Genomic DNA, 72,089 nt, shown 5'->3' on the forward strand with positions numbered 1-72,089 from the left:
TCCGTCATTTCTCATCAGTCTCAGCCCTTCAACTTCTTCTCTCTCTCTCTCGACTTTTCTCTCTCTCCTCCATTGAAGACTAAGCTCAAAGCTTCACCAGTCACCACTGAGACCAAATACTCCGCTAAATCTAACCTTAAACACTTTCCACGTTTGTTTCAAGAAGATTTGTTGAATTCTAACCGGAAGAAATCGAGAAAAGACGTCTTTTTCTTGAAACTCCTTGCGTAAGTGTTCTGTTTTTGGAGTTTAGACTTGTGTGAGAAGTATGTGGTGATTTGTGTGAGTAATAAGATATATTAAGCATGAGAAACTTCCCCTTCTTCTCTCTTCTTCATTTTCGAAAAACATGGGTTTGTGCCCTGTAAAAATCCTTATTTTCTTAAACCAAGTCGAGATGTATGTTACGAGATGTTTTGTGTGTTATGTGATGTTTTGAAGTGATTAGCATGTGTTTTACAAAATTTAGTCTTGAGCATGAGTTTTTGCAAAACTGAGTCTGGAGATGGAGTTTTTACAAAATGAGTTTGATATGTGATTTTGGGAAAAATCTGAAGTCTTGTATGATGTTTTGGTGTGGAGTAAGGATGTATGAAGGAGTAAATGTTTTTGATGATTTTGAGTTTGTAGAGTTCTTGAGTGAGTTACGTTGATGCATGCTAAGCTTTGATGTTTTTGAGTGTTTGATGATTTTTGAGGATGACAAAGTTGACGAGTTTTTCGAGTTGCTCTTTAGGGCACTGTTCTGCCTTGAGCTTTGTTCTCGAACCGAGAAGTCATTTCTCGGGCATGCCAGAGAATTCGTTTTTCCGCTGGCATGCCAGAGAAATCGTTTTCCCAAGTTTTCCGGGAAGATGTTTTCTCGGGGTATCACAGAGAATTCATTTCCCCGCTGCTCTGTCAGCGAATTCGATTCCTCTGATGATTGAGTCCTCTGATATTCGACTCCTCTGACGATTGAGTCCTCTGATATTCGACTCCTCTGACGATTGAGTCCTCTGATATTCGACTCCTCTGACGATTGAGTCCTCTAATATTCGACTCCTCTGACGATTGAGTCCTCTGATATTCGACTCCTCTGACGATTGAGTCCTCTGATATTCGACTCCTCTGATGTTTGATTCCTCTGGCGACAGAGAGTTCGCCATTCCTCTGGCATTTCTCCATTGCTCTGCCAGAGAGTTCATGATTTCGCTGCCCGGGCAAGTTGATTCCTCTGCCCTAGCAAGCATTTCTCCGCTGTTTCGCCGAGCTACCCCGCTCTACTCGACTGAGTTTTTCCACTCTGACCATCGAGCATTCCTCTGCTCTGGTCTCCGATTCAACTTATGATTCTTAATTGTGATATGTTTTTAAGTGAGTAATGTGCTTAAGTGTGTATGGATGCTTATGTGCCTGATTGCCCTTAGTCTAGCCTTTAAGAGTTAGGTTGAGAATAAGATGAGTGTTTTATAGGATTAAGGTTAAGCTTTTTGTGAGGAAGTTTCTAACATATTCCTCGCAACTACAGAGACCAGTCGAGGACGCAAGTAAAGATCTCTCTGAGATACCACCTGCAACACACCAAGTTACTACAGGTGGGCAGTATGTTGAGAATATGATGAGTATGAAATCACCGAGTTTTCCAAAATGAATTATTGATGTTATGAGCTTATCAAATGTTGAGTTAAAATGATGCTTATGAACTGTTTGACTTGCCAATATTTCTAATGATGAACTTGTGTGTTACCCTCTACTGATGAGACGAATTCGGATCCTGCCACAAGCGGGGTTGTGTACACAGAGGTGACTGTGAGCCGTCTTCGGGTCGGCCGGTCACGGTGCTTGAGAAGGAGGCCTACTTCTCAGTACCTTGATGATGATAATTTGTAGATGCGGTACATACTTGTTGATTAATTTGTCTGCAGACACTTCTATATGATGCTTGATTACGAAAACTGCATACACAGCCTCTTTGACGTTAACTTAATTTTTCTGTGTATTGCTGATGTTAAGGCAAGCTTCAAACATATAGCTCTAAGAGCACTTTTCTTGTATTTCGGCGCCTGCCCACTGAGTATTATGTACTCACGCCCTGCATATATTTCTAAATGTGCAGGTTAAGCATGGTCGGAGGATGGCATGGTGTTGGCAGGGATTGTTGTTTCGAGTGATCACCTTTTGATGCTTTTCCGCCTTTATGGCAGCACGATGCTTTTGAAGTCATTCTTGGCTTAGTTAAGAAATATACTCTCGGCTATATGTCTCCATACATATAGTTCGATCACCTTTGGTTGTGTAACTCTGTATATATTAGAATCCTGGTACATGTATGAACTACGACCTTTTGTTTATGTTAACCCAAAAATTCTGATGCTTGACCTTTATAGAAATGCCAATGTTTATAATCTAGAAAAAATGTTAAAATTGTTACGAGTTGTTTACGTTTCCGCACAAAGACGAGATTAGTTTTCCAGCCTTCGTTTCCTACTTTCATTTAGTCGTATCGATACCCGGTCTACGCTATCAATGGCTAGGCGGCGGGCTGTGACAGAGTGGTATCAGAGCAGGTCGTCTGCTCTGAGTAAGTTTCTTGACTAAGCCGAACTTTGTTAGCACTTATTCCTAAAAGGAGTCCTAGTTTAAATTTGAATGTTAGACTAGTTGAGAGTTTTCTTGGAAACAACACCCCAACACCCCATCTCCGCCTGCTTACCGAGGTAAGAGTTTTTGATGTTTATGATGTTTTGATGTTTTGATGTTCTTGATGTTTTGACGTTTTGATGTTCTTGAAGTTTTGATGTTCTTTACTGCTTCTATGATAAGTTTTAAGTTTGTATCTACTAATGAGTTAACGAATTGGCTTAATGATGGAAATGCTTGAGGAGATGGAGTATGACTTGAGGCAACACTTGTCCCTTTTATGGGGAGATTTTGAGGCTAGTATAGCCGTGGCACCACCGTACCACAAGAGAACGAGTATGTTGTTGACTGAGGAATATCAGGCAAGTGCTACGTTCACTTTTGATGAACACGATGTAAATATTACAGGATGCAGAGTCGAGAGGATACAGCGACGCAAAGGCAATATCGCGAGGCGATGCGCAATTGGTTCAGGACTACTGGGCCTCAAGAGGGTGATACGCTCGGAGAATTCCTAGCAAGTTACCATAGTCGCTGGATGGAGGCTACCTCCTACGGCATAGATGAGGAAGAGGCCATTATGCACCTGATTCCGCAGCTCCCTTCGGAGTGGCAAGAATGGGTAGCTTCCCTAGTACCCCACTATATATTCCGGAATGATTTCGGGCGCTACTTGGGCGCCGACTTCCGCGGGTTCATTGCGATGATTAGTTATCGCTATTTTGCCTTCGGCGATCCACCTTCACCGCCTTATGGGAACCTGAATGGACCAGCGCTAGGAGGAGCAGAAGAGGCACCTCCACTGCCAACAGAGCTTTATCCAACTATTCCTCCACCTCCAGCTGATCCTATTTCCGTTACGTCTGAGCCTATTGTCTCAGCGCCGATTGCTCTTGAAACTTTTTCCCCTGTGAGGGATCATGATCCATTCTCATCTTTAACACTCATGCCATTTCCCAGTGCAAATTTCCCATCATGGGATTTTTCTTCGGTGACGGCACCTTTGCCATTACCGCCCTCTGAAACAGCACCGTCTGTTGTGGTTGCTGAGCAGCCGATTGTTTCCACTGAGCCGATTGAGATTGTGCCTTTCAATCCATATCCAAGGGTTGCTCCTTTGCCTGAGCCGGGCACCTTGGCTTTTCAGACGATGATGCACGCGATTCTGTTTTCGCCATCTCGAGATGCCCAGGAGGGAGGATCACGCCCTGCCCGACTTGATAGTGATGAGGACGAATCCGAGGAGGAAACTCCTGCGATGACGGTTGGCTACGGTCAGACTCGGCCACTGCAGCGGAAGACTGCCGCTACTGGCGAAGAGACGTGGGTGCCTGTTCCCGAGATACCTGTGTACGGGCCAATGATGGATACTGACGTGGAAGATGAGACGGACGATGATAGCGTTTTTCGCTTAATTGATGAATATGAGGATGGAGAGGCTGAGCCGAGAGAGGACAGGTAAGGTGATGAAGTAGAGAGTGGAGCGCCCGGAGCTGATGGTGGGCGATGATTGTGTTGTTTAGCATAGAAGTTAATATGTCTTTTGTGATGTTTGGTGATGAACATAGACGAAATAGTATAGAAGTACGCATTTGTAAATGCTTAGTATAATGATGCCTGTATAGATGGGGCATCATTGTAGAAATAGGGATTGTTTTGGATGTAAATAGATCCCCACTTTTGTGAAAATACCTCAAAGAGGCAATTTCCTATGTATATATGTTTTACTTGATGTTGATGTTGCCTGATTTGTTGATAATGTTGCTTGACTAGATGAGTGATAATAGAAATGAGTGACCAGCAAATGAGAGTTTTTAGATGATGAGAAAATGATAGAGTAGAGGTAAGGAGAGTTTACGTTGAAAGAGGAAGTAAGATGAGATGAGAGCACTGAGATTTCTGCGCCAGAGCAGAGGCGATTCCGCTGGCGAAACGAATCCTCTGGAAAAGTGATTCCTCTGGCGAGACCGTTTCTCCAGCTTTTTGATTTCGCTGCACTGACGAGCGATCCCGCTGTTGAGCGATTCCGCTGATGAGTGATTCCTCTGAGGAGGGATTCCTCTGCTCCGAATATGCTGTTTTCTCTGATGGACCATGCCCCTCTGACTTTTGATATAAATCGTTTCTCTGCACTGCACTGCAGCATTGAGAGTTTGGTTCCGAGGTCGATATGAATTTTCCTTTCTTTATAGCATGCCTCCGAGAAGGCAAAATCGAAATCGAGTAGAAGAGGAGGAGGAAGAACAGAGAGATCCTACACCACCACCTCCACCTCCTCCACAACAAGAGAGGAGAGTAGAAGAGCTCTTCCTCCGACAGAACACACCTACTTTCACTGGAGCCGGAGACCCCGCTGAAACAGAGGAATGGATCAGAAGTATGGAAAGGATCTTTAGGTTCCTTAGATGCAACGACGCTGAGCGCCTTATGTGCATGACTTACCAGCTGAAGGGGTCTGCAGATTTTTGGTGGGAGGCCAAACAGAAGACTTTGACCCCGGAGCAAATAGATGAGCTTACGTGGGAGCAATTCAAAACAGCTCTTTGCGAGAAATATATACCGCGTAGCTATCGCAGAAGGAAAGAAATGGAGTTTGCAAGTTTGAAGCAAGGAAATAAAACGGTAGCTGAATATGACCGTTGTTTCTGTGACTTAGCTCGATATGCACCATATCGAGTGGACACGGATGAGAAGATGTCAGAGTTATTTTGTGCCGGTTTAAAGCAAGAATTTCGAGTTGTCTTAGCAAGTCAGAGCGCACTCACGTATGCCGAAGCACTAAACAGAGCACTGGACATGGAGCTGGCAATGCAGCCAGAGAAGACGAGTCAACCCTCTGCTCCCCAATCTAACCCGAATGTTCAATCGGGGAGTCAATCCTTTTATGGACAAGGTCCGAAGGGAAAAAGAAAGTGGGACGAGAGAAACCAAGGTCCCGAGAAGCCGTGGCAAGGTCAGAATGCGCCACCTTTTTCCCAAGGAAAGGATAAACGATCTTATGCAGCCCCAGCGGCAGCATCACAAGGACCAAGAGAATACCTCCCTGCCCAAAATGCAATAAGTTACATTTGGGGGAGTGCAGAATGGGAACAAATAACTGTTTCACCTGTGGAAGAATCCGGGCATTATTCCAACCAATGCCCGAACCGACAGCAAAGTGGAACCGGTGGAAGACCGAGACCGTTCCAGCCGCAGCTCAAGGCCATGGAAGGAGTCCTACCGCTACCACAGCCAGTACGCCAGCAGCCAATGCACCGACAACAGCAGCCAGGAAGACAACCAGCTGGGCCGCAGGCGAATCAACAGCAACATCATCAAAGAATGTTCGCGATCAATCAGAAAGCTCAAGACCAGAATCGGGGAAATTTGACAGGTATAGGCGAGATGAAAGGCGTATCCATTGTAGTTTTGTTCGACACTGGAGCGTCGCATTCTTTTATCTCTCACACGTGTGTAGATACTTTAGAACTGAAAGTAGAGTCTGCTCCACAATGCCTGAAAGTGTTTACACCCATAGGCAGAACTACTACGGTATCACATGTTTGTCCTAACGTAGAATTTGAGTTAGGAACGTTGAAGCTCGAGGCCAAGAATCTGAGGGTGATGCCTATGTGGCACTTAGATATAATTTTGGGAATGGACTGGTTGGAAGAGAACCATGCCAAGATACAATGCAAGGAGAGACAAATATCATTCCAGCCACCTGGCCAAGAGCCTACTGCCTTCATTGGCATTGAAGGAAAATGGAAGAAGACGCCGATTATTTCGGCTTTGCGAGCCAAGAAGCTTTTGCAAAAAAAGGACACGACTGCGTATGTCGTGTATTTGAACCAGAAGGAAGAATCCCAAGCGGATATTGATGATGTGCCAATAGTGCGAGAATACAAAGACGTTTTCCCTGAAACTTTGCCAGGTTTACCACCTGATCGACAGCTCGAGTTTACGATAGATCTCGAACCTGGAGTCGCACCGATGTCGAAAGCACCATACAGGATGGCCCCTGTAGAGTTGCAAGAATTGAAGCTGCAACTCCAAGAACTTTTAGACATGGGTTTCATTCGACCTAGTGTTTCCCCGTGGGGAGCGCCGGTCCTTTTTGTCAAGAAGAAAGATGGCAGCCTGAGGTTGTGTATCGACTACCGAGAGCTAAATAAAGTGACGTTGAAGAATAAATATCCGTTGCCCCGGATCGACGATTTATTCGACCAACTTCAAGGAGCATGCACGTTTTCAAAAATCGATTTGAGAACGGGATATCATCAATTGAAGGTACGAGCAGAAGATATTCCGAAGACGGCATTTCGCACGAGATATGGACATTATGAGTTCACAGTTATGCCTTTCGGACTGACGAATGCCCCTGCAGTATTTATGGATCTTATGAACAGAGTCTTTCACGAATACTTGGATAAGTTCGTGCTAGTGTTCATAGACGATATCCTGATTTACTCGAGGAGTAAACAAGAGCATGAGGAGCATCTGAAGATTGTCTTGGAGAGACTGCGAGCTGAAAAGCTTTATGCTAAGTTCAGCAAATGCGAGTTTTGGCTCGAAGAAGTTAATTTTCTCGGCCATATCGTTTCGGCGAGAGGGATTGAGGTAGATCCGGCGAAAGTACAAGCAGTACAAGAATGGAGATCGCCGACTATGCCACATGAGATCCGAAGTTTCCTAGGATTGGCAGGTTATTATCGACGATTCATTGAGGGCTTTTCAAAAATTGCCAAGCCATTGACGCACCTGCTAAAGAAGGAAGTTAAGTTCGAGTGGACGGATGATTGTGAACGAAGTTTTCAGGAGCTGAAAAAGAGACTTACTACTGCCCCAGTGTTAGCCGTACCCAAGGCAGATAAGGAGTATGCCGTTTACACGGACGCGTCGAAGAGTGGTTTAGGATGCGTGCTTATGCAAGAAGGAAAAGTGATAGCCTATGCTTCACGACAACTAAGACCGCATGAGATGAATTACCCGACGCATGATCTAGAGCTTGCAGCAGTAGTACACGCCTTGAAGATTTGGAGACACCACCTCTATGGAGTTAGGTGTGAGATTTACACAGATCACAAGAGTCTCAAATATTTCTTTGAGCAAAAGGATCTGAACATGCGACAAAGAAGATGGCTGGAGTTGGTAAAAGATTACGATTGTGGAATCAATTACCACCCAGGAAAAGCCAATATCGTCGCCGACGTGTTGAGCAGGAAGAATCAAGTGGAGTTAGGATTTCTCCTTACTCAAGAGAGGAGCTTGATCAAAGAGTTCGAGAAGATGAAATTAGAGGTAGTAATGCCACCCCAGACGGCAGAAAGCATGATTGCTATGCTAAGTATTACCCCCGACCTGCGGTCGAGGATAGTCACCGCACAAAGAGAGGACGAGGAGTTTGAGAAGTTAAGATCAAAGATCCGAATTGAGAAGATAGACGGATATCATGAAGCAGCCGACAACGCCATCATGTTCAAGGGACGATTGTGTGTGCCTAGTATAGAAGTGTTAAAGAATGAAATCATGAGCGAAGCTCATGACACCCCCTACGTTGCACACCCGGGAAGTACAAAGATGTACCAAGACTTGAGAACAAAGTTTTGGTGGGAGGGCATGAAACGAAAAATTGCATCCTTTGTTGAGAAATGTTTAGCATGTCAACAGGTGAAGGCACTTCACCAACGACCCTATGGCAAATTGCATCCACTAGAGATTCCCGAGTGGAAATGGGACCATATTGCTATGGATTTTGTGACTGGATTGCCGAAGTCGAAAAGAGGGAATACAGCTATTTGGGTGATCATTGATAGATTGACGAAGAGTGCACATTTCATCCCAATTCCGATCACCTATGGATCTGACAAGCTAGCCCAGATCTATATTCGCGAGATAGTGCGATTGCATGGAGTACCGATGACTATCACGTCGGATAGAGATTCAAAGTTCACATCGAGATTCTGGATGAGCATGCAGAAGGAATTGGGTACTAAATTGAATTTTAGTACGGCGTTTCATCCGCAAACGGATGGACAATCAGAGAGAACCATACAAATCTTAGAGGATATGCTTCGAACTGTTGTGTTGGACCGAGGAGTCCAATGGGAGCAAGTTTTGCCCCTAATTGAGTTTGCCTACAACAACAGCTTCCAATCAACTATCAACATGGCTCCATACGAAGCCCTTTATGGAAGAAAGTGTAGATCCCCACTATATTGGGATGAAGTTGGAGAAAGGAAGATACTCGGCCCCGAGGCCATAGATGAAATGATCACCGTTGTCCGACAAATTCGGTAGAGGATTAAGGAAGCACAAGACCGACAGAAGTCTTATGCGGACACCCGGAGAACAGGAATTCATTTCGATGTGGGTGATAAAGTTTTTCTTAAAGTTTCCCCATCTCGAGGAGTGCACCGTTTTGGAGTCAAGGGGAAACTGAAATCGAGGTATATTGGACCGTATGATGTACTAGAGAAAGTAGGCCCTGTAGCCTATAGACTTGCGTTACCGCCGAGTATCGCGAATGTTCACGACGTTTTCCATGTTTCGCAATTGAGGAAGTATGTGTTCGATCCCAGACATGTCATCCACCAGGAAGAAGTATCTCTTGAACCAGACTTGAGCTATGAAGAGAGACCCGAAGCCATTCTGGACAAGAAGATTCAACAACTACGAAGCAAAGCAATTTCCCTGGTGAAAGTACAATGGAGACATCACGACAGAGAAGAAGCAACATGGGAACTTGAGGAAAAGATGAAGGAGAAATACCCCGAGCTTTTTCCCGAAGGTGAGTAACACAAATTTCGGGACGAAATTTTCCTTAAGGGGGGTAGGATGTAACACCCCGTATTTAGTTACCTTACAATAGTATCGAAATACTACCGAGAGTTAAAGACTAACGAACTATAGTCGTGAGGAAGTTATCGCTGGATGGTGATATGAGTAAGATAGAGATGTTATGATAATTGAGAATGATGCTAGATTGAGATGGAGATGTTTGTTTTCGAGTTGAGACGAAGAACGAGAGATAGAGTTGAGGTAGTAATTGAGAATTTCTATAGAGAGGATTAAGCTAGAATGACCATTAGATTAATGGCGAGTGATGATCTGTTTTTAATATGATAATTTGTGAGTTATTTGTTTGATGTTATATGATTTATATGTTATGTGCGCACTTATGTTATTTGAGTCAGTATGATTTTCAAAATCTTGGCTTATATGATTTTATTGCCGTCGCACACCCCTACACTCACAATCTTATTTATAATTTCTTTTCCCACATGTGTGATTAGCCGGATGAGACTTGCTGATTAAGGGGAGATAATTCACTATTCACGCATTTAATGCTTCTAATCCTTTGAGATAAGAATATTGTTAAAACCGAAGCGTCTCTCTCTCTCCGTCATTTCTCATCAGTCTCAGCCCTTCAACTTCTTCTCTCTCTCTCTCTCGACTTTTCTCTCTCTCCTCCATTGAAGACTAAGCTCAAAGCTTCACCAGTCACCACTGAGACCAAATACTCCGCTAAATCTAACCTTAAACACTTTCCACGTTTGTTTCAAGAAGATTTGTTGAATTCTAACCGGAAGAAATCGAGAAAAGACGTCTTTTTCTTGAAACTCCTTGCGTAAGTGTTCTGTTTTTGGAGTTTAGACTTGTGTGAGAAGTATGTGGTGATTTGTGTGAGTAATAAGATATATTAAGCATGAGAAACTTCCCCTTCTTCTCTCTTCTTCATTTTCGAAAAACTTGGGTTTGTGCCCTGTAAAAATCCTTATTTTCTTAAACCAAGTCGAGATGTGTGTTACGAGATGTTTTGTGTGTTATGTGATGTTTTGAAGTGATTAGCATGTGTTTTACAAAATTTAGTCTTGAGCATGAGTTTTTGCAAAACTGAGTCTGGAGATGGAGTTTTTACAAAATGAGTTTGATATGTGATTTTGGGAAAAATCTGAAGTCTTGTATGATGTTTTGGTGTGGAGTAAGGATGTATGAAGGAGTAAATGTTTTTGATGATTTTGAGTTTGTAGAGTTCTTGAGTGAGTTATGTTGATGCATGCTAAGCTTTGATGTTTTTGAGTGTTTGATGATTTTTGAGGATGACAAAGTTGACGAGTTTTTCGAGTTTCTCTTTAGGGCACTGTTCTGCCTTGAGCTTTGTTCTCGAACCGAGAAGTCATTTCTCGGGCATGCCAGAGAATTCGTTTTTCCGCTGGCATGCCAGAGAAATCGTTTTCCCAAGTTTGCCGGGAAGATGTTTTCCCGGGGTATCACAGAGAATTCATTTCCCCGCTGCTCTGTCAGCGAATTCGATTCCTCTGACGATTGAGTCCTCTGATATTCGACTCCTCTGACGATTGAGTCCTCTGATATTCGACTCCTCTGACGATTGAGTCCTCTGATATTCGACTCCTCTGACGATTGAGTCCTCTGATATTCGACTCCTCTGACGATTGAGTCCTCTGATATTCGACTCCTCTGACGTTTGATTCCTCTGGCGACAGAGAGTTCGCCATTCCTCTGGCATTTCTCCATTGCTCTGCCAGAGAGTTCATGATTTCGCTGCCCGGGCAAGTTGATTCCTCTGCCCTGGCAAGCATTTCTCCGCTGTTTCGCCGAGCTACCCCGCTCTACTCGACTGAGTTTTTCCACTCTGACCACCGAGCATTCCTCTGCTCTGGTCTCCGATTCAACTTATGATTCTTAATTGTGATATGTTTTTAAGTGAGTAATGTGCTTAAGTGTGTATGCATGCTTATGTGCCTGATTGCCCTTAGTCTAGCCTTTAAGAGTTAGGTTGAGAATAAGATGAGTGTTTTATAGGATTAAGGTTAAGCTTTTTGTGAGGAAGTTTCTAACATGTTCCTCGCAACTACAGAGACCAGTCGAGGACGCAAGTAAAGATCTCTCTGAGATACCACCTGCAACACACCAAGTTACTACAGGTGGGCAGTATGTTGAGAATATGATGAGTATGAAAACACCGAGTTTTCCAAAATGAATTATTGATGTTATGAGCTTATCAAATGTTGAGTTAAAATGATGCTTATGAACTGTTTGACTTGCCAATATTTCTAATGATGAACTTGTGTGTTACCCTCTACTGATGAGACGAATTCGGATCCTGCCACAAGCGGGGTTGTGTACACAGAGGTGACTGTGAGCCGTCTTCGGGTCGGCCGGTCACGGTGCTTGAGAAGGAGGCCTACTTCTCAGTACCTTGATGATGATAATTTGTAGATGCGGTACATACTTGTTGATTATTTTGTCTGCAGACACTTCTATATGATGCTTGATTACGAAAACTGCATACACAGCCTCTTTGACGTTAACTTAATTTTTCTGTGTATTGCTGATGTTAAGGCAAGCTTCAAACATATAGCTCTAAGAGCACTTTTCTTGTATTTCGGCGCCTGCCCACTGAGTATTATGTACTCACGCCCTGCATATATTTCTAAATGTGCAGGTTAAGCATGGTCGGAGGATGGCATGGTGTTGGCAGGGATTGTTGTTTCGAGTGATCACCTTTTGATGCTTTTCCGCCTTTATGGCAGCACGATGCTTTTGAAGTCATTCTTGGCTTAGTTAAGAAATATACTCTCGGCTATATGTCTCCATACATATAGTTCGATCACCTTTGGTTGTGTAACTCTGTATATATTAGAATCCTGGTACATGTATGAACTACGACCTTTTGTTTATGTTAACCCAAAAATTCCGATGCTTGACCTTTATAGAAATGCCAATGTTTATAATCTAGAAACAATGTTAAAATTGTTACGAGTTGTTTACGTTTCCGCACAAAGACGAGATTAGTTTTCCAGCCTTCGTTTCCTACTTTCATTTAGTCGTATCGATACCCGGTCTACGCTATCAATGGCTAGGCGGCGGGCTGTGACATCAACCCAACAAGGGAGCTAGCAAGTGATGAGATCACCATCTCCATGGGCAATGCGTCGAAGGTCGCAGCTGTTGCTATTGGAGATTTATCTTTATGTTTTGGTGATGACATTTTAGTTTTGAGAGATATTTTATATGTGCCGGAGTTTCGGCGGAACATAATTTCTGTTTCAAAGTTGTTTTTGAATGGATATTCTGTTACTTTTGATGGGGGTGTCTCTATCATGAGAGATAACAAGATTATTTGTTCTGGAATTTTGAACAACTCTCTTTATACTATTACATGTCCAATGAATAACTCTGTCCATGTTGCATCTACATCACAAATTCTTCCAAATCCAAATAAGAGGAAGTATTATTCTCATGAACAATATACACATGCGTGGCACCTAAGGTTAGGCCACATCAATCTAAATAGGATCCAAAGGCTCGTTTCAAATGGAGTCTTGAAAGATTTTCAAGCTGTTCCATTTAGAACCTGCGAATCCTGTATAGAAGGAAAAATGACGGCAAGACCTTTTAAGGCCAAGGGGAATAGGGCCTCGCGTGTGTTAGAATTGATTCACTCTGACTTGTGTGGACCGATGTCCACTAGAGCTCGTGGAGGGTATGAGTACTTCGTCACTTTCATTGACGATTACTCAAGATATGGGTATATTTACCTACTTCAACACAAGTCTGAATGCTTTGAGAAATTCAAAGAATTCAAGGCAGAAGTGGAGAAGAGAAGGGGTAAATCTATCAAGTCATTGCGGTCTGATCGCGGTGGCGAATACCTCGGAAACGAATTCTTACAGTACTTGTCAGAATGTGGGATTACATCCCAATGGACTGCACCGGGTACTCCCCAACAGAATGGTGTAGCAGAGAGAAGAAACAAAACTCTTATGGAAATGGTACGATCAATGATGAGTTATGCATCTTTGCCTATTTCGTTTTGGGGATATGCCTTGGAAACAGCGGTTTATTTGCTAAATAGGGTACCGTCCAAATCGGTTCCTAAAACCCCTATCGAGTTATGGTCAGGGCGTCAGCCCAGTTTGAACCATATAAAGGTATGGGGTTGTCCTGCATACGTGCTAGACAAGGAAGCGAAGAAATTGGAACCCAGGTGCGAATTGATGTTGTTTGTAGGATATCCTAAGGAAACGAAAGGTGCTTATTTTTATAATCCTAAGGATCAGAAAGTGATTGTTAGCACCAACTCACGATTCTTGGAGCATGGTTATATAAATGAGCACAAGTCTAGGTCCGAGATTGTCCTTCAAGAAATCGAAGGCAATGGACAGGCGATTCCATCACCCCAGCCAAGTGTGCAAGTGAATGCACCACAAGACACTGCACAAACCATTGTCACAGCTATACCACCACCGCTTCGTCGTAGTGGGAGGGTTGTAGTTCAACCCGATCGATTTATGTTCTTGGGAGAATCTTCGGATCTACTTCCTGTTGATGAACAAAAGGATGTCGACCCTGATAACTATAGACAAGCGATGAAAGATCAAGATGCAGATTCTTGGTACGAGGCCATGGTTTCTGAGATAGAATCCATGGGTGCTATGGATGTATACGAAAAGACCGAACTACCATATGGCTTTCTAGCTATAGGTAGTAGGTGGGTATACAAGAGAAAGAGAGATTCGGATGGCGAAGTCGCAGCTTTCAAAGCTAGACTGGTGGCGAAAGGTTATACCCAGGAACAGGGTATAGATTATGATGAGACCTTCTCGCCGGTTGCCATGCTCAAGTCTATCCGAATACTCCTTGCCATAGCAGCCCACATGAACCTTGAGATTTGGCAAATGGATGTCAAGACCGCTTTCCTAAACGGTTTCCTTGAAGAAGGAAGGGACATCTATATGCAGCAACCTGAAGGGTTTGTGAAGAAGGGCGAAGAGCATCTTGTGTGGAAGCTTAAGAAGTCCATTTATGGACTTAAGCAAGCTTCGAGGTCATGGAACAAACGTTTTGACGAGGTCATTAAATCCTATGGATTTACTCGTTGTGAGAACGAAAGTTGCGTGTACCGTTTAGATGCCAATGGTGACGTGGTTTTCCTTGCACTTTATGTAGATGATATCCTCCTCATTGGCAACAATGTTGAGCTATTATCGGACATAAAGAAGTGGTTATCCGAACAGTTTCAAATGAAAGACTTAGGAGATGCAGCGTACATCCTGGGGATCAAGGTCGTTCGTGATCGCCAGAAAAGGATGTTGAGCTTATCTCAAGCGTCTTACATTGATACTGTGATTGCTCGTTTTAGCATGCAAAATGCCAAGAAAGGCTTGCTACCTTTTAGACATGGCATTCCTCTGTCTAAGGACATGTGTCCTAAGACGCCTAGTGAGGTTGAGGAGATGAGGAAGATACCCTATGCTTCCGCCGTAGGTAGCCTCATGTATGCGATGTTATGCACGAGACCTGATATTTGCTATGTCGTTGGCATGGTTGCAAGATATCAGTCGAACCCTGGACCAGGACACTGGACTGCGGTAAAGCATATTCTCAAGTACCTGAAACGGACTCGAGATTATAGGCTAGTTTACCAGTCAGACAGTCTATTTCCTTTGGGTTACACCGATTCGGATTTCCAGGCTGACCGGGATGAGAAGAGATCTACCTCTGGTTATGTGTTTACCTTGGGAGGTGGAGCCGTATCGTGGCGGAGTGCAAAGCAGAAGTGCATTGCAGACTCCACCATGGAAGCCGAGTATGTAGCTGCTTCGGAAGCTGCTAAAGAGGCTGTATGGTTCCGGAACTACCTCTTGGATCTAGGAGTGGTCCCTAATTTGCCTAAGAGTATCATAATTTATTGTGATAACTCGGGTGCAGTGGCAAATTCTAAGAAACCCAGGAGCCACAAGGCGTCAAAACACATAGAGAGAAAGTACCACATCATACGAGAAATCGTAAACAGAGGAGATGTGCTAGTAGAAAAGATTGATACATTGGAGAACCTAGCTGATCCTTTCACGAAAAGCTTACCGCAAAAGACCTATGAGAAGCATGCTCGAGGGATGGGATTGCGGTTGATGCCACCCACTTAGAGAAAAACTTTCAGTATAAGTGGGAGAGATGATGTCGCAGCCCGAAAACCCGACACTAGTGATAGTGGGGTACGAGTATCGATACGACTATTTTTAAAAGAATAAAAGATAAGAAGAATAGGTCGAACATCAAGCGGAAGCTCGCATCAAAAGGTGTTAAAGAAATCCTTATAAATGAACCCAAGGGTAAAATCGTCAATGTCGTTATAACTTTTTAATTATCAGGAATTTTACGAACAAAAACAAAACGGGTATCGCTCATTTTTCGTAAGGAATCAGAATATGCAGAGTATCGCAGCAAAAGGCGAACCGATTATATGTATGAAGACATATAACCGTGAGTAAATTGCTTGATTTCAAAGAAAACAAAGTATCTCAATCCTCAAGACTCTATTAACATGAAGGCAATACGGAAATATAATTACATCGATTGAAACGTTTCCCCCACTAGCACCAGACCAATCTCGCTCCTCGCTTAGCCTGCACATTTAGAAATACATGCAGGGCGTGAGTACATAATACTCAGTGAGCAAACGCCGAAAAACAAGAAAGGTGCTCCTAGAGCTATAAATTGAACTTGCCACAGTTTTAAGCAAATCACAGGGATTTTAGTATAAATAAACCTGTGAAAGCTGAATCTCAAACATATGCATCATAAATATTCAAATGAACGATTGCGCAATCAAAATACTCAACATGTAAGTACCACATCTACAATTTATCACCAAAGGTACCGAGAAGTAGGCCTCCCTCTCGAGTACCGTGACCGGCCGACCCGAAGACGGCTCACAGTCACCTCTGTGCACAAAATCCCGCTTGTGGCAGGACCGAATTCGTCTCATCAGTAGAGGGTAACATACAAGCTCAACATCAAAAATTGGCAAGTCAAACAGTTCTCAAATATCATTTATCTCAAATCATTTGATAAACTCATAACATCATCAAATCATTTTAGAAAGCTCATACGATATATGTATACTCAAAATATTGCCCACCTGAAGACCTTACTCAAAAACTCCCGTCAAAGTGGAGTTACTTACTTCCTTGCTCTGCTCGTGTCTTCAGGGATCATCGTCATCATCGAAGGTTCATGTCATAAAATGAATCCCGATTAGAAACTCAACGACAAAAACTCATGCCTCAACTCATGCTCTATATTATATTCTATCTCCTTAACCAACTCTACATAAACTCTTCCCTCATTTAAAATCCTTAAGTCCAAGGATAGGTTTCAAGAAAATCATGGTTCTAAGTCTCGATTTATCTCTCATATAAGACTCGTCTAATCTCATTAAAACACTTAGGCAACATAAACACATAAGGCACATAAGAAAATACAATCAAACATCAACAAATCATGTTCTGTTTTCCCACTGACTCAACTTCAAAATTTAACACGTTCTGACTCCGACATCTCCTGGACTCCAGACTCATACCAAAAGAAAGGTATTTGAGTCTAGTTTCATTTAAAAAAAAGTAGAGTCAGAAACTCCAAGTGGTTTGGGAGATATGGCGTTTTTACCACGGTCTACCATATTCGGCAGTTTTGAGCAATCGGAAACATTGATTTTTGAAAAATAGTAAACGTTGTCAAACTGAGCTCAAATTTGGTGGATATCTAGCCCATACAGTAAGGTTGATACCATAAACATTTGGAAAGCTAGATCACACAGGAAGTTACTGAAATGAATGACTTTGTCCCCTGTTCTCTGAAATTCCCGGTAGAAATGTGCAGATTTGGTTTTGCATTTTATAAAAATCGTAAATCAAGTCCAAATGACTTGAAATTTTACCGGTATGCTCAAGACTCATGTAGGGACATGCTGTAAAATTTTCAAAGCCATTAGACATCGACAACCCGTCGATCACAGTAGGTCAGTAGCCTACGAAAAATCACCAAAAACTCATCTCAAACTCTTAAATGCTCGATTCAACATTCCTTCAAAGAAAACCAATCAAAGCTCATTTTAAACACATATAACACTCAAAAACATTCAAAAACATTAAAATACTCATCATACTCAATCTCAAATCTCCTTTTTCATCATAAACTCAAATCTCAAGGAAAACGTTTCTACAAACGCATCAATTTAATCCTCTTCTCAATCTCATGCTCAAAATTACTCAAATATGATCATTTACATCATATAACTCCTTATTCACATATTCATTCTCTTTTTATCATAAAAACTATATTTTAATAAGAATCCATGTATCAACATAAAACTCTTAGCAAAACATGGATAAAATTCTCATAAGGATCATAGAGCAAATTGACCTCATTTTATCAAGCATCAAACTCACATCATACAAAACTCAAAACTCATACAAACTAAACTAATCCAAAATTTTATTTAGCCTACAATAGACTTAATCAAACATGCAAAGACACTACTATCATGCTTAAAAACATATATTTTAAGCAAAATCACTTAAATAACACATAGATCAAAAAGTCCTAATTTTTACTAAACTAACTCCTTGAAATTTATAAACACATATGAATCTTTAATCTATTCATATATCTTTCATTTTTAACCAATTAATCTCACATAAAAACCATCAATTTACATATAAGGGCATATATACACATATCCCTAATTTTAGTAAACTAACTCACACCAAAAACTCCAATGGACATCATATACTCAAATTACTCCATCAATCATCATCATAGACTCATTTACATCATCAATTTATCTATTATCTCATTGACTCAAAATCTCCCAATTTTGGGTAAACTAAACTCATTCAAAATTTGAATCTCAAAGCATAGCTTTTCAAAACACACATCAATCATCACCAAACATATCATAGATCATTTTTCTCACCCCAATTCAAGGAAAGAAAAAGAAAATTTTTTGAAGGGTATGAGACCCATATTTTCGAAAATTTAGAGAAAAATGAAGGGGGTGATTTTCTTGCTTCAATCCTTCAAATACACTCACATATAACATCATACAAGTCTAATCTATGAATATGGAGATTACTTACCCAAGTTTACACCAAATATCAAATTTTCTCTCACTATCTTCAAGATTGAATCTCCATGGATCTTCTTGAATCTAAGGAGATGGAAGGTGTTTAAGGTGGGATTTTATTGGTGATTTATGTGTTTGACATATTTTGGTGAAGCTTCGAAGGTGCATCAATGGAGGAAAATGGTGGAAAGTAGAGAGATGAAGGGGAGAGAGGTGGTGGTCGAAAGTTAGGGGAGAAGGAGAGAGAGGAATTTGCAAGATATGAAATGATCTTGGTAATCTTATAAAAGATTTGTGAATCTTTAAAGAGGATTTGATGATCTTGAGAATATTTGGCAATTAATGCCTTGATCTCTCTCTCTCTAATCTCTACACTCTCTCTAATCTCTACTCTCTAAATCTCTACTCTCTCAATCTCTACACTTAGTAAATTTTAGTAATTAGTCTCATACTTGGGAAATTAAAAATAAATCATGTGAGAAGGGTGATTAAATAATAATCACAAAAACTATGGAAATATTACTCATTAATAAAGTACCATAGTATAATTATTCATGTGACCAAAATAAAATAATTATAGCACTAATATTAGTGCACTCACTCAATTATAATATTCCTCATCATAGGAAAAATAATTTAAAAAAAAATATTATGCTTGGAAAAATTTCCATAAACCGGCATCATTCGATTTCTCGATAAAAATAAACCACACTTGCTTTGGAAACTTAATCAAAATTCCAAATGCTAAAGTCTCAATTAAAAATCATAATAACTTGGTCATAATGACACATGTCACAGAAATCACATAATCAATTAGTCACGTAGATTCACATAACATCACATCAAAGTAGTCGGTAAACACAGACAGCCTAGACGTCTCTCTGACCGACTCCTTTCATCAAGGTTCTCACTCTTTCTTCATCGACTCTATTTCCAACTCATTATTCCTATTTTCTTAATAGGACAGTCAATCTCTGATATCTCAGTATCCGGTATCTCTATTCCCGGTAGTTGGAAATAAAAAAAAAATCTCAGCTCAATTCAATCAGCATCTCTATCTCAACTCATTTCTCAAATCTCATCACTCTAATTCCATCGTTGGTTTATTCACTCGTATTTCTATTTAAAAGACAATCAGTCTTATTTGGTCATAAAAAAAAAAGTAGTCTCGTAATTCGACATCTCAGTACTCTCAATAGTGTTAAGACACTATCTCACAACATAGGAAAAGTACGGGGTGTTACATCCTACCCCCCTTAAAAAAAATTTCGTCCCGAAATTTGAGTTATTCTTCTTCGGGAAAAAGCTCTGGGTACTTCTCTTTCATCTTCTCTTCAAGTTCCTATGTTGATTCTTCTTGACCGTGAGGTCTCCTTTGGATTTTTACTAAGGAATCGTCTTGTTCCTCAATTGTTGGATCTTCTGGTCCAGCATAGCATCAGGTCTCTCTTCATAGCTCGAATCTGGTTCCAGGGACACTTCTTCTTGACAGATGACGTGTTTTGGATCAAACACGAACTTTCTCAATTGAGAAACATGGAAAACGTCATGGACGTTCGCGAAGCTCAGAGGCAACGCTAGTTTATAGGCTACATGGCCTATTTACTCTAATACATATCATAAGGTCCCATATATATCTCGGTTTGAGTTCTTCGTTAACTCGAAAATGACATGCTCCCCGGGATAGGGAAATACTCACACAAACATCATTTCTAACGTTGAAAGAATCTATCAGTGATTACTCAACTGTTTGATTTTCTTCTCTCGATTTTGCTAATCGATGCCATAATTCATGGCTATGTGGTTCCACTTCTATTGTGAAAGTCTCTAATAGGTATAATTGTATAAGGTTGCCAAAGTGGCACCTTCACGTGTTAACACGTTAAACATCCTTCTACGAATGATGCCATCTCTCGCTTCTTATTCTCCTATCAAAGCGTCGTTTCAGTCTTGGCACGTATTCATACTTTCCGCCTGTGCGGTGTAAAAGGTATCATGAGCTTTGCTCGAAATTTCGTTTTTCAGCTCTTCTTTATCAGGCACACACAGTCGCACTCTTAAAACTAAAATGGCATTATCTGCCGCCTCTTGATAATTCTCTATTTTCTCGATTCGAATCTTCATTCGCAATCTTTCCATCTTCTCATCCTCTCTCTGAGCTGTGACTATTCTCGATCCTAAGTCAGGTGTAATGCTCAGTGCAGAAATTATTATTTCTGTCGTTGGTGGTGGTATCTCTACCTCCTAATTCATCTTCTCGAATTCCTTGATTGGGTTCACTTCTCGTGTAAGGAGAAATCCTAACTCTCCCTGATTCTTTCTGCTCAATGCGTCGGTTACAACGTTAGCTTTTTCCAGGGTGATAATTATCCCACAATCGTAATCTATCACCAATTCTAACCATATCCTTTGTCGCATGTTCAGATCTTTTTGCTCAAAGGAAAATTTGACACATTTGTGTTCGGTATATATCTTGCACCGTGCTCCTTGGAGATGGTGCCTCCAGATCTACAAAGCATGCACTACGGCTGCTAATTCTAAGCCATGCGTTGGATAATTTATCTCATGCGGTCTTGGTTGTCGCGAACTATATGTTATAACTCTTTCGTCTTGCATCAGTACACAACCTAGACCATTCTTCGTTGCGTCTGTAAAAACTGCATACTCTTCTTCTTAACGAGGAGAACTGGTGCTCTTCATGGGGAAGCACTACATCGAATAAAACACGGGAACATAAGTTCCGAGTCTCGAGCCCGATTATTACTCAAGTTGACGACCCGATGGTAATTTCGATAAACGTAATCTATATCTTTATATTTTTCGCACGACTGGCACGTTGTTTATATTCGTCTTAGGATCCTCACTCTGGTTCAGATATATAACGTATGCGGTTGTATCGTTTCTTTGTAAGAGCTTCCTGGCTTGCAGTGCCGAGATGATTGGCGTCTCCTTCCATTTTCCCTCAATACCAATGGAGGAAGTAGGTTCTTGGCCATGTGGCTGGAAAGATATCCGTCTCTCCTTGCATTGTATCTTCGCATGGTTTTCCTCTATCCAATCCATTCCCAAAATTATATCCAAGTGCCACATAGGCATCAATCTCAGGTTTCTAGCCTCGAGCTTAATCGATTCTAACTTAAATTCTAAGTTGGGGCACACGTGCGAAACCGTAGTAGTTCTGCCTATGGGTGTGGTTACTCTTAGACGTTGCGGAGCAGGCTCTATATTCAATTATAAGGTATCGATATAATTATGAGAGATAAAAGGATACGATGCTCTAGTGTCGAACAAGATTACTATAGGTACGCCTTATAACTCGCCTATACGTATCAAATTTCCTTGATTCTTGTCCGGTGCTTTCTGCTCAAGCGCGAACAGTCTCTAGTGATGGGGTTAATTCATCTGCGGGGCTGGTGGTTGCCTTCTTGACTGACGTGGTCGATAGGCTGGCTGTTGTCGCTGTGGTAGAGGTAGCGGTAGAGTTCCCTCCATTGCTTTGAGTTGCGGCCGAAATTGACTCGGTCGTCTTCCGCTTCCACTTTGCTGACGATTCGGACACTAGTTCAAATAGTGTCCAACCCTTCCGCAGGTGTAGCAGGTATACTGTCCCATTTTACACTCTCCCAAACGTAGTTTATTGCTCTTCGGCAAGGCGATATCCCTCGCGGTCTTTGAAAAACTGCTGCTAGGGCAGCTGGGCCAACATAAGGCCGTTTATCTCTGTTCTGATATTGCGGTGGCGCATTCTGACTCTGCCACGGCTTCTTGGGACCTTGACTTCGGTCGTCGATCCCATTTTCTCTTTCATTCTTGCCCTCGTCCAAAAAAAGGTGGATTTCACGTTTGAGTGCTCTAATTCGATTGGGGTGCTGAAGCTTGAATCGCTTTCTCTGGTTGCATTGTTAGTTCCATATCTAGCGCTCTATTTAATGCTTCAGTACACATAACCGCATTCTGACTCGTTAAATCGTCTCGTACCTCTTGTCTCAAACCCGATCGAACAATTCTGACATCTTCTCGTTCATCTCTTCTCGATGTGTGGCATACCGAACCAAGTCGCGAAACTGACGTTCGTATTCAGCTACGGTTTTATTACCTTATCTCATATCATCAACTCTATTTCTTTCTTCAATCGGTTTTTCTTTCTCGACAAAAGTCTAAGGGAATATATGTCAACCTTAGAACTAATTCTCATAACTCACAAATCATAAGGCTCTTACTCAACATCATATTATTTCCTCAATTCTCATAACTCAATATCAAAGACATAGTTCATGCCTATCATTGCAACATCAGATTAAAGCTCTACTCAAGTATAGAGACTCTCTGGTCATCGTTATATAGATATATAAGGAAATTTTCTCTTTCGAGAACTCTTACTAATTGCGGGGCATAACGAAAATAAAACATCCCCTAATACTACGACGATGCTATCTATACTAGTCGTCATCTCAGTCTGCTATCATGGAATACATTATCTGCTCTAACCTGTCATCTCGATCTCCTTGAATCTGCTATTGCCTACTCTGGCTTAGCATCACTTCTTCTCATCCTCGAAATGGTTAGCTTTCTGCATAACTGGCTAATAAAAGAAAATTCATGGTCGAAAAGTTGTGCTCGTCCCGTAATAATTACATCCTATGACTGCTCCCATAAATCGTGTTTTTCCCAAACACTCTTCTTGTTGTGCTATCCTAGTTACCTAGACATTCCTAACTCTTGTCGGATGTGGTAGGGAATAGGATGTGATGAATAAAAATGTTTGATCTTTGTACAAGACGAGCTCAAGTAATGGAATGATTCCATAATAGCCAGTGCTATTTCAAGGATAATGAAGAAGTTACAATCAAGGTAAGATCAAAGATTAGAACAGAAGCTAGAATAAAACTGAGATATGATATGATTGGGGTAAATCAATACTGGGAGTAGAAGCAATCCACTAAGTGGAAAATGAATGAATAAATTGTCCACTGTTAAAGCAAAGGGGTAAGGATTTCCAACACAAACGGCTCAGGCTCAAACACAGTGGATCTGGAAAAATTTCTTAATAGCAAATAGTTCATCTCATGTTGGAGTTCAAATGGATGCAGAAAAATTTAAATACGACCAAGCGGGATAGGGACTCAATAAGTCTACTCTCATGACTACTCTAGCGATAATACGCGCGGTCCCGGTAAAAGTACCTCTATTTCAAAGTACAATTGGTCAATAGTATCTATGCATCCCATGAGGTCTCCATTATACGTTCGTCCTATTAGGGTCGTGTCTATAAGTCGCGATGAAAACTCTAACTCTCGTCGTATTATCTCAACGGTTGGTTTCTCTGTTCCTTTTCTTCATCTTCTTCATCTTCTTCTCGGTTTATGTTCCTTCGGTTCCCTCTTCTTCTCGGAGGTATACTATAAAGGAAAAAGAGTTATATAACTATCGACTTCTAAACTAACCGTTCATCGTTACGAAATACAAATCCTCGTTTCTCATTTCACTTCTATATCTTATTTGTGATCTCAAAGTTCTCAAAACTCTCATCCAGTCTATTTCTCGTCTATCATCGTTCGTAATTCTCATCAATCTCTATTTCTCATTTATCATCATTCTCAAAGCTCTGATAAAGATAGTGAAACTCACTAATCAACTACATCTCTGTATATACATATATAAGGAAAATTGCCTCTCTCTCGAGGTCTTTTACAAAAGTAGGATCCTATGTACAAAGGTCCTAACACTAAAATGATGCTCTAGTTATACAAGCATCATAGGTACTAAGCACCTATAGATATATACTATCTACACATACTTACTATACCATGCCTTTCTACCTATATATATATATACCAACTATGCATCTATACATATGTACGCGTCTACTAGACACACGTGATCGCTAGTCATCGTCTCCTGAAATCCTGCTCGTCGCATCGTCGGCCTCCATATCCTCACTCGGCTCTATCTCCTCGCTCGGTTCTGACTCTTGACTCTCGTATTCGTTGATCAGTCGGTAGACGCTATCATTGCTCGGCTCAACCCCGACGTCCGTGTCCACCATCGGACCATAAACCGGCACCTCAGGAACAGGTACCCATGTCTCGACTTCGTCGGCAGTAGTATGACGCTGCAATGGCCGGGTCCGTCTATTTTCGATCATCAAACAGTACATAACTCATTAGTAAACCAAACTCAACTCTCAACAAGAAAGAAACAAGAAACAACATCAACCTCTTACCTCGTTAAGCCGGAGGAGATGGGGTGCTGGGGTTTCGTTTCGAACTGACTCTCTCAAACTAGCCTAAGAATTCAAATTAGACTAGTGCTCAATCTTAAAAGAGTAGAAGCAATCAAAGGTTCAACTCAGTCAAGCAATAGACTCAGAGCAGATGACCTGCTCTGATACCACCCTGTCGCAGCCCGAAAACCCGACACTAGTGATAGTGGGGTACGAGTATCGATACGACTATTTTTAAAAGAATAAAAGATAAGAAGAATAGGTCGAACATCAAGCGGAAGCTCGCATCAAAAGGTGTTAAAGAAATCCTTATAAATGAACCCAAGGGTAAAATCGTCAATGTCGTTATAACTTTTTAATTATCAGGAATTTTACGAACAAAAACAAAACGGGTATCGCTCATTTTTCGTAAGGAATCAGAATATGCAGAGTATCGCAGCAAAAGGCGAACCGATTATATGTATGAAGACATATAACCGTGAGTAAATTGCTTAATTTCAAAGAAAACAAAGTATCTCAATCCTCAAGACTCTATTAACATGAAGGCAATACGGAAATATAATTACATCGATTGAAACGTTTCCCCCACTAGCACCAGACCAATCTCGCTCCTCGCTTAGCCTGCACATTTAGAAATACATGCAGGGCGTGAGTACATAATACTCAGTGAGCAAACGCCGAAAAACAAGAAAGGTGCTCCTAGAGCTATAAATTGAACTTGCCACAGTTTTAAGCAAATCACAGGGATTTTAGTATAAATAAACCTGTGAAAGCTGAATCTCAAACATATGCATCATAAATATTCAAATGAACGATTGCGCAATCAAAATACTCAACATGTAAGTACCACATCTACAATTTATCACCAAAGGTACCGAGAAGTAGGCCTCCCTCTCGAGTACCGTGACCGGCCGACCCGAAGACGGCTCACAGTCACCTCTGTGCACAAAATCCCGCTTGTGGCAGGACCGAATTCGTCTCATCAGTAGAGGGTAACATACAAGCTCAACATCAAAAATTGGCAAGTCAAACAGTTCTCAAATATCATTTATCTCAAATCATTTGATAAACTCATAACATCATCAAATCATTTTAGAAAGCTCATACGATATATGTATACTCAAAATATTGCCCACCTGAAGACCTTACTCAAAAACTCCCGTCAAAGTGGAGTTACTTACTTCCTTGCTCTGCTCGTGTCTTCAGGGATCATCGTCATCATCGAAGGTTCATGTCATAAAATGAATCCCGATTAGAAACTCAACGACAAAAACTCATGCCTCAACTCATGCTCTATATTATATTCTATCTCCTTAACCAACTCTACATAAACTCTTCCCTCATTTAAAATCCTTAAGTCCAAGGATAGGTTTCAAGAAAATCATGGTTCTAAGTCTCGATTTATCTCTCATATAAGACTCGTCTAATCTCATTAAAACACTTAGGCAACATAAACACATAAGGCACATAAGAAAATACAATCAAACATCAACAAATCATGTTCTGTTTTCCCACTGACTCAACTTCAAAATTTAACACGTTCTGACTCCGACATCTCCTGGACTCCAGACTCATACCAAAAGAAAGGTATTTGAGTCTAGTTTCATTTAAAAAAAAGTAGAGTCAGAAACTCCAAGTGGTTTGGGAGATATGGCGTTTTTACCACGGTCTACCATATTCGGCAGTTTTGGTTTTGCATTTTATAAAAATCGTAAATCAAGTCCAAATGACTTGAAATTTTACCGGTATGCTCAAGACTCATGTAGGGACATGCTGTAAAATTTTCAAAGCCATTAGACATCGACAACCCGTCGATCACAGTAGGTCAGTAGCCTACGAAAAATCACCAAAAACTCATCTCAAACTCTTAAATGCTCGATTCAACATTCCTTCAAAGAAAACCAATCAAAGCTCATTTTAAACACATATAACACTCAAAAACATTCAAAAACATTAAAATACTCATCATACTCAATCTCAAATCTCCTTTTTCATCATAAACTCAAATCTCAAGGAAAACGTTTCTACAAACGCATCAATTTAATCCTCTTCTCAATCTCATGCTCAAAATTACTCAAATATGATCATTTACATCATATAACTCCTTATTCACATATTCATTCTCTTTTTATCATAAAAACTATATTTTAATAAGAATCCATGTATCAACATAAAACTCTTAGCAAAACATGGATAAAATTCTCATAAGGATCATAGAGCAAATTGACCTCATTTTATCAAGCATCAAACTCACATCATACAAAACTCAAAACTCATACAAACTAAACTAATCCAAAATTTTATTTAGCCTACAATAGACTTAATCAAACATGCAAAGACACTACTATCATGCTTAAAAACATATATTTTAAGCAAAATCACTTAAATAACACATAGATCAAAAAGTCCTAATTTTTACTAAACTAACTCCTTGAAATTTATAAACACATATGAATCTTTAATCTATTCATATATCTTTCATTTTTAACCAATTAATCTCACATAAAAACCATCAATTTACATATAAGGGCATATATACACATATCCCTAATTTTAGTAAACTAACTCACACCAAAAACTCCAATGGACATCATATACTCAAATTACTCCATCAATCATCATCATAGACTCATTTACATCATCAATTTATCTATTATCTCATTGACTCAAAATCTCCCAATTTTGGGTAAACTAAACTCATTCAAAATTTGAATCTCAAAGCATAGCTTTTCAAAACACACATCAATCATCACCAAACATATCATAGATCATTTTTCTCACCCCAATTCAAGGAAAGAAAAAGAAAATTTTTTGAAGGGTATGAGACCCATATTTTCGAAAATTTAGAGAAAAATGAAGGGGGTGATTTTCTTGCTTCAATCCTTCAAATACACTCACATATAACATCATACAAGTCTAATCTATGAATATGGAGATTACTTACCCAAGTTTACACCAAATATCAAATTTTCTCTCACTATCTTCAAGATTGAATCTCCATGGATCTTCTTGAATCTAAGGAGATGGAAGGTGTTTAAGGTGGGATTTTATTGGTGATTTATGTGTTTGACATATTTTGGTGAAGCTTCGAAGGTGCATCAATGGAGGAAAATGGTGGAAAGTAGAGAGATGAAGGGGAGAGAGGTGGTGGTCGAAAGTTAGGGGAGAAGGAGAGAGAGGAATTTGCAAGATATGAAATGATCTTGGTAATCTTATAAAAGATTTGTGAATCTTTAAAGAGGATTTGATGATCTTGAGAATATTTGGCAATTAATGCCTTGATCTCTCTCTCTCTAATCTCTACACTCTCTCTAATCTCTACTCTCTAAATCTCTACTCTCTCAATCTCTACACTTAGTAAATTTTAGTAATTAGTCTCATACTTGGGAAATTAAAAATAAATCATGTGAGAAGGGTGATTAAATAATAATCACAAAAACTATGGAAATATTACTCATTAATAAAGTACCATAGTATAATTATTCATGTGACCAAAATAAAATAATTATAGCACTAATATTAGTGCACTCACTCAATTATAATATTCCTCATCATAGGAAAAATAATTTAAAAAAAAATATTATGCTTGGAAAAATTTCCATAAACCGGCATCATTCGATTTCTCGATAAAAATAAACCACACTTGCTTTGGAAACTTAATCAAAATTCCAAATGCTAAAGTCTCAATTAAAAATCATAATAACTTGGTCATAATGACACATGTCACAGAAATCACATAATCAATTAGTCACGTAGATTCACATAACATCACATCAAAGTAGTCGGTAAACACAGACAGCCTAGACGTCTCTCTGACCGACTCCTTTCATCAAGGTTCTCACTCTTTCTTCATCGACTCTATTTCCAACTCATTATTCCTATTTTCTTAATAGGACAGTCAATCTCTGATATCTCAGTATCCGGTATCTCTATTCCCGGTAGTTGGAAATAAAAAAAAAATCTCAGCTCAATTCAATCAGCATCTCTATCTCAACTCATTTCTCAAATCTCATCACTCTAATTCCATCGTTGGTTTATTCACTCGTATTTCTATTTAAAAGACAATCAGTCTTATTTGGTCATAAAAAAAAAAAGTAGTCTCGTAATTCGACATCTCAGTACTCTCAATAGTGTTAAGACACTATCTCACAACATAGGAAAAGTACGGGGTGTTACAGATGAAGTGAAGTTTTTGTAATAGCTAGTATTTAGACACATTGTATACTAAAAGTTTTGCTTTAGTATAAGTGGGAGATTGTTGGATTTGTATACTGAAAGCAAGAACTTTATGCTTGTATACAATGATTCCTGTTTTCACTATTCTTATCTCCTATCTGATTGTGTTCATGATTGCATATGTATGTTCTTTATCTCTGTATAAGTAGATTATATGGTGTGTTGTAGATCACAGAAGACCATATAATTGGAATAACCTTAATAGATATAATATGATCACAGCCGAAATAACTCTAGGACAAGTTATTGGTTTAGGCTGCAGTATAGATGGAAGTAGTTTGTCTTGGCTACTTGTCTATACTGGTACGTCATTACGTATTGATAGGACCACAGTTTGAGATGTATTCTTCTATCTGACTTAAGTGAAGAATCAAGATCTCGGTGACTCATAAATCTTAATACTAATAAGTATTCAGATATATATGTTAACTCGTATATCACTTTGACTTACTATGGGTGAAAGTTATATACTAACTCGAGTACTCTGTATCTTGGGTGATAGCGGTTAATATATGATATTTGATTATCTGTATTAGTACCCGTATCCGGTATAGGATAATGACATCCCCTTAAGGAGCTCAATAAGGTTTATTACGCTAAACCCTGCAGGTTGATTAAGTTCAGGCGTAATAATAAAGTTTGAGTGGTACTGCTTAAGGAATTATTAAGAGATTAATTAATTTAAGCTGTCAGAGCTCTAATTAATTAATGGATGTCGGATATTTTAAATACGGAGATTTAATAAGTCTAAATACAAGCCCCGACTCATCACCGGCAATAAAGGGGTAAGTCAGTATCGGTTCTCTAGTGGAATGAACTGATATTTATAAATTAATTATGGTCTGGGCTGACCATGGATGAATTAATTTATTTGAGGCCCATCTTTATTCCTTGTATCTGGTCTCTGGGCTGGCCCAATGTCTCCTAGCCCAAGAAGACAGAATTTTCGGCCCTCACCAAGAAAGTGGCGCCTCCTCCCCTTTTCTGTATTATTAAATACAGCTGTCAGCTCTCAGGAAAATACACTGATAAAAATTAGGGTTTTTGAGAGCAGAGGGAGGCGCAGAAACGTGAGTGATCTTTCTGCCTTGGGAATTTCCATAGCTCGTTGTCCATCCAACGTTGGGAATTGAGCGGGATACAGTCGAGAAGATCAGAGCTAGAGTCAGATTCTTTCGACACGATCATCAACAGTTTGTGCATCCGATTCTCAAGTAAGTTTTTCCTAACACCTGTGTGCAGCTGTTAAATTCATAGGAGCATGTTAGGATTTATTCGTTGTATGATAAATTAATAATAACCAAGAAACGATCATCGGGCAAAGTGGAACGTTAATTCAATTTAATATTCCTTCACTAGCTTGATTGTACCTCATATTGAAGTGCTACCCAAATAATTGAACAATTCTTGCACCTATATTACAGGCAAATCTAGACCACCTAACATTCCTAATAAAAGCCACATTTGAATTCTAGCAAGGTCATTAGCGGTTGGCGATATTACTCCCTCCATTCTCTATAAATATGTATACGTTAACACAGATTAATTTTAATAAAAAATCATTTGAAGTATTGATAGTGGAGAAATGGTCTCACATTAATAATATTGTTAAGTAGATTGTGGTTAAATCGTCTACATTTCAAGGATAAAATAGTAAAAATTATGTATGAGATAGTATCCAAAAATAGAGTGTCCATAATTTCTCAACGTTCAAAACATACGAAGAATAAATCGAAATTGAGGTTACTAACTAAAATTCGCTAAAATTTTTACCTTGTAAACTACTTCCTCCCTCGCAATAATAACGTCCCAAAAATAGGGTACGCAAATTAAGAACATATAAATAAAGAGAGAGATAAAGTAAATGAGGAGAGAGATAAAGAAAGTAGTGAAAAAGTAAGAGAGATGTAAAGTAAATGAGTAGAGAGATAAATAGAGTAGATAAATTAAATTATTTCATTTTTTTGGGTTGAGACATTATAAATGAGACACCTAAAAAGAAAATTTGAGATGTTATTATTGGGACGGATGGAGTATATAATTAATCCTATTTTGAAAAATTTATTTGATTTTTAATATTATCATCCCTATCAGTAGATATATCGTGCTCAATTGTTTGTAGCACTAAAAGTACTGAGTTAAGCTTTGAAGTATGAAATAAATTAATTATTTCGTCCCAATGAAATAGGCAACAGGACCTGAATACAAACATTAAGAAATGAATAATTTGTAATAAAATAAAAAAGATAAAATAACTTTATTGAGAATATATTTGTCAAAAAAAAGGAGAGAAATAAAATATTATTTTTAATTAAAATAATAAATAATTATATGCGAGTCATAATAATATTTGGTGTAAATAATGAGTTATGCGAATTTATTTGTTATGTATTGATAAAAATTCTGATAATGGGCAAAAATGCCCCATCCGTTATCTTTTTTTTGAAAAATGCTCTCTCTTATCATAGAAAGCAATCTATGCCCTAAAAGACTAAATTACCCTTAATTGGGTCAACATCAAATGTGATCATATGACATTTCGTACACACTCTTAGTGATGTTGACCGAATTCATGGTTTTGAGTGCATTAAAAATTGTGTTTTTTGTTTTTATTATTTGTTTTAAGTGCATGCATGCATGCCAATTTTTTATTTTCCTATTTTTTTTTTTTGCCCTTTTTCTGGGACATCATTCATTATTAATGTGGAGTGGAAATTAATGTGTCCGAGCGTGTGTATGTATGTATATATATTTTTGAACGTTACTATTAAGACCTAATATATAACACTATATATATATATATTCATATCTTTAAATTGAAAAAACGACCAGACACATTGTGCATGCTCTCTCAAAAATAAACATGTAATATAATAATTCATACCAAGCAATACTATTCTCCAAGCAACACTAATTCAATAATTAACACTTAAACAATATAATTAAATTAAATTCAGCAAAATAGTAATAATTAATATAAAGATACAAATAGATAAAATAGAGAATTTTATGTCGTTATATGATCTGTCCGGCCGGTGAAGTGCCCGGACAAATGTATCCGCCCGGGTACATTTCAGGTAAACAATGAACCGGCCGAACACATTTTTTCGGGAAAATTACCGGCCGGACAGATTTTATTTAGGCATAAAATATTCTATTTAATTCAATTTCATAAAAAAAAAAAAAAAACAAAAACAAAAACATGTCAGGAAGCTAATAATATATAGAAACAATAGGGCCAAATGGCCCTATTCAACATACAACATCAAATTTTGTCCACCATTTGAAAAAACATAAATTTTGGCCATTTTTTGTATGTCATGACTATTCTACCCTTCTCTCTCTCTCCTCTCCTCTCTCTTTCTCATCTCCCCATCTCTCTCTCTCTCTCTCTCTCCAGCGGCACCGAGCTTGGAGAATTCGTCGGAGCTCTCGCGGCTTGGGCAGACTTCGTCGGAGTAGAGGATGAGGCGGCGGCAGTGGAGGAGATCCGGTCCTCTGAAATCGGCGGCGTGGAGGAGGTCGGTCAGGTGGCGGAGGATGAGGCGGCGGCGGCGGCAGATCTGATCTGATGAGGCGGCGGTGGATCTGATCTGATGAGGCGGCGGCGGTGGATCTGATCTGATCGTTGCGCCGCCTCCTCTATCGGCAGATCTGATCTTCGCCTCCTTCGATTTCAGCCATCGACAGATCTGATCTGATTTGATCTGATCTGTGTTGCACGTATGGCACTTATGGCACTAATAGTGCCATAAGTGCACACTTCTCCCTAGGGTTTAGATATTCCATTTAGGGTTTAGATTATTCATTTGGGGTTTAGATGTTCCATTTAGGGTTTAGATTATCCATTTAGGGTTTAAATGATGTTGTTGTTTCTGTATTTGTGCTGCACGTATGGCACTTGTGGCACTATTAGTGCCATAAGTGCCCAAATGACCATTTTAATTAGTTTTATTTTGAATTTTCGTTGGCACTTATGGCAATTAGTGCCATAAGTGCCAAAATGACTATTTTACTTGGTTTTATTTTGGATTTCCGATGGCACTTATGGCACTAAGTGCCATCGGAAATCCAAAATAAAACCAAATTAAAATCTTGGCACTTATGGCACTAATAGTGCCATAAGTGCCTAACCCGACCCGGCACGCGACCCGCGTGCCTGATCCTACCCGGTCCGCCTCATTAAGGGCAAAAACGTCCAAATCAATAAAAATGGCCAAAATTTGTATTTTTTCAATGTGGCCATAAATTGTGTTTTATGCTTCATTTTGGCTACTTCAAAATTTTACTCTAATATATATGCGTGTGTATCTATCTTAAAATTTTTATTTTTTTTCACTTTAATCTCATAATTTGAATTTTTTTTTTTGACCAAATTCTTTCTCTTCCGTTCAATACATATATTCCTTAAAATTCATGTCCGGGCGTGTGTATGTATGTATATATATTCTTGAATGAAATTCTTTCTCTTAATTTTTTTAAAATGCGTGTGTATCTATCTTAAAATTTTTATTTTTTTTCCCTTTAATCTCTTAATTTGATTTTTTTTTACCAAATTCTCTCTCTTCCGTTCAATACATATATTCCTTGAAATTCTTTGTATATATATATATATATAGGGTTAGGTTATATTGAGAAGCTCAAATGTGTTGAGAAGTTGAGAAGCAATTTAATAGATGAACATGCCAATTAGTTTTTATGAACACGAGTTTGATCTGGGGTTAGATCATTGGCGGTGACGTATTTTTTAACAAATTAAATAAATTCGTATGTTCGTCAGTTGTATTTGGTATGTTCAAAGAATTTATTTATATAGTGTCTAATTACCATGTTCATCAAAATGTACTAACATGTTCATCTATTACATTGCTTCTCAACTTCTCAACACATTTGAGCTTCTCAATTGAACCAATTCCTATATATATATATATATATATATATATATATATATATATATCCATATCTTTTCCAATACAACTCACCTCTTATACCACCAATCATAAGCAAATATTTTGGAGATTTCCGATATATTCTTCTTTGTCCAAGAATCGTCCTCATCTAATTGAAGGGAGAATCTATTTTTTTTTTTAAATCTTTGGTGATAGACATAAAGCCTAATAATAAGGTAACTCATGCATGATAAAGCTGACCCATATCCCATCGGTTGGAAAGGAATATCAAGTCATATATCATTATATTCACATCTTCAATTCATTGAGGTTGGGCAAAATTTGAATTTAACGGCGAGAGGGAGATGAAGAAAGAACTTCACACGCATCATTCACGCGAGAGACAAACTAAATCGAGAAAATTCCATGGCATCTTCGTCATCCTCTTCTTCACAGGTTTTATTTTTTTGAGTTAAGCGTTAACTATAAAATTGTATAAAAATCTTTTCTATGCAGAAATAACATGTGTCCGCCCGGGAAAGTCTCCGGAAAAAAGTGTCCGGTCGGAACATTGTTTAGCGAAAATGTACCCGGCCGGACACATTCTGTATCGGCATAAAATCTTTTATTTTATCTACTATTATCTTTATAGTGATTATAACTATTTTACTGAATTTAATTTATTATATTGTTTAAGTGTTAATTATTGAATTAGTATTTCTTATGAATTAAATTGTTTAAGTGTTAATTATATTGTTTAACAGTGTTTGTTAATTAATTCATTATTTTTGTACGAATAATTATATATGAAGTTTCTCACAAAAGTGTAGTTAATTAATTAATTAGTTTTAACGAATAATTGCTTGGTATGAAATTATATTGCTTGGTATGAAATTATATATGAAGTTAACAATGTTCATTTTGTCGAGAATTAGTATTGCTTTATGAAATTATATAGATGAAATGTTAGTCTGTGCATTTTGATCTAAATGAGTTTCGAATTAGGCATTTTTGATGTAGAATTTGTTTTTTTTTTCTAACTTTTAACTTTTAAATCGTGTATAAAACATGAAAATATGAATAAAAAATATGTGTCCGACCGGTGAAGTGGCCGGAAAAATATGTCCGACCGGAACATTGTTTAGCGAAAATGTACCCGGCCGGACACATTTTTCCGGGAACTTCACCGGCCGGACACATTCTATATCGGCATAAAATCTTCTATTTTATCTACTATTATCTTTATAGTAATTATAACTATTTTACAAAATTTAATTTAATTATATTGTTTAAGTGTTAGTTATTGAATTAGTATTGCTTATGAATTAAATTGTTTAAGTGTTAATTATATTGTTTAACAGTGTTTGTTAATTAATTCACCGGTCGGACGCATCTTTTTGTTGCATATTTTACTATTTTTTATGTATTTTTCTATTTGTATTATTTTTTAATATTTTACTGAATTTATTATGGTTTTCATTTTGTAAATGAATAGGCGGATGTCCCATATCTTCGTCCCGACACTATTGACCAGAGGGAGGTAACTATCAGCACATACAATAGGGATACCGCTTTTTCGGAGCTGATGCGCACTTTAATTTCGGTCGACAATGAGTGCAATGAAGGGTTATTGGGACGGTTTAGAGAGTAATGTTTTGGCCATTTCACTGATTGGAGACCCGGCATGAAGAGCAATAGAGCATTGCACCAGGTTGTATCGAGGCAGATTGTGTCAGAAAATAATGAGATGTGTTTCTTTCTGTGTGGAGCACGAGTAAGATTTTCCCCCGCGGACTACGCATTAGTGACTGGGCTCAATTTCGGTCCAACGATGTTCAATGCGACATTACAGCACGATTGCAGTCACGTGGAGGTACACCGACGATTTTGCGGTGGGCGAACTATGACCGTACACGCGCTCATTAAACGCGTGTGCAATTTGGATCGTCGAGTAGATGATGAGGATGGGAGCCTGTACCTTCGTGTTGTCCTCGTGTGTGTGGCTCGCACCATTGTTCTTGGGTTGGATACGCGTGTACAGCCGTGGCTTTGGGTGTTGGTGGATGATTTGGATTCATTTGATAGATTCCCCTGGGACGTGTATTCATATAAGGTGTTATTCCATTATACGACAGAGATAGGAACCGGCGAGAAGTATCACTTCTACGGTCCTTCGTGGGCTTTATTTGTTTGGGCATTGTAGCGCATCCCGAGCTTCAGACAGATGGTGACAGCATCTAGTGGTGATCCGACAGCGCACCCAAGATGTTTGAGATGGACTTTTAGGGGTAAGCCCTGGCTTCACGGTCTGCGAGATCTATTTAAGGGACAGGTAATCAGTAATTTCAAATTTAGTGTTTCACCGTTACTGGTTTTACTTATGTTCTAAGATATTATCTATGTTGCTTTCTAGGGTGGTGTCCTGGATTTGAACCCCGATGAGCATGAGATGGAGAGTAACTACTTCATATCAGCGCTGACACCGGGCGAACTCTCGGTGAGATTCAAATTCCCCGAGAACCCATTAGCTCGGGGGTGTCCAATTTCCACAGCACACCAGAGGCCGTGTTGTGGAGGAGCGCGGGGACGAGGAGGAGGTACCTAGACAACCTCGTATGACTCGCAGCCAGAGTGTTCAAGGCCCTATGAGGGATGCTCGACCCCACGAGCCGGCTCGTCATTCTATTGATCCGGGAAAGCGGCCAGCGCCGCATACTTCTTCTGTTGGATTTGTATACTGAAAACAAGAACGTTTTATGCTTGTATACAATGTTTCCTAAGTTCACTATCTAATCTCCTATCTGATTGTGTTCATGATTGCATATGTATGTTCTTTATCTCTATATAAGTAGATTATATGGTGTGTTGTAGATCACAGAAGACCATATAATTGGAATAACCTTAAGAGATATAATATGATCACAGCCGAAATAACTCTAGGACAAGTTATTGGTTTAGGCTGCAGTATAGATGGAAGTAGTTTGTCTTGGCTACTTGTCTATACTGGTACGTCATTACGTATTGATAGGACCACAGTTTGAGATGTATTCTTCTATCTGACTTAAGTGAAGAATCAAGATCTCGGTGACTTATAAATCTTAATACTAATAAGTATTCAGATATATATATTAATTCGTATATCACTTTGACTTACTATGGGTGAAAGTTATATACTAACTCGAGTACTCTGTATCTTGGGTGATAGCGGTTAATATATGATATTTGATTATCTGTATTAGTACCCGTATCCGGTATAGGATAATGACATCCCCTTAAGGAGCTCAATAAGGTTTATTACGCTAAACCCTGCAGGTTGATTAAGTTCAGGCGTAATAATAAAGTTTGAGTGGTACTGCTTAAGGAATTATTAAGAGATTAATTAATTTAAGCTGTCAGAGCTCTAATTAATTAATGGATGTCGGATATTTTAAATACGGAGATTTAATAAGTCTAAATACAAGCCCCGACTCATCACCGGCAATAAAGGGGTAAGTCAGTATCGGTTCTCTAGTGGAATGAACTGATATTTATAAATTAATTATGGTCTGGGCTGACCATAGATAAATTAATTTATTTGAGGCCCATCTTTATTCCTTGTATCTGGTCCCTGGGCTGGCCCAATGTCTCCTAGCCCAAGTAGGGCAGATTTTCGGCCCTCACATAGTAACTGGCGCCCCCTCTCAGTTTTCTGTATTATTAAATACAGCTGTCAGCTCTCAGGAAAACATACTGATAAAATTAGGGTTTTGAGAGCAGAGCGGAGCGCAGGAAATCGTGAGTGGTCATTCTGTCTTGGGAATTTCCATAGCTCGTTGTCCATCCAACGTTGGGAATTGAGCGGGATACAGTCGAGAAGATCAGAGCTGGAGTCAGATTTTCGCAGGAAACCAAGTTCTGGCAGTCTCCGTAAAACGGCCATAACTTCCTCCACAGAACTCCGATTCAGACGAATCAGGCGGCCACGGAAAGCTCTTTCGAAGACGAAGACGTCGTATTTCTTCACCAAATACGATTGGAGGTCGTTTGAGGGGTCAAACGGAGCGTTGAAGTTGGTTGACCTGTTCAGCGACAGATTGACGAATTCTTCTGAATTCTTCAGGTATTTCTGAACTCCAACGTGCAGCTGTTAAATTCATAGGAGCATGTTAGGATTAATCGTTGTATGATAAATTGATAATATTCCAAGAAATGATCATCGGGCAAAGCGGAACGTTAATTCAGTTTAATATTCCTTCAATTGGTATCAGAGCCCAGGATTAATTTCTTGGCTCTATTATTAATTTATGTACGATTAATAATGTGCGTTGTTTTTACTGCTGCTGTTCTTCGTGGGATACGTCGTTTGACGTTGTAATCGTTTTTCACCACGAGAAAATCCGTGGTTAGATTAGGTTTTCAATTGTTTTTGTTTTTCCGTTGTAATCTGTAAAATCTGAAGAACGAGATGAGCACGACGACGAATCAACAACGTAAGAAAGGTGGACGGAGGTGGCGTGCCGGATGCGGTGCGGCAGAGGTTGCCGGCGCCGAGGGCAGCGCGCGCACGGGCACTTGCGCGCCGTGTGTCGCGCGCGCCTGGTCGTGCGCTGTGCACGCTGCTGCTGCACGGGCGAGTGCGCGCTGGGCGAGGCCGAGGCGAGGCGAGGCGAGGCTGGGCTGGGGCGAGCGGGAGCGGTGCGCGCCTAGGGCTGCGCGTGTGCGTTTCGCGCGCTGCGTGCCCGGAGGGCGTCGCGCGGCCGCTGCTGCCGAGCTGCTATCTGCGCGCCGAGGCGCCGGAGTCTGCTGCTGATGGTGCGGGTCAGGGCGAGGAGGAGGCGAGCGATGGGGGCAGCGCGCGCCTGGGGCAGTGCCTACGCGCTGTGCGCGCGGCGTGCCCGGCAAGCGACGCACTGCCGCTGCCGCTGCTGCTCTCCAGTCCACGCCGGAGCCCGCTGCTGCTGCTGCTGTGTTCGTGCGGTGGAGGGACCGTGTGCTGCCGACTGCCGCTGCTGCACGCCGAGGAGGCTGCTACCAGCGTCGGGCTGCCTTGTGCGCTGGGGCGCTGCAGCAGCGCCGGGCGGCTGCTGCGCGGTGGAGAGGCGGCTGGTCGAAGGATGTGGTGGCGGCTAGGTTTTCCAAACCCTAGCTGCGTTTCAAACCCTAGGGGGCCCAAACCCTAATTCCGACGACGGTTTTGAAGCTTTTTCGGGCCGAGTTTTACTTTTGTTTACAAAATGTAATAGAATAGATGTTGGGATTCCACGAATGGGTCACGAAGAATTTTAATTCTTTATTTCTGTTCATTGCATGTCGTGGTGTTAATCCCTTATGCTCTATGCATGCTGTTTTTTTTTTGTCTTTGCTTGTTAATGTGTGTTTATTAACTGCGCTTAGACAAGCATGCTAGGTTTATCGTTTTCTTAAGCATGTTTTTAGAATTCTGTGAGCATGTTTTACATGTTGCGTTCTAGATGAGCATGTTTAGGATTATATGTTGAGCATGATCAAACCTTTTGAAAGAAAAAAGGACTAAGCTGTATTGATAATTTTATAGATGATTAAAAATTATTTAGTTTTCCACATGCGGTCTCTAGACAAAATGATTGACAATGTGAGTAAACGTCCACCCCACGTGGCTTACTTCATGTTTGTTCTTTCATAAGTTTGTCAGATGAGATTTCTATAAAAATATTTAAATCCATCAAAGTAGTGGGAGTTATGTGAGTAAACGTCCACCCCACGTGGCTTACTCGTATAATTTTTCACGAGTACTTTAGATGATGGATTTAAATAAGATAACTAAGAAATTAAATTGAATGCGGCATGGTCCGAGTGAGTATGTCAAAATTCGAGAATTTAATTTCAAAGTTAAATTGTGGTTATTTCTAATTAATTTTATTCTTAAAATTATGTAGACCTCCACATGCGGTCTCTAGACAAAATGATTGACAATGTGAGTAAACGTCCACCCCACGTGGCTTACTTCATATTTGTTTCTCATAAGTTTGTCAGATGAGGTTTCTATAAAAATATTTAAACAATTAAAGTAGTGGGAGTTATGCAGTAAACGTCCACCCCACGTGGCTTACTTGTATAATTTTTCACAAGTACTTTGGAGAATGGTATTAAATAAGATAACCAAGGAAATTAAATTGAAAGCGGCATGGTCCGAGTGAGTATGCTAATTTCGAGAATTTAATTTTTAAGGTTAAAATGTGGTCATTGCTTAGATATCATATCAAGTACAATGTACAACTCCCAAAGGAGTCCCTTCTTGATGATGATATGGTCTAGTTAAGGCGCCAACTATTGATTTCTTTTGTCAAAAAGGTCAAGTTGACATGGATAGAAATTAAATGACTAGGTAAATAGTCTGGTTGAGGAGTTCGTGTGTAAACGTCCACCCCACGTGGCTTGCACATGGGATTCTTTGAGCGGTTGGAGGTTTCATTAATATTGTTTTATCAAAAGGTTACAATATTATTGTTACGAATTATGTGCTTTATGTTCGTTACTTTCAGATATGTCTATGTCTCCTTTTGTTTATTTATTCTTGCACAAAGTCTTTTAACCGGTCCACATGTATAAAATGGAAACGCAGTTTTGGATTTCTATCTTTATCACAAACTAAACACATATTTTGTGTTGCTTACTACTCGACGTTCTATTTATTCGAACAATGAGACAACTGATGGGAAAAAGGAACTGCATAAAAGGTAGCATGTGACGAATAATGTGGCTATATGCTTTATTATGAGTATAATGTCACAAACCTTGTAGCTCCAACATCAGGGCATGGACGATGCTATTAGCATCATGCTTAATCTCAAGAAAGTGTTCGAAGAGTCGGTATGAGCTGCTCATTTAAATTTGATGAGAGTAATCTTGTTATTTTTATAAGTGAGCACAGCTCAATGCACGAGCATGTCATGCAAATTTTGACGGATTAGACTTGCTCAGTGGAAGTATCGACGGTGAGACAAAAGTCGATATTATCCTGAACTTTCTTCCCAAGTCTTTTAATTAAGAACTTCCGCCTCAACGCTGTTGTGAGCAAGAAAGAATATACTCTTTTGAGTTGTTGAATGCTCTAGTTACAGCTAAGGAAGTTGTGGGAAAAAGATGTGCAAACACTTGTTATTGCCAAAGGATAGCCACCTTCTTCGTCGAATGACGGGAAGAAGAAGGATCCAAGGGGCAAGAAAGACAAGGGAAATAGTGGGAGTAGTGGTGTGATAAGATTGAGTATTGGAGATTTCTTCTTTCAATACTCAAGGCAAAGGGTTAAGGTATCTCACTTGCTATAGTAACTGAGACATGTCAGCTTGTTTTCTACTCAGTTATGAGTAGTGGATAACGAGAGAAACTGATAATGATTGTTACATCTTGCATGGCTTTTTATAAGCTGACAAGGAAGCTGAGAAGTGATGAGATGATAGTCTTCATAGGCAACGTGACTAGAGTCGCAGTTATTGCAATTGGAGACTTGTCTTTAAGTTCTAAAGACATAGTTTAGTTTTTGAGAGTTCCTTATCATGTTTCAAAATTTTGAATAGATGGATCTTATGTCATTTTTGATAGTGGTGTTTCTATCATAAGAAATGACAAAGTTGTCTATTCTAGTATTTTGAACATCTCTCTTCATACTATAACTTGTCTAAAAAATACCTTTATATTGCATTTACATCATCGAACAAAAGAAAGAGAAAAGTTAAGGCTAATCTCTCATGAGGATCTTACACATATATTGATACCCTAGATTAGGTCACATCTATCTTAACAGGATCCAAAGGCTCGTGTCTAAATAGTACATTGGATTCAATCCAAGTTGTACCTTTTGGAACCTGCGAATCCTGTATAGAGGAAAAGATGGAGACCGGGTCATTCATGACAAATGGGATAAAGGGGCAATAATGTGTTAGGAATGATTTTTTCTGATTCATTGTCAGTGTTTGGGATTCCAACCCAGTTTACTACACCATGTAATCCCTATATAAGATGGTGTGGTGGAGAGAAGAAATAGGTCACTCTGGGAAAAATATGTCCGATGATGAGTTATGCATCTTTGCAATTAGTCCTAAAGAATCAGAAGGTGGTTATTAGCAATGACACACGATTCTTAGAAGTGGGCTATGGGAATAATCACTAATCCAAGTCAGATAGTGTACTTCAAGAAATTGAAGACATTAGACAGGCGATTCCATCACCCAAGCCAAGTGTGCAAGAGTTTTGTACCACAAGACACTGCACGCACTGTTGACACACATGTGCCACCACAGATCCATTGTAGTGGGAGGGTTGTGGGTCAACCCGATCGATTTATGTTCTTGGGAGAATCTTTGGATTTAGTCCCTAGTAGTGAATATAAGAGAATCGACCCAGATATCTACTTGGAATTAGTGGAAGACGAGAATGTAGATTCCTGGCACGCCTCAATGGAGCAATCCATTAAGAATATGGGTGTATACTAGAAAAATCTTGCTACCAGGAGGCAGTCATGCCTTAGGTTGTAAGTGAGTATACAAGGTAATGACAGGCCCGAATGAGCAAGGTCGTAGCTTCCGAAACTAGACTGGCGGCGAAAGGTTATGCCCAGTGTAAGGGTATAGGTTATGATGATATTTTCGTCAGTGCCATGCTCAGAACATTCGGATCATTTTACCCATAGCAGCTCACTTAAACCATCGAGGTTACGTGAGGGAGGGAGAGAAACATCTCGTGTCAATCGCTCTCGTGTCATCGGTGATGTGGTTTATCTTGCATTTTATGTAGATAATATCCTCCTAATTGGCGACAATATGGAGCTATTGTCAAGACATAAAGTAATGGTTATCCGAACAGTCTCAGATGAAAGACTAAGGAGATACGGCATACATCTTTGTGATCAAGGTTATAAGGGATCACTAGAAAAGGATGTTGGGCTTATCTCGAGTGTCTTACATTGATACTGAGAATACTCGTTGTAGTATGAATACCGCCAAGAAAGGATTGCTACCTTTTAGATATGGCGTTCCTTTATCTAAAGACTATGTCTTAAGATGCCTATTAAGGTTGAGGAAATGAAGGCAGTATTCTACGTTTCCGCAGTAGATAGCTTCATGTATGGATTGCTATGTACGAGATCTTATATTTGCTATGCAGTTAGCATGATTATAAGATATCAGTATAGTCCTAGTTAAGGACACTGAATTGTGGTAAATTATATTCTCAAGTCCCTGACTAGAGAATAAGGATAGTTTACCAGTTAGACAGTTTAGTTCCTTTTTGGATTATATGATTTCGGATTTCCAGGCTGACCGGAACAAAGAATAATTACCTCGAGCTATGTGTTTTTTCTTGGGAGGTAAAACCTTTTGGTTTGACCACTACCTCCAGGATCTAAGGGTAATTCCTAGTTTGCGTGGGAGCATCACCTTCGTGATACCTCAAGTGCAGTTGCGAACTCTAAGGAATCCAAGAACCACAAGGGGTTAAACACATGGAGAGTAAGTACCAAGTTATACGATTATTCGTAAATCGAGGTTTTTTTTTGTGCTCAAAGAATAAATTCTCACATATTGGAGAAACCTACTGATCTTTCACAAAAGGCTTATCGCAAATGGTCATTGAAAGATGGGAATGCGATTGATGCCAGATTGATGCCACCCACTTAGGAAAACTTTAAGTATAAGTGGGAGAAGTGTTAGGTGATTTGTAAATAGACGCATTGTATACTAAAAGTTTGCTTTAGTATAAGTGGGAGATTGTTGGATTTGTATACTGAAAGCAAGAACGTTTTATGCTTGTATACAATGTTTCCTAAGTTCACTATCTAATCTCCTAACTGATTGTGTTCATGATTGCATATGTATGTTCTTTATCTCTATATAAGTAGATTATATGGTGTGTTGTAGATCACAGAAGACCATATAATTGGAATAACCTTAAGAGATATAATATGATCACAGCCGAAATAACTCTAGGACAAGTTATTGGTTTAGGCTGCAGTATAGATAGAAGTAGTTTGTCTTGGCTACTTGTCTATACTGGTACGTCATTACGTATTGATAGGACCACAGTTTGAGATGTATTCTTCTATCTGACTTAAGTGAAGAATCAAGATCTCGGTGACTTATAAATCTTAATACTAATAAGTATTCAGATATATATATTAATTCGTATATCACTTTGACTTACTATGGGTGAAAGTTATATACTAACTCGAGTACTCTGTATCTTGGGTGATAGCGGTTAATATATGATATTTGATTATCTGTATTAGTACCCGTATCCGGTATAGGATAATGACATCCCCTTAAGGAGCTCAATAAGGTTTATTACGCTAAACCCTGCAGGTTGATTAAGTTCAGGCGTAATAATAAAGTTTGAGTGGTACTGCTTAAGGAATTATTAAGAGATTAATTAATTTAAGCTGTCAGAGCTCTAATTAATTAATGGATGTCGGATATTTTAAATACGGAGATTTAATAAGTCTAAATACAAGCCCCGACTCATCACCGGCAATAAAGGGGTAAGTCAGTATCGGTTCTCTAGTGGAATGAACTGATATTTATAAATTAATTATGGTCTGGGCTGACCATAGATAAATTAATTTATTTGAGGCCCATCTTTATTCCTTGTATCTGGTCCCTGGGCTGGCCCAATGTCTCCTAGCCCAAGTAGGGCAGAATTTCGGCCCTCACATAGTAACTGGCGCCCCCTCTCAGTTTTCTGTATTATTAAATACAGCTGTCAGCTCTCAGGAAAACATACTGATAAAATTAGGGTTTTGAGAGCAGAGCGGAGCGCAGGAAATCGTGAGTGGTCATTCTGTCTTGGGAATTTCCATAGCTCGTTGTCCATCCAACGTTGGGAATTGAGCGGGATACAGTCGAGAAGATCAGAGCTGGAGTCAGATTTTCGCAGGAAACCAAGTTCTGGCAGTCTCCGTAAAACGGCCATAACGTCCTCCACAGAACTCCGATTCAGACGAATCAGGCGGCCACGGAAAGCTCTTTCGAAGACAAAGAAGTCGTATTTCTTCACAAAATACGATTAGAGGTCGTTTGAGGGGTCAAACGGAGCGTTGAAGTTGGCTGACCTGTTCAGCGACAGATTGACGAATTCTTCTGAATTCTTCAGGTATTTCTGAACTCCAACGTGCAGCTGTTAAATTCATAGGAGCATGTTAGGATTAATCGTTGTATGATAAATTGATAATATTCCAAGAAACGATCCTCGGGCAAAGCGGAACGTTAATTCAGTTTAATATTCCTTCATCTTCATCGTCGAGCGGATCTCGGCCAGTATTCAGTCCCAGCGAGGGTAAGGTGGATCGTAAATGGGTCAAGAAGACGATCCGTAAGGAGTTGAAGAAGTTCTTCGACAAATTATACGATAAATTGAAGGGCAAGGGTAAAAAGGATAGGGGCAAGAGCAAACATTTTCGAGGGTCTGACTCCCCTGATGATTACGGGCGATGGTCTTCTCCAAAGAACAGAGCCGATCCCCGCGATGACGATCCACGCCGTCCAGAGACCCAGCATTATGATCCACGCCCTTCAGATTATGATTCTCACCCTGCAGAGACCTGGGATTATAACGAGCAGTGGCAGGCCATTATACAGGGTTAGGGCGACTACACACCGGCTATGCAGAATTTTAACTTGTCGACCTATGTGAACCCTCATGTCTCTTCCCCATTCCTGCGACCGGAGTATAGGACAGAGCAGCCGATATACTTTGCTGAGCCGCTCACTGCTGTTGCACCATATGAGTGGGGACAATCTAGTTCATCAGGGCCGGCTCAGACGGAGGAGCCTGAGGCACAAGAAGCGCCACAGGCAGAGCAGCCACCGCGTCGCAACTGGAGGGTAAGACGGCCGTCTATATTTCGGAGATCGCCTTGGGCTAATAGCCCAATTCCACGTCCAGTATCACAACACTGCAATGACACTTATGAGAAGTGGATAAACAATTGTCGAGGTGGTAAGGGTCGTGAGGTGTATGTCAGGGCCAGTGGTGGTTTGCGGGTGTACGACGACTTCCAGCGGGTGGAGAATGTCAGTCAGGAATTCACAACTGGGGTAAATAATCTAGTGATTTTAACTTTGTTAAATTATTTTCTACTAACGTACTGATTTTAACTTTGTTGCAGGATATTGACTTGTATTTTTTGACGTTGAGAAATAGACTTGCCAGTTGTAGGGATTTACTTGATGAAGTAAATATGAATAACACAGTTATAGTAGACACAGATTGGTTTGTAAGTAAACTTTCATTATTTATATGTTTTCATTGGTGCGGATATAAATTTTTAATTACTTATTTGATTTGTAGATATACCTGAAGGGCGAGTGGAAGCTTTATTGGCCAAGTATGAAGCAAGTGAATTTTCTCCCAGGGAGTGGCATGTATTGATGCATACCGAAATAGCTGACGGTTGGGAGCCTCACATAGACTGGATCGCCGCTGTACGTGGAAAAGCACTTCCGGACCAGGAACTTGCTCCTGGTCAAACCATTGGATGGTTGAATGCCTCACAGGTAATGATTAAAGATATATTAAATAATTATTTGTGATTAATTATTTGTGATTTATCGTTGTTTTAAACCAATTCATTGTGGTTTGTCATAGGTTCTCATGCCAGTCATTATTGACCACCATTTTATCCTCTGTCGTATTCGGTTGGGCGAAGCCGTTTGCGAGGTGTATGACCTAGTAGCGCATAGTCTTAATGTAGAGTTGCAAGATTTTCAAGTGAATCAACTACTACCTATTCTGAGATTGTTGCCGCGTGTCCTTCAGTTGTCGATGTGGCTAGACCACACATCCGTTGATTCGACAGTGGCAAAGGAGAAGTGGCCACTTATGACGGCGGTGTTTGCTCCACTAGAGGATCAGTTTCAGCAGCATGACGTTGTCAGCTGCGGGCCTTTCATCTGCATGTATGCTGAACGACTGATATCTAGCTCTCCATCCATTGAGTGGGGTAACAGAAACGTGATGGCATATAGGAGCAAGATCGCTAGAGCTATATTTGGATTGTGTGAAACTGCGAAGGCTAGATTCAATAGACTTGGTTTTACATAGTGTTGTATATTGTTATATTCATGTGTGGTTTTTTTGGTTAATCAACGAACTTTATTTCCAGTTAATCATTTCATATTATCGAATAATAAGATAATTCAATCAATATCATTAACTGTTACAACACACAAATACAAACCACTACTCCCTGGTCTCAGTCGCCCTGCCAGCGCACGTTCTCTTGGTGTGTCCTTCTTCATGGCATATATTGTACTTCTTTGATTTACGACGCCTGATACTAGAAGACTCATCTGCTTGTGTGATGCTGCCTTCACCACCACCTCGATGTCTACCTTGTTTTGGGCGCCCCGATTGTCCAGTGACAATCAGAGGTAATACAACACTCTCAGCGATGTACTCAGGAATCAACCACTGGTGTCTCGGTGGGAGATTATTAACTTCGCCAGAGTAACTATCGATTAGAAATTCATTTGTGTAGTAAGCGTCTACATACTCCGCGATCGTATCACCTGCCTTACTATAAAAATAACCTCCGGCAATAATCAATATAACGAACATTAGAACATATTTTCTACATGAACCCACCTTAGAAATAATGCTCGTACCTTATTGCAGCGATTGAATGAGAACAGGGCAGTTGGTCTTGATGAAATGATCGACATTCGTATTTTTTCTTCTCCAGATCCACCTTAAAGCTTCTGTCACCAGTTTGCACCTTATACTTTCGGCCACTCAACCTTTTTGCAGTGTATCGACGACTTTTTTGGACTTCAATAGCTACCCTTTTACCGGCCTCAGTAGACAAGGGTTCCTCACTTTGTTGTGCAGCTCTTAGCCGCTTGCTGAACCATTTCTCAATAACAAGTCTGATTTCCTCTAACATTGAGCAGATAGGAAGTCTTCTTGCCCACAACAATCTCTCATTAAAAGCTTCAGCAGCATTTGATGTCATAAAACTGTACCATCGCGCAGGCATAGGACACATCGAACGAGCCCACTTTTCCGGCCCAATCCCTATTAGTTTATCGTACGCGGCTCTCTTCATAACCTTTAGGGCGTTCATAGCCCTAGTGAAGTCAGATTTCTCGTACGCAAATGCAGCTTGTCGATACAACTCTACCACTGCCTTACCGTAATGCTTCAGGTTATTTTGCAAATGGTAGTAGCATAGGCCATATGTGGCATTTGGTAACTCATTCCTGATAGCATTGGCAATGGAGATATGTTGATCAGAGACAATCAAAAGTGGATTGGCTTGCCCATAAACACGTCGAATGCGCGACATGAAATACATCCACGATTCATCGTTCTCTTTCGGGCCAACACCATACGCGAGTGGGAATAAACTCTCGTTGTTGTCCTTGATCACTGCAACAAACAGAATACCCCTATTCTTGCCCTTCAAGTGTGTGTCGTCGACTACAATCACTGGCCGTAATTTGAACATGAAACAACTAGCCGAAGCTGCAAGAGCAACAAATAAGTGTTTGAATCGGCCATCAGTGTCAACTTCCCACTCCACCAACGAACCGGGATTGGATTGTTTCAACATGTATAAATACTTAGGCAGCATCTCGAAGGATTGATCATGTCGACCATAAACCATCTCAGTCGCTCGATTACAGGCTCGCAATGCAACATCGTACTTGATGTGTACACCAAACTCACGTTGCAGCTCCAGCTGGATGGCCTTTGGCTTCAAGATCTCACAATCGTCATGTATTTTCTGTGCTAAATATGATGCAACGACTTTTGCGGGGGCCTTTATTCGCTTTACGCGCCCTAGATCGCCGTCGCATGAGTGCTCATTGGTAAACTTATACACATCCCAAATGGATCCATCTTGAGACGATGCACTGAGCTTGAAGGGGCACTTATTTGAATGCTTGCATTTGAAGTAAATTCGTCTGCTGTCTGATTTGGTGACAGAATATTCTTTGCCCTGCTTCATGTTCCGCAGACCGATTGCAACGATCAGATCATCTTTGCTATTAAAATAAGAATTCTTTGACAACTCCCGAGGTAGTAGCTGATAATCTTCAATATCCACAAGTGCCGCTGCAGCGTCCAACGAGATAACCGGAACTAACCAATTAGTTAGTTCATCTGCTCCAGGAACCTGTTCATCATCATCGTCAACGATCTGCAAATTCTGCCAACCTGCATTTTCAATCCCCGCCCTTCTCAAGTTCTCTAGCTCCGACAAGTCTTCAGAGGCACTTGTATCAGTCTTGGATTCAGACGATGGAACATATTCTTCATCTGCATTATCAGCATTCTCCACAAACTGAGGCTCGTCTGTATATTGATTATCAGCTGGACCCCAAGAATGCTCAGTTGTTTGGTGATAGTAAACGTTCGGATCTGGCTCATCCCATGAAGGCCAACCCGTTGATTGATGATTACCCCAAGTGACCGACGGTTCAACAATTTCTTGCGCTGGTGAATCTCCGGCTGATAAGTCTAAATAAGCATATCTTTGGATTGCTTCCAAACCATCCCCACCTTCGAATATTGCACTAGATTCACCTCCATATGCGGAAGATTGAGGGAGATCGAACGAAGGAACATACACTCCTCCACTAGACTCGTCTTCGACAACATAAATCTCAGGAAAATGTGGCTGGGACACCAACAACTGAAGCAAATCATTGTCATCGGTAAGAAGATTTTTACTGTATACCCTGCCATTTAATCTCTTCGTCAAATAATACAAGCTGTAATTAGTGCTCAATGAATTGTCCAATATCAGGTGATTTATCATGTACAACGTAGTAGCCATGGTGTCTCCAAAAATATGCAAACTCTTAGAAGAGCCGCCGATGTACTCATAAGCATTGAAGGCACCTCCATAATTAACCATAAAGTATCTCCCATATTCATTCATCTACAGAAAAAACAATAAATACATAAATATATGATGTAAAAGGAATAAAATGTAAAAATACAACATATAACATGTTAATACACTCGAAAAACATCTGTCCGTCCGGGAAAGTTTCCGAGGAAATGTGTCCGGTCGTGTATTACATAATATATAATGACACACGGCCGGACACATTTTCAAGGACACTTGTCCGGGCGGACACATGATTTTCGAGTATGTTAACATGAGTTATGTAGCAATATATATGTATATAACTAAAATATAAGTAATAATTACTAATTAATACTTTAAAACATGATAGAATGTGATCTAATTCACATATATTTCCTTCAGATGTAGCTTTAAATCATAAAGTATGCTATAATATGTTAATAATTCACATAAGCATATAGGATCAAACAAAACATTGAAAATAAACAATAACCAACTTAAATTACATTTCAAACGTAAATTATATACCTTTAAACGTTCGGATGAGAGAATTCACAAATAATAGCTTCACCACTTGAAAAATATTATAATTTCTATTGAATTTGAGTGTTTTTTCACTTTGCAATGGAGTGTGTCCGTCCAGATCTCATATATAAACAAAGATTCCTTCATTTCACGTGAATACTTTACCGACGAGGTTATTTCACATCATATTTGTCGTTTATCATCAATTTAAAAAAAATATAAAAAATCTGTCCATTAATTCAAGGTTTTAGAAGTAAATCGTAAGCTAATTAATCAATGTCCGACCGGACACAAGGTTTCACCGGCCGGACACTCGTTTTTTCCGGTCGGACACATGTTTTTTTCAATCCATTGTGTGTTTTCAGTACCAATATTGATTGTGTTAATTTTTAGTATTTATATTCCATTGATTCATTAGCCTACGATTTACTTCTAAAACCTTAAATTAAAATGCGTGTATAAATAAATACTCCCTATGTCCCCAAAATAAGTTTCTCTTTGGGGACGGCACGGATTTTAAGGAAAAGTGATAAAGTGTATTGATAGTGGAGAAAAATATGTTATAATTAATATTGGGAGTGGTGAAAAAGTAAAAAAGTGTTATAATTAGTATTGAGAATGGTGAAAAAGTGAAAAGTAATAATAAATAAAGTATTATTAGTGGTGGGGTAGTTGTCCAAAAATGGAAAGAAAGAAAGAGGAACTTATTTGGGGGACGTCCCAAATAGGAAAAATGGGAACTTATTTCAGGGACGGAGGGAATATTATATTTTGTTTCAGTCTTTCCTATTTTTCAACACTTATTTGACCGGAATTGATGACATTGATGTTTTTCTTACACTTTAACAACTTTTGTCATACATGTGTAAGACTTTGTCATAGATGTGTAAGACATTTTGTGAAAAACAATGCACAACCATCACATTCAAAAGGCATTTTCGGTGGTTCACACAATTAGGGCATATATTGTTTTGTATAATAAGAGAGGGCATTTTAAATTTCCACTCATAAAAATTGAGCTATTGAAATGAGAGCTATTTATAACTATGTCTTAAAATTAATGTTAAATACAATAAAATAAATAAAATTTATATATTTATAACTAGTATTTAAAGTTCATGTTAAATATCAAAACATGAATAAAATTTGTACACAAATTCTCTTGTGCACCCGGGTGCACGGTGCATCCGGATGTACAGTATCATTTCGATAACATGATAGTGTTAGTGTCATTTTAATATAGTGTTAATATTATTTTGCGACTGTGTTATTTATATACAAAGTATCATTTGTAAAACAAAATATTCAAAATAGTGTTAGTGTTAGTATCATTTAGTGTAAGTGTTAGTGTTATTTGCACCTGGATGCACATTAGACCGCTTCAAGTTCGTATATTTATACACCAATTGTTCAATAATAAAATATGAGCTATTCAAGCGAGACATAGTGAGTAATAAGTATGTGTTCATAAAAAGAATAGATGAGCATGGGAGTGAGACAGTCAATCAATCAATCAAGTACAACTATTGAAAGCTGGACTTCAAAAAAATGTTGCATCGGGCATTTCCCAATTTGGAATTACTTCCGACAACTGCTAACTCTTTCGTGAAACTACATTTATTATGGTTGTTTTTTGGCTTCAATTGCCCACATTTTTGTGTTCTTGCTATTTCGGATGCAACCTCATGTTGTTTTATCAATATATACTAGTACAATTATATGGTTTCTCGTGACAATTATATGTCAAATTAATTCCCTAAGAATTCAAGCACATGTCTAATATTGTGATCTTACAACCTCATATTAGTGGATTTTTTTTTAATTTTAATCTTAAGGATAGTTTAGTCATTTAACATAAAAATGAGTATTTTTTTAAATTTTTATTTGAGTAGATAAATTTTAAATTTACTTAAAAAAAAAAGTGGCTACTTTCATGTATTAACTCAATTATTATTGCCAAAATAGTCGGTGTTATCATCAACCCAAATTAAGACTTTTTACTCTAGAAACTAGGAAGATAATTTACCGAAAGCAACATTTCTCTGTAAAATGCGAAGCTGCAAATTGACTGAGCAAATGAATGAAGATAGTGATGTGTTTCTAATTAGAGTAGTAATTTCGTGCAGGAGAAATATCAAACCCCAACTTGTCATATTAACCCGGCCCTATCGCAATCACACAAACCCCATCTCGAGGTATATTTGATTCTTACAAAACCAATCCTATAATGAATTAAATATGAGTTAGTTTTATGATACTCTATTCGTCCGTTCTAGGTACTGCTTGACTATAGCATTTTAATTGAGCAAACGTGTTTTAATAAAATCGTTGGAGAATACTCCATTTGTTTATGAAAAAGACCATCGTCTGAGGTCGGACACAAATTTTAATAACATTGCTAAAAGATTGTTGTGAACTTATAAGTAGAATAAAGATAATTTGTAGGGATAGTATAAGTAGAAAAAATAGAATAAAAGTACATTATTAGTTGAAAAATCGAATAAATTAAGATACAATATATAGTTGAATATAGAAGAGAAGGTAGGATATGATGTGATGGTTCAAAAGTGAATAAGACTTTTTTTCGTAAAAAAAGAGGTACGTAGGTAGGACTCTTTGTCGTGGATCAAAAAAAATATACTCCCTCTGTCCCGTAAGAGTGTATCATATAAGGATATTGCGGGTTTTAATAAAAAGTTGGTAGAGAAAGTATTGAGTACTGAAAATGAGTTGTTGTGGTTGAAGTGATTATGAGGTTATGTAAAAATGAGTGGTTGTGGTTAAAAGGGAAAAGTATGATCATGTCCCAAAATTGAAGTGATAGACTTTCATGAGACGGACGAAAATAGAAAATGTGATACATTCTTACGGGATTGATGGAGTACTTTTAATAAATAAAGATTAATCACACCATGCATGAAATGAGTGGTTGATGTTGAATTAAGTATAAGTTAAGAGTGATTCTTTTGAAAATAATTATATTTGTAAGACTAAAGTATAAAAGTAATGGTGGGATCATACCCTAAAAAAGAATGAGCTATACTTTTGACAAACGTTAAAAATGATGAAAAAGTGTAATATTTTTAATGGATGAAGGGAACATATTGTTTGGGCCTCGTACTTAGTTTAAGAAATATCATATAGAATTAATTTTGTTTTATGAGTTTTGACTTCCCCGTAGCAACAAGATTTATAAATTAGATGGATTTCTAAAGGATCAAATATAAACTTTTTCTTCCAGGTATAGTATGTATAATCCAATATAGTCCACTAATATTGATATAATCTACTATTGTCTTCAAAAATTCATTGTCGATATAAAAACGTATCATCACAAAGATGCATTATTGCATATATAAAGTATGTAGTAGTATATGATTTTCATGGTATTATGGGAGGAATTTTTTTAACATGTATATGTATGTATATGCATAAGCTAAAATAAAAACTAATTTTAAAATATAAACTATAAATTATATTCAATCTTTAAATTATGAAGATTTACGGTGAATTCATCATTTTATTGGATGAATTTTATGGTCCTTAATTCTAATCTACTAGCATTTTCATCCCGTGCAATGCACGGGAAAATATTTTTAATTTTTATATTTATATAAAATTAATATTAATTCAATTATTATACTTATAAATATAATAAAAAATTAATTTAATTAAATATATTTTTATTGAATATTGAAAAAAATAAAAAAGAATTCACAATTATAAAATTTAGGGAAAATTGCACCTAAATACACAAACTTTGCCAAAAATCCATATTTGACACGAAGTTGGGATTTTACATTTTAATACACCAACTTTTGTTGTTGTCCAAATTTGACACGACTTAATTCTTAAAAATTCAAAAAATAACCTCTTTTTGTAAATAATTATACAAAGACACACTTATGTTATAATTTGGGACATTTAAACCAAAACAAGATATTTTCTTATGATGTTTTCTTTTAAACCATTTTAGGCGCGGATCAAAGATTAAAAGAAAACATCATAATGAAATATCTTGTTTTGGTTTAAATGTCCCAAATAATAACATAAGTGGGTCTTTGTATAATTATTTACGAAAATGAGTTGTTTTTTGAATTTTTAAGAATTAAGTCGTGTCAAATTTGGACAACAACGAAAGTTGGTGTATTAAAGTGTAAAATCCTAACTTCGCGTCAAATATGGATTTTTGGCAAAGTTTGTGTATTTTCACGCAATTATCCCTAAAATTTAATATTATGAAAAAAAAAGTTAAAAAATTCAAAATAAAATACTAATTAAAAAGAATTCAAAACATATTTATTCTAATAAGATGAGAGAGGATAGAGAAATTTATAAAATCTTACTAATATTTAAACAAATTTATTTTTTACATTTAAAATCAAATATTTTCATAAAATATATCATATTAAAGCTCTTATCTTGATCTTTAATTTGATATACATATTAAATATTTTATAATTAATGGAATTTCACAATTTTGGAAAGAAATGTAACAACAAATAAGAAGTTAAAGAAAATGAAAATAAACTAGGGGATTTATTTGAAAATATATATCCCGGAAATAAATTATAAAATATGAGTGAATTTTGAAAATAGCCACTTTGGAATAGTAAAATTAAAAAAAACCCACTAAGATAAAAAAAAATTAAATAGATACCCACATTTACCATTTTACCTTTGCATATAAATTTTATACAAATACCCACGAATTCACAATCAGTCGAATTCACAACCATGATTTATTTTGGTTGTGAATTCAAGCTTTAAAACTCGAATTCACAACTGAATAACAAGTATTGGTTGTGAATTCAAGTATTGAAGTTTGAATTCACAACTAAAACTAGTGTTAGTCGTGAATTCACAACTATAAATAGTGTTAGTTGTGAATTCGCATGAATTCACAATCAACACTATTCTGGTTGTGAATTCACAACCAACACTATTTCTAGTTGTGAATTCACAACCAACGCTGATAATTCAATTGTGAATTCTTAATTCAGTTGTGAATTCATTGAGTTGTGAATTTAAGAACACTAAATGTCTTTTAGATGTGGCGTTCCTTTGTCTAAAGACTATGTCTTAAGATGCCTGTTGAGGTTGAGGAAATGAAGGCAGTATTCTACGTTTTCGCAGTAGATAGCTTCATGTATGGATTATTATGTACGAGATCTTATATTTGCTATGCAATTAGCATGGTTGTAAGATATCAGTATAGTCCTAGTTAAGGACACTGAACTGTGGTAAATTATATTCCCAAGTTCATGACTAGAGAATAAGGATAGTTTACTAGTTAGACAGTTTAGTTCCTTTTTGGATTATACGATTTCGGATTTCCAGGCTGACCGGAACAAAGAATAATTACCTCGAGCTATGTGTTTTCCTTGGGAGGTAAAACCTTTTGGTTTGACCACTACCTCCAGGATCTAAGGATGATTCCTAGTTTGCGTGAGAGCATCACCTTCGTGATACCTCAAGTGCAGTTGCAAACTTTAAGGAATCCAAGAACCACAAGGGATCAAACACATAGAGAGTCAGTACCAAGTTATACGTTTGTTCGTAAATCGAGGTTTTGTGCTCATAGAATAAATTCTCACATATTGGAAAAACCTACTAATCTTTTCACAAAAGGCTTATCGCAAATGGTCATTAAAAGATGGGAATGCGATTGATGCCACCCACTTAGGAAACTTTAAGTATAAGTGGGAGAAGTGTTAGGTGATTGGTAAATAGACGCATTGTATACTAAAAGTTTGCTTTAGTATAAGTGGGAGATTGTTGGATTTGTATACTGAAAGCAAGAACGTTTTATGCTTGTATACAATGTTTCCTAAGTTCACTATCTAATCTCCTATCTGATTGTGTTCATGATTGCATATGTATGTTCTTTATCTCTATATAAGTAGATTATATGGTGTGTTGTAGATCACAGAAGACCATATAATTGGAATAACCTTAAGAGATATAATATAATCACAGCCGAAATAACTCTAGGACAAGTTATTGGTTTAGGCTGCGGTATAGATGGAAGTAGTTTGTCTTGACTACTTATCTATACTGGTACATCATTACGTATTGATAGGACCACAGTGAGATATATTCTTCTATCTGACTTAAGTGAAGAATTAAAGATCTCGGTGACTTATAAGATCTTAATACTAATAAGATTTCAGATATATATGTTGATTCGTTTATCACTTTGACTTACTATGAGCGAGAGTTATATAGCAACTTGAGTACTCTGTATCTTGGGTGATAGCGGTGAATATATGATATCTGATTATCTGTATTAGTACTCGTATCCGGTATAGGATAATGACATCCCCTTAAGGAGCTCAATAATGTTTATTGCGCTAAACCCTGCAGGTTGATTAAGTTCAGGCACAATAATAAGGTTTGAGTGGTACTGCTTAAGGATTACAAAGAGATTAATTAATTTAGGCTGTCAGAGCTCTAATTAATTAATGGATGTCGGATATTTTAAATACGAGGATTTAATAAGTCTAAATACAAGCCCCGACTCATCACCGGCAATAAAGGGGTAAGTCAATATCGGTTCTCTAGTGGAATGAACTGATATTAATAAATTAATTATGGTCTGGGCTCACCATAGATAAATTAATTTATTTGAGGCCCATCTTTATTCCTTGTATCTGGTCCCTGGACTGGCCCAAAGTCTCCTAGCCCTAGAAGAAGAGAAAAAGGCCTCCTGCACTAATTATGTGCCTACACGTATTTATTTTATTATAAATACAACTGTCAGCTCTCAGGAAAACACACTGATAAAATTAGGGTTTTTGAGAGCTGTGTGGGGCGCAGGAAATCGTGTGGAGCATTCTCTCTTGGGACTTTCATAGAACGTTGTCCATCCAACGGTGAAAGCTGAGCGGGATACAGTTCAGAAGATCTGAGCTGGAGTCAGATTTTCGCAGGAAATCAAGTTCTGGCAGTTTCAGAAGAACAGCCATAACTTTCTCTACAGAAGTCCGATTGAGGTGAACAAGGCGGCCACGTAAAGCGATTTCGAAGACGAAGAAGTCGTATTTCTGCACAAAACACGATTGGAGGTCGTTTGAAGGGTCAAACAGAGCGTTGAAGTTGGCTGACCTGTTCAGCGACGGATTGACGAATTCTTAGGAATTCTTCAGGTATTTTCTAACTCCAACGTGCAGTTGTTAAATTCATAGGAGCATGTTAGGGATTAATTGTTGTATGATAAATTAATAATATTCCAAGAAACGATCTTCGGGGCAAATCGAGTATTAATTCAGTTTAATATTCCTTCAATTGGTATCAGAGCCCAGGATTAATTTCTTGGCTCTATTATTAATTTATGCACGATTACTAATGTGCGTTGTTTTTACTGCTGCTGTTCTTCGTGGTCTGTTGATTCGTGGGGTACGTCGTTTTGACGTTGTAATCGTTTTTCACCACGAGAAAATCCGTGGTTAGATTAGAATTTCAATTGTTTTGTTTTTCGGTTGTAATCTGTAATTGTGGAAAACGAGACGAAGACGACGACGATCAGACCGGATTAACGGAGGACGGGTTGGACGGCTGCGGACAAAGACTAAGGGCGAGGCGGGGGCTGCGCACGCCGAGGGATGCGCGCTTGCGCGCGCTTACGCGCTGTGCGCTGCGCACCCGGTCGAGCGATGCCATGCCGCCGCTGCTGCCGCTTCTGGTGTATGCCGTAGGCTGCCGAGGCTGGTCAGGAAAGGCAGGGCGAGGAAGGACAGGCGGCGGGCAGGGGCTGTGCGCGCCGAGGGCTGTGCGTGTGCGCTTTGCGCGCTGCGCGCCCGGCAGGCGTCGCACGCCCGCTGCTGCCGAGGCTGCTGTCTGCGCGCCGGGTCTGCCGGGTCTGCCGTGACGACGCGCCGAGGCTGCCGAGCTATGCTGCTGCTGTGCTGCCGCTGCTCGCGCCGGGGAGGCTGCTGCTCGTGCCGAGGAGGCGCTGGACTCGGCTAGGGCGAGGGCTGTGCGTGCTGGGGCAGCGTGCGCGCGCGTGCCTGTGCGCTGCGTGCTGCGCGCCCAGCGCTGCACTGCACAGCCGTCTGCCTAGGCTGGGTCTGCCGCGCCGAGCTGCTGTTGCTCGCGTCGGAACTGCCGCGCCAGGGTCTGCTGGAACAGCGCCGTCCGAGCTGCTGCGTGGCAAGGTGGCGGCGGCTGCTAGGGTTTCCAAACCCTAGCTGGCGTGAGTTCTTCAAACCCTAGGGGGCCCAAACCCTAATTCCCTACACGGACTTGATGGAGATGTTCGGGCCGAGTTTTATTTTTGTTTACAAAATGTAATAGTTTAGTGTAGGGATTCCATGAATGGGTCACGAAGAACTTTATTCTTTTAATTCTGTTCTTTGCATGTCGTGGTGTTTATCCCTTATGCTCTTTGCATGCTGTTTTTGTCTCTGCTTGTTAATATGTGTTTATTAACTGCGCTTAGACAAGCATGCTAGGTTTATCGTTTTCTTAAGCATATTTTAGAATTCTGTGAGCATGTTTTACATGTTGCGTTCTAGATGAGCATGTTTAGGATTATGTGTTGAGCATGATCAAACCTTTTGAAAGAAAAAAGACTAAGCTGTATTAATAATTTTATAGATGATTAAAAATTATTTAGTTTTCCACAAGCGGTCTCTAGACAAAGTGATTAACGATGTGAGTAAACGTCCACACAACGTGGCTTACTTCATGTTTGTTCTTTCATAAGTTTGTCAGATGAGGTTTCTATAAAAATATTTAAATCCATTAAAGTAGTGGGAGTTATGCAGTAAACGTCCACACAGCGTGGCTTACTTGTATAATTTTCACGAGTACTTTAGACGATGGAATTAAATAAGATAACTAAGAAATTAAATTGAATGCGGCATGGTCCGAGTGAGTATGTCAAATTCGAGAATTTAATTTCAAAGTTAAATTGTGGTTATTACTTAATAATGTTTATTCTTAAAATTATGTAGACCTCCACATGCGGTCTCTAGACAAAGTGATTACCAATATGAGTAAACGTCCACACAGTGTGGCTTACTTCATATATGTTTCTCATAAGTTTGTGAGAAGAGCTTTCTATTAAAATATATTTAAATCCATTAAAGTAGTGGGAGTTATGCAGTAAACGTCCACACATCGTGGCTTACTTGTATAATTTTCACAAGTACTTTGGAGAATGGAATTAAATAAGATAACCAAGAAAATTAAATTGAAAGCGATATGGTCCGAGTGAGTATGTCAATTTCGAGAATTTAATTTTTAAGGTTAAATTGTGGTGAATGCTTAGATATCATATCAAGTACAATGTACAACTCCCCGAGGAGTCCCTTCTTGATGATGATATGGTCTAGTTAAGGTGCCAACTATTAATTTCCTTTGTCAAAAGGTTAAGTTGACATGGATGGAAATTAAATGACAAGGTGAATAGTCTGGTTGAGGAGTTCGTGTGTAAACGTCCACACAGCGTGGCTTGCACATGGGATTCCTTGAGCGGTTGGAGGTTCCATTAATATTGTTTTATCAAAATGTTACAATATTATTGTTACGAATTATGTGCTTTATGTTCGTTACTTTCAGATATGTCTATGTCTCTTATTGTTTATTTATTCTTGCACAAAGTCTTTTAACCGGTCCACATATATAAAATGGAAACGCAGTTTTGGATTTCTATCTTTATCACAAACTAACACAATTTTTGTGTCGCAGGAAATCGTGTGGAGCATTCTCTCTTGGGACTTTCATAGAACGTTGTCCATCCAACGGTGAAAGCTGAGCGGGATACAGTTCAGAAGATCTGAGCTGGAGTCAGATTTTCGCAGGAAATCAAGTTCTGGCAGTTTTGGAAGAACAGCCATAACTTTCTCTACTCAAGTCCGATTGAGGTGAAACAGGCGGCCACGGAAAGCGCTTTCGAAGACGAAGAAGTCGTATTTCTGCACGAAACACGATTGGAGGTCGTTTGAAGGGTCAAACAGAGTGTTGAAGTTAGCTGACCTGTTCAGCGACGGATTGACGAATTCTTAGGAATTCTTCAGGTATTTTCTAACTCCAACGTGCAGTTGTTAAATTCATAGGAGCATGTTAGGGATTAATCGTTGTATGATAAATTAATAATATTCCAAGAAACGATCTTCGGGGCAAATCGAGTATTAATTCAGTTTAATATTCCTTCACTTTCCACATACACTGTCCATCTAGCAAAAAGTAAATGCTATCAATTGCAATTCAATCATATCAATCGCAATTCTATGCCAATGTATAATCCAGCGCACATCAATCTCAATTCGAATTCATCTGAATTCAATTATACCAACGCACATCAATCGCAAATCGGTGAATTCACCGTCGAGATTGGACGCGCCGTTGGAATCTAGATGGTTGGCGTCGGCGTCGGCATCGGCGCTGCTATGCCGTCCAATTCTTCGATTGTTGCTTTCATAGCTGCTGATTAATGCCTAATTGTTCTTAATTTGGGGGTTTGTTTGTGCCATGTTAGAGTTAATTATTCTGGAATTTGGTGCGTTTATGAGTCTGTTTTATGCTGTGCAGGAGATTTTTATAAAATAGGAGAAATAATGATATTCTGGAGATTTTGGATTAGAATTGCCTATTCTGGCGCAAACTGGTGCCCAGAGCTGAAAAGCCCGCGCCAGAGCAGAGTTGATAATCCTGCGCCAGAACTGACCATGCTCGACAGAGCTAAAATGCCATAGCCAGAGCTGACTTCCATAGTCAGAGCTCACTATCTCCAGAGCTGAATGTTTCAGAACAGACTACAACTCTACAGAGCCGACGTTACAGAGCTGATATATCTACAGAGCTGACTACTATCCAGAGCTGACTTCCAGCTCTGCCATGACTTCCAGCTCTGCCAATACTCACCAGAGCTGCCAAGACTTGCCGAGCAAGTTATCCTGAAGTCCCCTGTGCGCGCACGCTGCTTTGATGCTTATCTTTTAAGCCCAGTTTTGATGGGCCATTTTGAGGGTTTTTAGGGTTAATTGGTAGTCTATATATAGGGCTTAAGGTTCTTCATGAAAGATAATCTTTTAGCCTTCGTTCTAAGAATAGCTTAGACCTTAGGCAATCAAAACAATCTTTAGTTTAATTCTTGTTTTTCATAGTTCTTTAGTTTCGAGTTTTAGTTAGCTCTTAGTTAGCTTTCAATTCAAGTTTTAGTTAGTTCTTTGTTTGAGTTGTAATCAAGTGACAGATTTGCTTCTCGACGATTTCGGTATTTATTTTATTTACATTAATTCCTTGCTTTTACTTTAATTATGCTTTGCTTTTAATTATGCAATTTCGTTTCTGCCTAGTTAGATTAGAAGCTTTTAATTAAAGTTATTTAAATTCAACTCACCTAGTTAATTCTTTTATTTTATGCTTTTAATCATGCCTAGGTTTAATAGTTTAATTCTGCTTAAGTATTTACGTTTATTCTTTTCTGCCTAGTTAATAATTCTTTTCCGCCTAATTAATTTTAAGATTAAGTTTTAAGTTAAGTTTAATTTACAAGCATTAGTTAATGGTTCTTTTTCTGCCAAGATAATTCTTTAGTTTAAGTTTCTAGTTAAGTTTAATTTCCAAGCTTTAGTTAATTTTACTGCTTTCCCGTGATACAATTAGAAGCCCTTTAAGATCTTCCTTGAGAGACGACATTGGGTCAACTTACCATTGCTAGAGTGTCCTTGTTCTATTGCAAGTCAATCTAGAGGTGTTTTAGGTTGAGTCAAATTTTGGCGCCGTTGTCGGGGAAGGTTTTAGGCTTTTTAATTGTGTTACCTTACTTTCTATTTTTACTTGCTTTGTTTATTTGATTTTTCTTGTTTTCGTTACTCTCTCCTGCCGGTGCGTTTGATTCGTGTGTTAGTGTTGTGCATGTAGGGTCGCCGAAGCTTAAATCAGGAATTAGCGCCCTACGTCGATAACATTAATCGGACCAGTGGTGTGCTTAGACAGAACATCAAGGAATTGTTTCCGAACGATAGAGCTGACGATTATGAGTCTGGTTCTGACGAAAAGGCACGTGACAGAGCAGACGATTCTGAGTCTGACTCTGAGGGAAAGAAGCGTGCCGGAGCTGATGGTTTATACTCTGGCTCTGGTTCTGGGTCTGACTCTGACTCTGACTCTGACCATACAGAGCAGACCATAGAGAGGAAGGAAGAAGCCGACTCTGCTAATGTTCAGAGCAGAACAAAAACAAGGAGAAAAATGAGATGGCGCAGAATAATCCACAGTACATGGGCGATTTTGTGCGGCCCATAATTGAAGCTACTAGCTCTGCCATAGTTCTACCCACTGCAGTCCGCAACTACATCTTAAAGCCCAATTATGCCAACCTTCTGCCGCTGTACCATGGACTGCCGAATGAAGATACGCTGAATTTTGTTAGAGATTTATGTACCCAAGTGCAGACGTTCCCGCTCCTCAACATCACAGAGGATCAATTAAAGTTGAACTGTTTCCAATATGCGCTAAATGATAGAGCACGGAGTTGGCTGTTGTCTCTGCCGCCAAATTCGATCAATAATTGGAGTGAAGCTTGCGAGAAGTTTATGCTCAAATATTATCCAAATCATAAGACGCAGGAACTTCGTGCTAAGATTATGGATTTCACACAAGGAGCGGACGAGCCTTTTCATGAGGCTTGGGAGAGATTTCAAGAACTCCTCCGCCAGTGCCCGCAACATCAACTTACAATGTGATGTTGATGCAATTTTTCTATGACGGGTTGGTACAAACTGCCCAATTCATGGTGGACAGCACTGCATGAGGGAACATAGCTAGGAAGACTGCAGACGAGCTAAAGGAAATATTTAAAACTCTAGTTGAAAGCTCCCAGCAGAAATCAGTTCGTGGAAAGAAGGTTGAGGCTAGCGCTGTATCACAGACCGACGAACTGTAGAAACAGTTGGCTACACTGATGTGCGAAGTACAGCAGCTCAAGATGAGCAATATGGAGGGTGCAGCTGAAGTTTATGCGGTGCAAGGATTTCAGAGCAGACCGCAATTTGGGCAAGCTTACAATCATGGCCAACAAAACTTCAATAGCGGATGGAGAGGTCAGCAGCCCTATGCACCAAGGTATCAGCAGCAAGGGAATTTTCAGCCTGCTCAATAATTCCAGAATGCGCAGCAGATGCCACTGCAGAAACAGTCTCTGGAGGATACTATGCAGTCGTTTATGGAGATAACCAAGCAAAACTTGGAGAAGACCAAGCAAAATATGGAGTCTCAGTCAGCTACGATCAAGCGCTTTGAAACGACTGTTGGCCAACTCTCCGGCACTTTGAACCAAATTCAGCAACAGCAGAAGCAGCCCAGGAAACTTCATGGTCAGCCTTTGCAGGCTCATCAGGCTCTAGCTATTACTGCTCTCCCAGAGCAGACAACGCCGCCAGCGCTGTCATTGATGCCAGAGCTGTCAAGGGTGCCAGAGAAGACTAGGGTACCAGAGCTGATAGGTGCACCAGAGCTGAGAAAAGCACCAGAGCTGAGAAGGGCGCCAGAGCTGAAACTTCACAAGTCCATTACGCCATATCGACCACCGAAAGCTATCCAACGTCCCAGCCAGCCTCTGCCACCTGCGATTGTTGATCCAACCCAACCACTACAGAAGCAAGGAGATCCAGGCAACTTTGTTTTTGGTGTTGAGTTGGGAAGAGTTGGAGAGGTCTCTGGTATGCGAGATTTGGGTGCGGCAGTCAATTTGATGCCGTTTGATATTTTTCAGAAGTTGGGCAGGAACGAAGAAGAGCTGAAGTGCACTAATATGAGACTTCAGCTAGCTGACGGTGCTATAAGTAGCCCACTTGGACTCTTGGAGGATGTAGAAGTAACGGTAAGAGGAATCAAGGTGCTGGCAGATTTTGTGGTGTGACACGCACCCGTCTTGCGGTGCGGGCAAAATAGTTGTGTATGCCTAGTACAGACGATACACGCTCCTACGTCTCACAACAAGAACTCAGTCTTAGTGGCAAGTGTAGGGTCGAATCCCGCAGGGAGTGAGGAACCACTTTGTTCTCCAACGACAAACTGAGGTGTCACAAGTCTCAATCTGTATACTCTGCACAAGAAATTAACAAGATCAATAATAACAAAGGGGTGAGGTTATTCGGTTAGGTCATAACTGTTGTCAACATTCGTTTCGGTCATAGGCAAACTGATGATCCGTCCATGATCCATATAAACTCAAGGCGTGGCCCAAAGACATTGGGGCGTTTCAAGAGGTTATACTTCACACTTAGGATGGTTGAGTCCATTGTAGTCACTTGGTCCGAAGGTCACACAATCCCCGGTCACAAGGCAGTGCTTCACTTCTCCTTAGATGGTAGTCATACCCGTTACTCACCAAGTATGACCCTCACCAACCTTCTCTCCCGAGGTCCCCAACTCTGCACTTTGAGTGACACATGCCTCCTGGACACAACCATTTCCGGCTTGTTAGCCGACCAGTCATAGACATGCTACGGCGCAGAAGTTACCTTCCTCGTTTGATAACCATGGCTTGATGCCTCGTCACAGTTGATGGATAGTCTCTAGAGAAGCCCAAGACTGAGGAAGGACATTGTATCCCATCAATCCTTTCCCCACCTTCTGGATCTACAACGCCTTTTGTTGACGCTGCTCAGCCACTCGGTCATGGGTATACCGGTTGTCACGCCCTGGTATGCCCTGACCTTTTCTTGACACGGACAGCGTTTTACCGAACGGAGATCACCCGTTAGGCCCCTACTGCCCATGGTTTCGAACAGATCCTTCCGGAACCACGAGACTAAACCGAAAGAACAAATGCCTCACGAATGTTTACATGTTGACAACAATTATTTCCACCCCTAAAACCTCACCTAAGGGATTACTCACACATAGCAGAATTCATAATTGCAAAATGAATAAAACACATCATGTAACAAAAAGGAAATACTTGATCAATAGAAATGATACCTACGGCCTCGAGCCCTTGAATCTTGTTCGAATTGAAAGCACAACGGAAATAGGAAAACAATATTGGAATGTAAAATGTTTGGATGCCACACACGGCAGGATTAAAGTAGTAAACTAAAATAAAACCAAAGTTCAAAAGTGCCAAGAAGTTCTTTCACGCTGCACACCATTCTCCTTTTATACTGCTGCATGGTAAATGTCCAACTCCAGCTGCGCCAGCTTCATATCTTCAACGAGATCTTCTTTCCTTTTTTAGCTCAATCCGTCATTGATCTGATTGAAGATAGCCTCCAGCTGCTTGCTCTCGTCAACCTTTCCCTTTCTTCCGATGCTTCTAGCCCCTTCCTCCTTCTTCTCTTTGCTTCTTTCAAATCCCCGAGATTTACTTTCCTTTTTTGGCTTTGGCTGTCTGCTTCTCATGGTGGTGGTCAGATGCATTGCTTCCTTCAGTTTGATTCATACCAGGTGGGTTGCTTCAGGTTTCCATGTCCCAAGTTAGACTAGAGAGGTACTGCGGCCGAAGCTCCATGGCGGTAAACATGACATTGCAATCTGGGCTTGGTAATGCACATTCCAACCACATTCTTTTCGTTTCCGCTCCACTGGACCTTCCTTTCACAACAACTTCATTTTCCCCTGGACAGACCTGAACTGACACAAATAAAGAGAAAAATAGGGCCAAATGGCCCAAAAGTCGAAGACGCATCACACCTACACACTTAAACCATACTTGCCCTCAAGTATGTAGGTGGATTCACGAAGACACGGACGAGAAGCTTGAAAGGAAAGAAATAAAACTACGAGACACGTAGCTTGCACCATCATCAGGATCAGATCATACTAACATGCATCATTCAGTTCAGTCTAACCACAAACCATAGAGTAATGATTATGCATAAAGTGTGATAGTAGTTTCTCTCTCTCTCAAGTACCGGGCTAAGTGTATACACTCTTACTTTGCTGTACCAGTTCTTCTATGAGTTTGATTGAAAACTACAAGTGGAACACACTAGTATGACTCATCAGAGGGTCTTTGTTTGGTTGTGATGGGGTATACGGAGCAAAGGTGGGATAAATATGGTTCTGTGGCTAATTCAGTGTCACCCTTACTCAGCATACATGTTCAGTAAAACTATAACCAACCTTTTATTCCCATATTTTAACAGAGACCAACCTTTCTTTGATTTTTTACAATATTTTTCATTCATTTTTTTTTGTGCCCAAATTTTCTTTCTTTTCTCCAGTTCCTCGTTCACATTTCATGCACCCCAACAATTCTTTCTTTTAGATATAGCAATAGAAAGACTCAAGAAAGAATAAGTTCGGCTTAAATTGGCATAACAAGGGATTTTATCACATTCCTCAACAAAGAAAAATATGGGGCCATAATCAAAGAAATGTGCCCTAATCACACAAGTCATTACTAGCAATAGAAGTCCTCAAACAAAATCTAGATTCCCTAGTACAGCAAAGTCTCACCAGAAACATGCGATTTTTCATAAATATGGCCCTGATCTCACTGGTGGGATACTATCTGTAAGCTCACAACTACCATCATGCACATCATACTCAACCACCAAATCAAACCATGACCAAAATCAGCATGCAAATTCTCATCACCAACAAACAGCGCAAGTAAGACTCGACTCAAACAAGACTCTAGAGACACTAAAACATGAAAATCAAAAGATAAAACAAAACCTAATCTACAAGTTCAGGGTAAGACAACTTAATTGTCTCGGTCGGAGGATCTCTCCTCCGCATTTAACCGGTCCATGATTGCCTTAAAGCCAGCGTCCATTGCTTCCCTCAGGGTTGTTATCTCCGCGCCCAACATCACCAGCTCGTCCTTTACCTCCTTCATCTCAGCCAACAACATCACACTCTCGCTGCTGACAAGGCGGGGTGCATCTTGCTCTTGTGGCCTCCTCGGTTCTATCCTAGCTGCTGCTCCTTCCGGATACACCAAACGATATCTCCCGCCTTCGTCGGCCTCAACCACCCTCCAGCGCACAAACCTTTCGAGATCCAGAAAGCGACTATCGGCCAGAGCTGTGTCATCCGGGTTCTTCTCGTCAAACTTGACGAGCTTCTCTGCTAAGATGGTCACTAGTGGGCAAAGGGAGAGAAACTTGTTAGTATGGGTGACCCCATACTGGAATTGAAGTGCCACGGTGAACCCGAAGTTCACCCTTTTCCTCTCCATCATACACCATAACAGGAATACTTCCTGTTGAGTGACCACGTTGGAACCTTCCAGCCGACCGTAAATGTTGTAAGCCAGCCACCTGTGGCAGATCTGTAGGGCGGGGTCTCGAATCTCGTTCGACTTGCTGCTATTTTTGACATATTTGGTCCCGGTAGACAACAATGACCAGTAGTGGTCAATCCGACTCCTCCATTCTGGTGGGGCTATGGTTTCCGCTTGCCTGTACTCCTCTTCATAAACATCTCTGCCTTCAACTACCCCCAGGTGGATATTCAGCTCGTTGATCGAGAGCGGAAACATCCTGCTTTGCAACTGGAACCGCAAAGTACCCGGGGTCTCAATCGTGTAGTTTCTCTTGGGCTTAAACTCAACAGTGCCCATGAATTCCTCCGTCAACTTCTGGAATGCCTTCGGATTCCACTCCAACACCTTCTTCCAACCTATCCCCTCGAAATAACCCTCCACTTTCTCCTTTATCCCCAACTCCTCCAAAGATTCATTAACCAGAAAATACCAGGGGGTGATTTCTCTGTTCTGTAGGATGGCATACCTTTGGCTATCTCTCGGTATGACCGCTCCTGAAACAGTGGTGCGTATCAGGCCTTTTTGCTTCGCAAGCTTTGGTTTCGCGGTAGTGGCTGTACTGGAGGTGGATTTCTTTGGCGCCAAAACATCATCTGATCTGAAGCTGTCCACGGTTTCAGTCCTCTGTGGATCTTCCTCGTCTTGTTTGCCTTTCCCCTTTTCAGCGGGGATTGCCCTCCTAGCCTTGCTCTGGACTTCCTTGCCCTTCGTCTTACTTCCGGCCGCCGCCGGTTTGGTCTTCGTGGGCAGAGGGGGCTTGGTGACATCCAACTTCCTCTTCGCTCCAATCTTCACCACCTTGCTTTGGGGGGTGGAAGCCTCCACTTCTGTCTCGTGGGTGGCTTCCTCTCCCTCTTCTTCTCCTTCCTCGGATCCCGTTGTCGTCTTCCCTTCTTCAAGAGATGGCGCCGATGGTGTAGGGAGAACTGGAGTGGGTTCCCGCTCTTTGGTAGTTTGAGCGGGGGCTGATTTCTTCAGAGCTTTCCTCGGCTTCTTTATAGGTGGGGTAGGTGCGATCTGTTCTTCCTCCATGGGTTTTTTCGACACCTCGATCATCTCCTTCGAGGTCTCATTCTCTACCTCACGTTCTTCCATTGCAGGGACGTCTTCTGGCCCTTTCTCCTCCGTCTGACTGGCCACGACCGGCTCTTCGGTAGCTTTGATAGATGTTTCCTCCGATGCGGTTCGTCTGGTGGTCCGTTTTGTCGGAGGTCGGGGTTTGGTAGCCTTCTTCTTTGCCGGAGGTTGAGTGCTTCCAGAACCAGTTTCACCCTTAGTCTTTGCCATTGCGGGTTTGCGGGATTGAGAAAGTGTTTGAAAAGTTAGGGTTTTGGGTAGGAATTTAGGGAACTGGGTGGTTTTTAAAGTGGTAGCAGCGGTTACCAAAATCGAAGATGGTGAGAGGTAGTGGAGATCGTGTGTAGCGGTTATGGAGATTTAGGGTTTTGGAAAAAGTGGGGAGAAGTGTTTAAGGGAGGTGGAGATGACGGTTATGGCAGATTTTTAAATTAAGGAAAGAAACATCTATCCAAAATTTGAATTTCAAATTTTCCTTCGGAAACCCAAATGTTCCCGTCCCATCATGTCAGACTGTTGCTTCCGCCTCTCTGACTTCACCCTTCCTTGGTTAGACTTCTCCTGCTTTTCAAAATTCCCGAACCTCTACCTACACACTTTGCAACGCAAAGTGGGTTTGAATTCTCCGCTGGGCCTCCGCCCCTTCTTACTCTTTCTGAAGGAATATTAAATTGAATTAACGTTCCGTTTGCCCGATGATCGTTTCTTGGAATATTATTAATTTATCATACAATGATTAATCACTAACATGCTCCTATGAATTTAAGTGCTGCACGTTGGAGTTAAGAAATACCTGAAGAATTCAGAAGAATTCGTCAATTCGCAGCAGAACAGACCAGTCAGCTTCAAGTCTTCGTTTGAAGCCTCAAACGTCCTCAAAACGTATTCTGCCCAGAAATACGACTTCTTCGTCTTCGAGAGAGCTTTCCGTGGCCGCCTTTTTGGCCTGAATCGGAGTACTGTGAAGGAAGTTATGTCCGTTTTTCCTGAAACTGCCAGAACTTGATTTCCTGCGAAAAATCTGACTCCAGCTCTGATCTTCTGAACTGTATCCCGCTCAGCTTTCACCGTTGGATGGACAGCGTTCTATGAAAGTCCCAAGAGAGAAATAAAGTTCCACACGTTTCCCTGCGCGCCACAGCTCTCCAAAACCCTAATATTTTATCAGTGATTTTTCCTGAGAGCTGACAGTTGTATTTATAATCAAATAAATACGTAGGAGGCGCAGATTAGGTGTAGGAGGCGTGTTCTCTCTCTTCTTGGGCTAGGAGACTTTGGGCCAGTCCAGGGACCAAATACAAGGAATAAAGATGGGCCTCAAATAAATTAATTATCTATGGTCAGCCCAAATCATAATTAATTTATAAATATCAGTTCATTCCACTAGAGAACCAATATTGACTTACCCCTTTATTGCCGGTGTTGAGTCGGGGCTTGTATTTAGACTTATTAAATCCTCGTATTTAAAATATCCGACATCCATTAATTAATTAGAGCTCTGACAGCTTAAATTAATTAATCTCTTTGTAATCCTTAAGCAGTACCACTCAAACCTTATTATTGCGCCTGAACTTAATCAACCTGCAAGGTTTAGCGCAATAAACATTATTGAGCTCCTTATGGGGATGTCATTATCCTATATCGGATACGAGTACTAATACAGATAATCAAATATCATATATTAACCGCTATCACCCAAGATACAGAGTACTCAAGTTACTATATAACTCTCACTCATAGTAAATCAAAGTGATACACGAATTAACATATATATTCGAAATCTTATTAGTATTAAGATTTTATTAAGTCACCGAGATCTTGATTCTTCACTTAAGTCAGATAGAAGAATACATCTCACTGTGGTCCTATCAATATGTTATGACGTACCAGTATAGACAAGTAGTCAAGACAAACTACTTCCATCTATTCCGCAGCCTAAACCGATGACTCGTCCTAAAGTAATCTCGGCTGTGATCATATTATATCTCTTAAGGTTAATCCAATTATATGGTCTTCTGTGATCTACAACACACCATATAATCTACTTGTATAGAGATAGAGAACATACATATGCAATCATGAACACAATCAAATAGGAGATTGGATAGTGAACTTAGGAAACATTGTATACAAGCATAAAACGTTCTTGCTTTCAGTATACAAATCCAACAATCTCTCACTTATACTAAAGCAAACTTTTAGTATACAATGCATCTATTTATCAATCACTTAACACTTCTCCCACTTATACTTAAAGTTTCCTAAGTGGGTGACATCAATCGCATTCCCATCTTTCAATGACCATTTGCGATAAGCCTTTTGTGAAAAGATGAGTAGGTTATTCCAATATGTGAGAATTTATTCTATGAGCACAAAACCTCGATTTACGAATAATAGTATAACTTGGTACTTACTTTCCATGTGTTTGACCCCTTGTGGTTCTTAGATTCCTTAGAGTTAGCAACTGCACTTGAGGTTTCACGAAGGTGATGCTCTCACGCAAATTAGGAATCACCCTTAGATCCTGGAGGTAGTGGTCAAAACAAAAGGTTTTACCTCCCAAGAAAAACACATAGCTCGAGGTAATTATTCTTTGTTCCGGTCAGCCTGGAAATCCGAAATCGTATAATCCAAAAAGGAACTAAACTGTCTAACTGGTAAATTATCCTTATTCTCTAGTCATGGACTTGAGAATATAATTTACCACAGTTCAGTGTCCTTAACTAGGACTATACTGATATCTTACAACCATGCTAACTGCATAGCAAATATAAGATCTCGTACATAGTAATCCATAGATGAAGTTATCTATTGCGGAAACGTAGAATACTGCCTTCATTTCCTCAACCTCAACAGACATCTTAAGACATAGTCTTTAGATAAAGGAACGCCATATCTAAAAAGTAGCAATCCTTTCTTGGCAGTATTCATACTAAAACGAGCATTCACGGTATCAATGTAAGACACTCGAGATAAGCCCAACATCCTTTTCTAGTGATCATAACCTTGATCACAGAGACGTATACTGTACCTCCTTAGTCTTTCATCTGAGACTGTTCGGATAACCATTACTTTATGTCTTGACAATAGCTCCATATTGTCGCCAATTAGGAGGATATTATCTACATAAAATGCAAGATAAACCACATCACCGATGACACGAGATGCTTCTCTCCCTCCCTCACGTAAACTTCAGGTTGTTGCACATGGCTGTCCTTACCTTTTTCAAGGTAATATAAATGACATCCATTTGCCAGACCTCGATGGTTTAAGTGAGCTGCTATGGGTAAAATGATCCGAATGTTCTGAGCATGGCACTGGCGAAAATATCATAACCTATACCCTTACACTGGGCATAACCTTTCGCCACCAGTCTAGCTTCGAAAACTATGACCTTGCTCATTCGGGTCTGTCATTATCTTGTATACTCACTTACAACCTAAGGCTTTACTGCCTTTTGGTAGCAAGATTTTCTAGTATACACCCATATTCTTAATGGATTTCTCCATTGAGGCGTGCCAGGAATCTACATTCTCGTCTTCCACTAATTC

The 72,089-nt window shown here is 39.7% G+C and overlaps 1 protein-coding gene and 2 long non-coding RNA genes across 3 annotated transcripts; all 3 read right to left on the reverse strand.

The window, feature by feature from the left end:
* Nucleotides 1-15,912: 15,912 nt before the first annotated feature.
* On the reverse strand, nucleotides 15,913-18,771 carry LOC130990965 (uncharacterized). Its single transcript, XR_009091001.1, has 3 exons — nucleotides 18,549-18,771; nucleotides 16,550-16,613; nucleotides 15,913-16,034 (listed from the first exon to the last, which is right to left on the reverse strand). It is a non-coding gene; the product is annotated as an uncharacterized LOC130990965 (long non-coding RNA).
* A 6,486-nt stretch (nucleotides 18,772-25,257) lies between these two features.
* LOC130990966 (uncharacterized) lies at nucleotides 25,258-27,925 on the reverse strand. The gene is made up of 3 exons (XR_009091002.1): nucleotides 27,703-27,925; nucleotides 25,895-25,958; nucleotides 25,258-25,379 (listed from the first exon to the last, which is right to left on the reverse strand). It is a non-coding gene; the product is annotated as an uncharacterized LOC130990966 (long non-coding RNA).
* Nucleotides 27,926-47,071: 19,146 nt separating this feature from the next.
* Nucleotides 47,072-49,754, reverse strand: LOC130990688 (uncharacterized). Its single transcript, XM_057914913.1, has 4 exons — nucleotides 49,697-49,754; nucleotides 49,052-49,396; nucleotides 47,497-48,949; nucleotides 47,072-47,408 (listed from the first exon to the last, which is right to left on the reverse strand). Exons 1-4 carry the CDS (start codon nucleotides 49,752-49,754, stop codon nucleotides 47,072-47,074), a joined length of 2,193 nt encoding a protein of 730 aa, XP_057770896.1.
* Nucleotides 49,755-72,089: the final 22,335 nt, after the last annotated feature.

Source organism: Salvia miltiorrhiza, chromosome 6 (assembly GCF_028751815.1).
Source record: "Salvia miltiorrhiza cultivar Shanhuang (shh) chromosome 6, IMPLAD_Smil_shh, whole genome shotgun sequence".
NCBI lineage: Eukaryota > Viridiplantae > Streptophyta > Magnoliopsida > Lamiales > Lamiaceae > Salvia > Salvia miltiorrhiza.

Excerpts from the sequence above, each read along its gene's own strand:
- LOC130990688 (XM_057914913.1), bottom strand. The coding sequence starts at position 49,754 with ATGGTTAATTATGGAGGTGCCTTCAATGCTTATGAGTACATCGGCGGC. Across the intron at positions 49,397-49,696 it reads CATCGGCGGCTCTTCTAAGA|GTGGGGATGGTTTGGAAGCA; the intron begins GTTTGCATATTT and ends CAATATTCGAAG. Across the intron at positions 48,950-49,051 it reads GGCGGGGATTGAAAATGCAG|CGGCACTTGTGGATATTGAA; the intron begins GTTGGCAGAATT and ends TGGACGCTGCAG.